The 72,089-nt window shown below is 32.0% G+C and overlaps 3 protein-coding genes across 3 annotated transcripts; all 3 read left to right on the forward strand.

Moving 5' to 3' along the window:
* Positions 1 to 7,753: 7,753 nt before the first annotated feature.
* LOC127726555 (protein rolling stone-like) lies at positions 7,754 to 14,847 on the forward strand. The gene is made up of 4 exons (XM_052233951.1): positions 7,754 to 7,888; positions 9,863 to 10,109; positions 13,568 to 13,672; positions 14,012 to 14,847. Exons 1-4 carry the CDS (start codon positions 7,778 to 7,780, stop codon positions 14,683 to 14,685), a joined length of 1,137 nt encoding a protein of 378 aa, XP_052089911.1. The 5' UTR covers positions 7,754 to 7,777; the 3' UTR covers positions 14,686 to 14,847.
* Positions 14,848 to 15,962: 1,115 nt separating this feature from the next.
* LOC127726563 (protein rolling stone-like) lies at positions 15,963 to 26,771 on the forward strand. Its single transcript, XM_052233954.1, has 5 exons — positions 15,963 to 16,725; positions 22,758 to 22,865; positions 23,182 to 23,422; positions 24,824 to 24,934; positions 25,831 to 26,771. Exons 2-5 carry the CDS (start codon positions 22,776 to 22,778, stop codon positions 26,223 to 26,225), a joined length of 837 nt encoding a protein of 278 aa, XP_052089914.1. The 5' UTR covers positions 15,963 to 16,725; positions 22,758 to 22,775; the 3' UTR covers positions 26,226 to 26,771.
* A 9,845-nt stretch (positions 26,772 to 36,616) lies between these two features.
* On the forward strand, positions 36,617 to 60,930 carry LOC127710455 (kelch-like protein 12). Its single transcript, XM_052216311.1, has 11 exons — positions 36,617 to 36,725; positions 42,238 to 42,755; positions 43,758 to 43,911; positions 46,534 to 46,751; positions 47,782 to 47,931; positions 50,238 to 50,352; positions 51,525 to 51,631; positions 52,049 to 52,241; positions 55,952 to 56,209; positions 57,692 to 57,878; positions 58,804 to 60,930. Exons 2-11 carry the CDS (start codon positions 42,549 to 42,551, stop codon positions 58,931 to 58,933), a joined length of 1,719 nt encoding a protein of 572 aa, XP_052072271.1. The 5' UTR covers positions 36,617 to 36,725; positions 42,238 to 42,548; the 3' UTR covers positions 58,934 to 60,930.
* The last annotated feature ends 11,159 nt before the right edge of the window (positions 60,931 to 72,089 follow it).

Genomic DNA, 72,089 nt, shown 5'->3' on the forward strand with positions numbered 1-72,089 from the left:
TCACCCTTATCTGAAACAATAGTGTAACATCACAACATAGAAAGACACACTATAAAATATCAATTGAAATGGCTTAACTCAATCAAAAGACATATTAACACCAGTGAACATACACTAAACAAATAAATTTGATCTATGATACAATGTAAATACAAAATAGATAAACTAAGGGAAGAATAATTAAAGTCACATATTATACCTCTGTGAAATGTTAAACAATTTAAGAAAAACAATAGCTTGAACAAAAATATCAGCCATTAGCAATTACTTTAAACACAGGTAAATGAAAATAATTTTGTTGTTAGGTATACGTGTACAGTTCAAATGGAGAAAGGAAATATTTTTACAAAATAAATAATTTTGATGTTTATAGTACGAAGAAGTGAAAATTTATGGTGATACCAAACACTTATCAAAGCTGGTATATAGACCAGATATAACCCTAAATAAGTAAACATTAAATAACAACAAAGCATTACAATCAAAAGTATCAACAGGTCAAATAAACAAGAAAGTACGATTTGAGAGTACTCGCAGTTACTGACAGCTAGTTAAAAGCCAAAAACAATTAATAATAAAAAAATCAAGCATCAGAGACTTAAGATCAACATAAACACATCCCAGGGATTTAGTATTTTAACGTCATGGACAGTCAAAGAAGACATGACTTGTGCAATGCCAAAAATAAATGTTTCGACAGGCAGTAGGATGGTTAGGAGTTAACCTCTTTATATATCAAAATGAACGTGTGTGTGTCTTTATACATCCCGTTTGAAAAGAATACAAATTTAGTTATGTTTTAATTTGCTGATGACAAAATCGATATTAGTGCCAATGTAAACTATATTCAAAGATCTAATTACAACATTGGTAAGATAACCTTTACTAATAAGTTTGTTTAAAGCTTCGATTAGTTTACACGGATCACATAGTGATTTCCGCGCTTTAAGTACAATATTACCGTAAAATTCAGGATGTAAAATACCGTTTTTAATCAGTTTTCTACAGGTACAGCGAAATTTACTAATCAAATATTTGTATCTATGAAAGAATTTAGTAAAAGTTTTACGTAATTTATGGTGACAAAATCCCTGACTTAATAATTTACCAGTGATGCATTGATTACGTTCGTTAAAATCTATGACATCACTACACACACGAGCATAACGAACGAGTTGGGATATATAAACACCGTATGATGGAGCCAAAGGAACATCGCCGTCTAAAAAAGGGCTAAGTACAGATCTGAGAGTACTCGCAGTTACTGACAGCAAGTTCAAAGCCAATAACAACTAATAAAAAAAATCATGCATCTAAGACTAAAATATCAATCAGTACACATCCAACATCCAATGAATTTAGGGTAAAGACGTCATAAAGTATGTCATCTATTTCTCTGTATTTTCTCTTTCTTATAACACGTTTCCCAGCGGCTCTGTATTGAATAAGTGTGAAAGCATGGAAGGCTTCTTCTTGTCTCAACAACTTGATCATGCTGAAGATGTTTGGGTGGGGTGCCTTGACTAACTTCTTCAGTTTTCTATATGTTTTGTTGTTCTAGGACCTTCTGTTTTTGTTTAAAAAATCATAATTTATTCAAATAATGAAATTAATTAAACCTTTGAAGCTAAAGTTGAAAGTGTAGGTTACTATTAAATGTTTAAACTACCTTTTCTTTTAAATAGTTTTTTTCCAGACTTTTAAATGCTTTTACTACTTTTTCTTTTAAATAATTTTTTTTCCAGACTACTAAATGCTTTTACTACCTTTTCTTTTAAATAATTTTATTTTCCAGAAATTCCATATTCGAAACACTTAATTATAACACTTGATACATGTTTTCAAACAAAAAAAAGACAACCATTTTTTTACATAAATTTCATATAAATAATTATTTTTATTAAATTTCCACAGGTAAAGTTACCTGTGACCTTATTAGACACTAATGACTAAAACATCATATTTTGCAATAACAACATCTATTGTTCTTCCCATAATTTCCCATGTAGGAATAGCCAGAATAGTAATATACAAAATGTAGGAATAGCCAGAAGACAGCGTTCGTTCCTTAGTTTTCTGTGTTGTGTTTTGTGTACTGTTGTTTGTTTGTTTGTCGTTTTCTGTTTTATCCATGGCGTTGTCAGTTTATTTTCGACTTATGAGTTTGAATGTCCCTTTAGTATCTTTGCCTCTCTTTGATAAAAGATTTAGTAATCGTGTGGTATAATTAATGTTTCTAATGATTTTAATTAATGAAATATTGCATGAATCAGTTGTTTTGTTTAAGTTTTTGCATCGCTGTATTGGCGATTTCACATTGTACATACAATTCACGGTAGGTTGGCAGGTATGTCAAAAATTTGCTCTCTGGTGGAGAGTTGTCTCATTGGAAATCCTACCACATCTTCTTATTTTTATGTTAGTTTAAAGATACATACCTTTGGAATATGTAAATCTTTTAATCTAATCCACTTCCTTAATATTATAACTTGCTGTTAGTCGAATATCTCCAACAATCCAGTTTCATGATTCTCAAACGGTAAAAGTGACAACAACAAAAATGAAAATTAAGCTTTTTTCAGTGGTCCAAACATTCCATTAAAATGTCAGTCAGTTGCAAGAAGGGTTCTACTTTTATTATCCGAAACCACAACATTTTGAATTTTTCCAACAATCAGGTACAATAACTCTGGAACGGAACAAGTGAAAACGACAAGAATCAAACTTAATCTGCTTTAAAATGGTCCAAAACATTCCATTTAACAATAAATTATAAGAAAGGATTTCTCCATTTGATATCAAGATTTCGTACAATCTTGAATATTTCCACCAAGAAAGTATAATAACACTGTAACAGTAAAAGTGAAAACGACGAAAATCGACCATACCTTGTCTTAAGCGGTCCGAAACATTCCTTTAAAATTTCAGCAAATTTAAAAGGGGATTCTCAATGTTTTATCCGGAAACCACTAATATTTTAATTTTTCCAACAATCAAGCACCATATCTGTGCAACGGTATAAGTGAAAACGACGAAAATCAAACTTTAACTGTCTTTTGTGGTCAAAAATTTTCTTTTCAAATTTCAATTTATTTCATAAAAACGGTTCTCTATTTGTCATCTTGAAACCAAAACTATGACGAACGAACGAACATGAAGATTCCTATTCACCCTATGTTTTCGAGGACTTAGATCTTAAATTGGATAACACAAAAATCGTTTGATCTGTTAAGTTATTGATTATGTCCTATTCCTGATTGTGACATTTTGACTGGTCGTGATTCGCATGGCGTTCGATGCATATCAGGAAACTATTACCCTGTCTTGCATCTTTTGGAGTTCACGAAATTCCATCATTTTTTTTTTTTTTTTTTAATTTTAACGTTGCTTTGCGTCTTCTTATTGGATTTATGAGATTTGAACATCGGTAAACTACTGTCGCAAATTTGGTATCACACCGTCAATGTCTGGAATTTAGTCAGTTAGAATCTTTATTTTTAGGTTGGTCTGTAGTTCCTCTTTGTGGTAGTATTTAGTGGTCTAGAGTTCTGAAAGTAAAATATTGATACAAAATGATAAAGAATTTACGAACGTTTTTTGACTAGATGGTTTCGGGTTATATGGTAACCTTTTGGCTAAGGCCATGGCTCATATCTATTTTGTTCAGAAATTATGTGTAAAATTTAAAAAAACAGGCTTCAAGATTTTTACTATGTTTGACATTTCATTGATCAAATATTGCCGTTTTTCACATCTCCTCCTTTTGGGAAACATTTCTAAGATATCTTCCACTTAATATTCGTTTGCATAATACATTTACTCAAAATACAATTAAGTAATACTTCACCGAGAACAAAAAGATGTTTATTAAGTTTTGATAGGTAAAATGTTTGGTGATTTGATTACATTTTAAGAAACCAAACACTGTAAAATGTAATGACTTATTCAATTATATTAGTTAAGATGTATAAGTTAGAATAGACAAATTTTGTAAAATTATATTATCTTTTGTCATTTAATGCCATTCAGGAATAAAATGTCTAATGTGGATAAAATGTTTTACCCTTAATTTAATATCTCTAGAAGACTTTCAATCCTGGATGAACATAAGGTAAGCAATAACATATTTGGTTTCCATGTTTTATATTTTATACTTTACAGTACATAATTATAAGCACAATGTATCTTTGCTATTGCACTTTGTAAAAATAATATGAAATTAGGTAATTCTTTTACATGAATTGTACGTCACACTCAATGCATTTTGTTTGTTCTGTAAATGTTCGTTTTCACACATCCCAGTTGGGGTCTGTTAGAAATGAAAGTTACATAAGAGTTTGTTGGGTGTATATCCATTGTGCAGTACGGGATGTAACGAGACACTACATGTTCCGTGCCATCGAAATTATAACTTAAACTGCACCGTGTTTGAAGTTTCAAACTCGCAGTAGAAACATATGTTTCGACTTCTCGATGACTAAGATTCCCCCTGGATTGTTCCTGGTCATGAGGAAAGCAAGTGGCGTCAATAGTGAATCAAGAAGTTCTTATCCTAGTTACAAAAGCTTCAATTCCTTCTACGTTTAAGAACATAGCTTGTTCAGAGTTTCTGTAATGCATGGGTCTCATTCTCAATATGCCTATAGAATATGTAACTAGACGTTGACTAAAAGTGTCCTCAATGTCCTTAATGTTCTAATGTAGAGATTGCAAATCTGTTTATTCAAACAGTAGTGTTGCAATCACTTGAATTTACATTTTATCAATTAACGTAACAAAACACACATTAAAGTCAATGTGAAGATAGTACAATACAAGGGAGTTGAACAACAGTTTGAATATAAGTTTGCATTTCAAAAGAACCTAGGAATGAATTTAGGTGATCGGGTGTCTTTTTTCTGAGCATCCCTTCTGGGCATGTTGCAAAAATACTTTTTTGGTTTAAAAATATTTTACAAAGTATCATTCAATATACAACAGAAACATCTAAACCTTGAAAATTAAAGATTAACCTACAAAAAAATTAGGTGTTGTTAAGTGTATAAAGATTTTCAGAAAACTCCTTTTAAAATCAAGGGCAGATAATTATACTGAATTTGATAGGAAAATTTGTGTTTTTTTTTATTTTTCAAGAAAATAAGGTCCATGACCCCTATTATTATTAGATATTTTGAAAGTATTTATGAAAAGACATTCTCTCATTGAATTTTGTCCAATTCTATCGTTAAATGTTTCCTCAATAAGGAAAAGAAAAGTTTCCCTTATATAACCCATTTAAAATAACTGTGATTTCGTTCATTTCAGTGTAACTTAACAAAAAAACAGGGTCCGTGACCCCAAGTTTTTATATTCAAATTTGAAATTACATTCACCCATAAGTCTTTTACAGAAGTTTAAGAAAAATCTATCGTCGAACATTTGGACACCCAAGCAACCATAAACGCCGAGAAGAGGTAATAAGCAAATTAATGCATTGTCATAATACAATATACAATTATGAACAATTTATTTGGTTAATGTCATCTGAGTCTGAAAATGTTAATATGTCAGTGTCAAGATTTATAAGTACTTGTTTTGAAATAAGAGAAAATTTGCATTCCAGTAACTAACTAAATATACATGTAGTAGTGCTGTTACAGTAGTTTATTTATTTTTATGTATTAGAGAGGGTTAATATTCTATTTTATTTATTTTCAAACACCATCTGGTATGGAGTATGGTTATTTAATCATTTATTTTTAAGGTAATATATCTTAAAAATTACTGTATAATTAATACTATATATATATATGTATATGCTCGGAAACGGGCCCTTTAATTGGATTCAATAAATATTCTTATTCTTATTCTTAAGGGCTCGGTAGTAAAATAAAAAAAAAAACATTTTACGCTTCATAAGATTCTCACTAAAACCAATGATAAAATATGTCGCTGAATTTTGTTCAAAAGACTTTTGTCATTTCGAGGCCTTTCATAGCTTGCTATATGGTATCGGGTTTGCTCATTGTTGAAGGCCTTATGCTGACTTATAGTTGCTAACTTCTACGTCATCTGGTCTCTGGTGTGTAAAAGTAACAAATATAATAAGTATACTATTGTTGTTTTATCAATTCATCTTGAATGTTTTGCTTCAACACTAAAGAAAATTGACACACCGGTCCGTAACATATTTCTGTCGTATTTGTTACAGGACTGAACATTTAGTACCAGACTTTAGATTGGTAAGCTTAACCTTGTGACACATTTTATGTACACTCTTATGTACTTTCTTTTTAGGCCCCTGTATGACAAAATGAGAATTATTTCAAAATATGATTGATGCTACAATGATAGAAAAATAAATATGACAGGCAGCAACAAACGACAACCTCTAAGATGAAGGTTCCTGGCTTGGGAAAGAATATGACGGGTATATATATATATATATATATACAAGTCTAAATTGAAAACAACGTTCAAACCTATGATTGCGTTGGATAAAAACCGCAATTTTTATACGTGTGCATGCAAAACAAATTTCTTGTTAGAGGGGTCTAAATACAGCACAAACAACATTTTCCAAAAGACCAAAAAAGTGAAAAAGTATATTTTAACAAAACGCATTTGACTAACAGGTCGAACAACAAATGTTCTTAAACCATGCTGACTATATATATATACATGTAAAGTAATTCACGCTTTTTGTACATAAAATATATATCAACAACTCTTTCAAGGGTTTTCATGTGGCCTCTTACAAAGCAAGTTACTGCCCTTATCAAATATACCGTGTTTTCCTAGTGTCATTCCAAATAATTATCCTTTCTTGGTCTAGATAACCCATTTTGCTAAAATAATTCTTTTGTATTTGTTTAAGCCCTGAATACGCAAGCAATATTTGTCTCTTGACGTAAAGTAAACAACAAACTATTTTAGATCCGTTTAATCATTACTCAAGGGAGCTACCATTTGATTAATAGGGGGAGGCTAGGATGAAATTTGAAAAAAAGGCAGGACAGGAGTTTCGGGAAAAAAAGGCAGGATGAGCAACTTGGCAAAACAAAAACAGGTAGGATGACAATTTAAGTACAAAAAGTCTAGATAAACTAATAAAAAAAAGGCAGGACCGAATAGAGTGAAAAATAAAAAGACAGGACAGAGATTACAACTAAAAAAAATGCAGGAGAAAATTTTTCATCCTAGCCTCCCCCCCCCTAAAAATCAAATGGTAGCTCCCTTATATAATGCGACACCCTTAGGGTGATCATAATCATATATGAAAAGCCATTATTTGCTGAACAAAATCTCGAGAATTTTCATAAATTATTACTTTTGTTCTAAAAACCGTACGTTCTTATCTTTGTACATGTGTCTCGGTGTCGTTAGATATTGTTATACTCCAATAGAAACAACGCTTTAATGAATAAAAAAAAATTAAGCATCACCAAATAATCATTCCACGTTATCTGTTAAATTGAAGGAGTCAAGGTCCATCCATTTCCTCTAAAACAACAACAAATTCCGTGAAAACAGACATTGAGACATATCGTAAAGATAACAACGCAGAAACAATTGCGAAGTTTAAATACTGTGCCATCAGATTATCTTCATTAAATATACTTTGTATAGAACATAAGCACTGTAGAATAAAATAACAATGACAGATTTGATTAAAGAACAATGTGTATTGAAGTTTTATCACAATAATATCGGACGTACAACATCTATGACCTAACGAATATCATATGTCATGCATTGAACTATGTCAATATAAATATATTTATTCTATACGTAGGTCATGCTTTTTCCAGTCATGACGGCATCTGTCAAGAGAATCTGTAAAGAAGAATTTCAGTTTCAGTCATTTGGATTTGACCATGAATCTCCTCATCTTTTCGTGCTTGCTAAAGTAAGTAGGTTGTCTTTTCTTCGGTGATTTTTATCAAATCAAATTGTGTGTGTGTCTGTGTGTGTGTAAAAATGCTTTTATATGTATATTAAAAAAAAGTAATATGTTTTGTACATTTCAGCATTTTTAATCGTAATATCAATTACTTCTAGTTTTTTTCCAAATTAATTGTGCAGAGATAATTGAAAATATCTGATATAGTCTATCTTTATTCTTACGGGCACTGGGTAATTTTTTTTGTTATTCTGGATGTTCACAGGCAATATGGGCTCGTATTCCCTGTCAGTGTTTTATATCACCTGAACCGTCAGACAGGGAATATGAGCCCATATACCCAGTGAAGGCTACATAACAATTATATTACGGTATACTGGAATGTCCTAGTTTTAACATTAATTACCACTTTGGTCTTCCTTGTTGTACAGGGTATATGGGCTCATATACCTCTAAAGGACGAAATATTTGCCACTAGACTTTATGCAACCAATAACCAATCAGTCATACGTATACCCTCTAAAGGTAATCAATCAAATTGCATGATTAGTCAAATTATTTCACTCCAGTATAATAAAATTTTATACCATTTACTAAGAAAAAAACAAATAAATATGAGTCGATTTAGCAGATGATTATTTTTTATACATTCATGCAGGTTTGTTCAATTCAAAAATTTTGACATCTTATTATAAGTAGTATTTGTTTTTCTTAATAACATTAAACGTAAAGCAAATCCTATTAAATGTGTCGGTATTATCTTAAGCAGTCCCATAGTTCGCATCTTTATGATCGCGATTGTACATTTGTTATACCACGTGTAATCGGATCTTTTTAAAAAGTTTAATTGCATGACTGATATTACGAAAAACTTGTATAGTAGTTTAAATTGTTTGAAAGGTTTCCAGTTTGATTCGTGATACTACATCTGACTTGAAGGCGTACTCAATCCTGATGAAAGTGTTTTGTGGGATGAATAATTTTTAAAAGATGAAATAGAAATGCTTGAAGTACTAAATATACAATAACGTTTTGGTAGTTGTTCGTGTGCAGAATTGGGGCATTCTGTGAAATTTTGAGTATAATGTGATATGTACTTCCACTTATAAATTACAAGACGAACAAGTATTGATAGTTTTTTTTCGAAGTCGAGTAGTCCTCCATGTTGTGATTTAAGCTATATATACGTAAAAGGCGTTTGTTGGGTGAATTATGTATCTAGTAGGAGTGCGAGTTACACCGAACCACAAGTTTTTCGATTTATTATCTGCATCGGTATTTGGGGATTTTAAGGAGGTTTTATTCTTTGATTTTGCAAATGATTTATTATTTATGTATTATATTTATATGACTTACATAATGTACATGTAATAAAACTTTCTAAAAATCGTGCGTCGTGAGCTCTGTCCTGAATTTTCCTTTATTGGAAACGCTCAACCTGCACATTTGAAAGTCAAGGATGTTTAAATACGTAGAAACGTTTAGAGGTATATGATCAAATTCTGAACATCTGTAATTTATAATTTGTATGAATAAAATAGGTAGCAAATGACTCCTTGTTATATACTTTGTCATTATTCATTTTTGTCGTCCTGAACATGCATGAAATATTTGCCACTAGACGTTAAGCAACCAACAATCAATCAATCATTATTCATTATGGAAAACAACATCTGATTTTATTCGAACGAAATGATTGAAAAAAATAACATCAAATTTGATTGCAAACTTCAGTTAAATAATAAATTGGCTTACACCATAGATTACTCGGGCTAATTTGTACTTAGAAGTATGTACTACTCTGTTCAGATCATTCTTCGTTAGCTTTCAATGATGATCGCAAGTTGATTATGTAATACAGTTTTAGAAAACATAAAACTCTCTTTATTGAATAAATTAATGTTGATAACTGTGTATTTTAAATCTATACATGGGTTATATAATTCAAGTATATTATGATGTATTTTTATTGTGTTTTAGTGCGGTCCAAGACTGCTGTATCCAATATGGACACTGATCTGGTTTTTCTACCACTTACTTTGGTTCATTCTGGAACCTTATTTTATTTATGGAGTGGATGGGTCATCAGAAAATACAAATTATTTGCTATACTTTACTAACTGGGGATACATGATCCTTGGGTTTTCTAATTTGATGGACGCCATTTCAACGGTTTATGTTCATTATAAAAGACCAGTGCTAATAAGCAAAGAGTATAAATTAAAAGGTAAGTGTTAAAAGTCACAAAAAAAAAAAACAAATCGGGCTTAAGGTGTTATACACCAGACGAATGTTTCGTCTACTCTACTCAAGATTAATCGCTCGAATCGGAACAGTTTGATGGACAGATCAATATAGAAGTTTAGAAAAAACATTGAAAACAGTCAATTTCAAAAAGTTGTGTAAATTCGTAATGGAACTCGAGAGCCCTAAGATATATCAACATTGAAAAACTTTTAAAAGTTTTAGCATAAAAGATATACACTTCGACATTTAAGGAGAAAAAATGGACCAACCTTCATTGCAATCCATTTGCACACAAAATGTTATTTAAAAAATCAGGTGGGTTTAAATAAATTCCTGTTTTTATCGGTAATCATGTCAATCAGTAAGTAACCTGGTTCCATGACTTGTGTATGAAATTGATTATAATTTGTGGAGAAAATTTTCAATCTTCAAGGTTTTCTGTAAAACGACATTTCAACTAATGAATTCAGTTTAAACAAATGAAAACGTATACATTTTGTACTGCATGTATGTTTTCATACCACATTTAATTTGGCTTGGAACATTTTTTTATTTATATTTGTATTTTTTTATCATTTAAGACTATTGAAAAATAAAAGTAAAGTAAAAATTGTCTTTAACTTTTTTGTGTCGTTGGCCTATGGATAATTGCCTCAATGTAATATTCCCTATCTTTCCTTTTTAAACTTGAAACGGCATCTTTAAAAAACTTGGTTTAACAATGCCCTATAAGTTGATGATGATGATGGATGGCTGTTTAACGTCCAGTGGCAAATTAAATGCATATTTAGGACAAGCACATGATAATGTGATGTGAATATGTTATATGCTTTGTACAGACTGACACGCTGAGCTGGCTTTTTAACGTTATGGTCCACAAGGTTACACACATTCCACATGAGAAGCGGTGAAGCAGTAAATTTTCAAGTCTTTGGTTTGACCCAGCCGGGGTTCAATCCCACGGCTTCTATAAGCTTGTTGATTTCGTTAAATTTCTTGTGCGCTATACGTCCAAATAATGCCAAACTTGGTTGGATAATGGTCATGGGACGAAGAAGACTCCTAATGATTTGAAGGTTATTTGGTCAAATGTTAAGGCACCAGCAGTTATAACTGATAGACTAAAATTTTTTCAAAATTTTGTTATTTTGGATTATATCTATTTAACCATATGTCAAAACTTTTCAAAATTTTGTTTGATAATAACCCAAAAGGTGAAGAAAATACCTATTGATATTGAGGTCAGAGGTAAAGGTCACAACATCTTTAATGGGATATAGAATATGAAAGAAATTTATGTTTCCAGACAATATCTGTTTAGCCATAAATTGGATCCCTAGAGATTTTCATGTCACTGGGGCAAAGATCTTATTAGTAGACTGAAATGTATTTTTTTCATATAATATTTTTAACCAAACATGAAATCATTACTACAGTTAGTAAGGTAATATTAGAGTCAAATTTTAGTAAGTATACTGTCAAAAACAGTGTTTCTACAACTGCGTATCCGTAATAATCGCATCTCTGCTGCTACATCCAAAGGCACTTCTATAGTTTAATTCTTCCTAATTTGTGATTTATCCGATGATATACATCGTCCATACTACATCTTGGGCCTTGCATACCTTTTGAAAACTGTTATCAACGTCTTTTATTTTATCGTGATTTCATTCAATATATGGACGTTGTAAGCATGTAAGTTTACATCACTTCCTCTAATTAGTCCAAGAAAAATGAATACTGTGACAGCTCTTCCGTAGTAAGGAGAACATTCCACAGAAGTGTATTAAGTGGTTTAATTAAGGAGAAAATTACTCTAGAAAAGTAATAAATAAATTTTAATGAACGAATATACAAGTTCGTGATTTTCGAATAAATTATCTTCATATTGTGTTTTCTTTCTTATAGATTTAGGAATATACATTTGTATGAAGATCAATCTTAACATAAAAAATGGTTATCTCAATTATAACGTGAAAACTTAACGATTCCACTGTAGCCAATACATGTATTTCGGTGTAACATTTTAATAAATTGAAAACTCCGCGAAAAATTCTTCTCGTCTTTGGCACATCAACAGTTTGGCGTCATAGGTAAGCTTCCGGCGTTATAGGTCAGCTTCCGGTGTCAAACGTAAATATTTGACGAGCAGAAAAGGTGAAAAATGTGACTATTTTGATTCTTACAGAAGAGATCTTATACCAATATTTGATAATTTACGTTATTTCAAATCGGTTAAACTTAGTTACAGACAAGTAAATCGTCAGTGATTTAATCCCTAAAAAATATATAGTTGTTTCCCTCTGTAAATAGACCTTATCGCTATTTGGAAATCTGAGCCGCTTGGCCCGAGAATCTGCGCCGCTTGAACTATTGACGTCATACAACAATCACTTTTCTATTGTGGCGTCAGATATTTTCTATTGTGACGTCAAAATTTTACGGGAACCTTTGTGATGTCCAGTAATGGCGGACAAATAGCGATAAGGTGTGTATCCAGAGTACCTTCGGAACCAAACTCCGAAACAGTGGTGACATCTGGCTACGCTTCTTTACATTTTAGAGAAAGGGAAGTATGACCCGAACGATAACGCTGTATGGAGTTTGCTTCGGAACATACACAAATAAAGTTTTGTTGTCAAATACCGAACGGGAACATGACTTCGTCAACACTTTTCCACGTTTTATAGATATGAGGAATGTCAACACCTTACGTAATTAAGGTAGATGGGGTGTCTTCCTCTATCTTGGATTTTGAAATACCAGAAAACAATTGGTCTAGATCTTTAATAAAAGGTGCAAATTTTGAGAGTAGTAGGTAATTCATGTGTAAGAATTTTCATTTCAATATAGAAAATGACACATTTTATCATATTTATGGTTGTATTTTACAAAAAAAAGAATACTTTTGTTTGATTCTATTTTTTCCAACTTTGCCACATAAGGGGAGGCAACTCAAATGTAAGGGCAGATAATTCAGATAAAGTTACTTTTACAATAGAATGTGTTAGGAATTTACCTATTTTATTTTGTAGCAAGAAAACGGGTCCCGTGACCCCATTTTTTCTTTTTCTTATCTGAAAGCATACTATTAAAGCTATCTTCTCATATTTTATCTCAAAATTCTATGGTGTAGTTTTCGTTTTATGGCAGAAAATTGGGTTTTTCATGCATAATCTATACAAAATCTGTCAATTTTGCACAACCTGTAGCGTGAAAATAAGCCCCGTGACCCATTCTTTTTATTATTTTTTTTTAAAAAGCATGATATAAACTACATTTTGGCAAATTATTAAAAAATTCTATGGATTATAATTGAGACACCCCATCTACCTTAAGTTTGAAAAAAGTAAAATAACAGAATGTAAAGTAGGTATGCTCTAAAAGGAGAAAGGGTATTGTAAAAAAAAATCATAGTCATTTTTTTGTTTATTTTAGATGATAGACTGCCTTGGTATTTACGGTTTAGCTGGTTTCTATTCGAGACTAGTAATACAATCGCTATAACAGTTACTATAGGACTTTATAGTATTCACATACCAAGTAAGTTTTATTACCTACAACAATTTTACAACACAAAAAGCCGTAAGAGGTCTTTGTAAGAGGAAGTTGAGGTGGACAGGTAAAGTTATGATTGGTTTTTTTTTCTGCTGGCAAATTTGGTTGAGCTATTTTTTATTTATTATGTCTTTGGTTATCATAATTGGGTGTTTGAAGAAATTTTTGAAAAATTTTAATTAATTATTTCTTCAGATTGGTTGATAAAAAAAGGATTATGATGGTATTCTAAAACAACTTATGCTGTTGATATATGGAGTCAAGCTAACATGTTGTTATTGCATAGAATATTTTATATTCTAACAAAGTTGTATTGTTTTGTAGCTAAAGATCCTCCGAGTATTGAGTTCCACGCAATTAATACTGTTTATGTAGTACTCAACCTATTTGTAAGTGCAAAACCAGTGCGAGTACTTCACTTAATATATCCAATGATTTTTGCTGGAATTTACATATTATTTACAGTCGTGTATCAGCCAGTGGCAAACAATACTGCTATATATTCAGAGTTAGACTGGAATGAGGAGAGTCAAACTATTGCAGCACTATTTGTTACAGTTGTTATTGTAGTTCCTCTGATGCATGTATCACTGTATGCATTTTATGTTACGAAAACTATCATTCATGCGAAACTCTGCAGAAAAAGAAAATTAAAAGAAGTGTACAACCTGGACATAGGGAGTGACATCTCAGACGAACCTATTGAATCAGATAACGAAGAAAGTATCGGCAATGAAACCAACAGATCAACAGTATCTGTAGATGATGGTGCCGTTGAAACAAATACCGAAGTTAATAGTGAAGACCACAGTAACAGTGCATTAAAGTCGGAGATTGGCGGAGAGAAAGAAACATTAGAACTAAATAATACTCAGCAAGCCGGTCAAGAGTTTGATAAGGTGGAAGAGAAAAAGAAATTTTTCGTTTGTGATATAGACTACGAGAAGGTGCATCCATGGACGATAAATTGGAAAATAGGAGTAGTAGCTAAACGATAAATATCACAAATTCAAAATGTCAGGATAAATCATTTATAATTGAAAACATACCATCAGAATGACACAATAATAATTTCAGTAATATTTACTTATATTTTTGTCATTTTGTGTTTTTTAGCTGGTGTAGTGGATTTCCTTTATTAACCATTCTTCTTAAAGTTGTCTGTATTGTTTCTTCCTTATTTACCATCACCCAACCAGGTCCATGTAGCCAACATTTTCTGATTTATTATTTATCATATGGTTATCAAAAGTTAACCAAACTCGCTTAAAACCAGAAATTAAAGGAATTGTTACTAACCCTAGACAATGTCGTGTTAATTTTTTGCATGTAAGAACGATGTGAGCACACACGCACAATTGAATTCCAAAGAGCTAGAAAATAAAGAGAAAACAAAATAGTCTCTATTTAATTAGTTGTTAAGGTATATGAACCATTTAGAAATTTTATGAAGGTATTAAGAAATTATACAATCAAATGACACGACTGAAGCCTTATATAAAAATACTGTTTCCTGAGTTTGCCGAGAAAATCTTGTGTTGTGTCTGAATTCAAGATCATGTTGCCAATTATGGTATTGATTTTTTTTATTAAGGACAGGTATACTAAACATCAAAAACGACAGGAGAAAAAAAATTGAGACTTCCATACAACATGTACTTAATAATAGCATGTGATTAAAAAAAAACGTCTGCTAGCTCATTTGCGAATTGCCGGTAACATATCTACATACTATAGAATTTAAACAGAAAATCACAGTTATTTGACAAAATAGATATAATTTGATTGGTTATTTCTTGACATTTCTTTACTAGCTCGGACTTGAAATGTATTCAGTACCAGTTACTTGCAATTTCACGTACATCATCTATGCAATCCTAATAAAAATTTAGCAACGAAATCTGCGACAATTAGGACATAATAAATAAAATTACTTCGTCCTTAGCACCGGAATCTTAAAAAATTTCTATTAAATGTGTTGTATTAAAATTTTGTCTTTATCAATATATATTAGAGTTTTTTCATTGCAATGTCCATATTTATGAACATATATAATTTAAATCATTAATTTAGTTTATTTATAAAGGTATTGTCTCAAATTGAAGCTTAGTGAGTTTGGGAAGAGTTGTTATAGTAAAATTATGAATTGCTAAAGACAAAAATAATTTGGTTAATATGAATTTGGAAGTTTGAATGTTTTATTAATTTTTAAAAGGTCTCCTTTGTATGTTAATTTATGCTTAGATATTTATCCCCCCCCCCCCCCCCCCCCCCCAACAACAACAACACAACAAAAAGAAAATTTAAAAAACAGGACACGTAATTTGATTATTTGTTATTACTAGTATATGTAATTAGTTTTGCTTGAGAACAAAGTGTCATGTAAGCGCAAAACAATTGAATTTGGATTATTTACCATACATGTTAATTAGAGCATTGTTAAATATCATATGGTCACTCAATTATACAAATATGTGAATTTGTGAGAAACCCTGTAACCCATGATTTGACTATTAACCCAACCAGTAAAATCGACACAAGGTACCACACAGGAGAAAGTTTAGGAATCACTGGTAATAATTTTAGTTTTTATTGTTGATTTGTTTACTAGAACTTTCTCTGTTTTTATAAATCAGGAGCTAAAAATTATCAGACAGGACGAACAGTCAGTAGGACAAAGTCATGTTCAAACACTAGTCTTTCACTATTTTTTAGTCATAAGGAAGTGCAGTTTTAATCGTTCATGTTTTATATGAAATATTTCAACCTTATAAACCGATATCAAATTAACAAGATTTTCCAGGTGACGGTGGTTATCAGTAAGATTATAAACTTTAGATGATTATGAAGTTATATAGTATCTGATTATAACGAGGATATGTTACAAATCTGATTAAAATCTATGTTATCATCATTGTGAAATTTATAAACATGGTGATATAAATATATTTAGTACTTGTGATTTCAAAATACTAAATAATTTTGTGATAGCTGCGAAGAACTCTAAGCTAGAATAAGGAATATCCAATGAAACGGATGTAAGTACATTGCTATATTTTTCCTGGTACCAATTATATTTATGTTAATATTTTTAAAAAAGGGGGGCATTTGATAGGTGCATGGGTGCGCCAGACGGATCGGAAGTACAACAGAATAAGGAAATACGCTCTTCTTAGCTTTATTTTCTTTGTTCTTTTATTATTTTTTTTGGTGGGGTGGGGGGTAAAGATGTCTTTTTCATATTCATTTACATTAAAGGGTTAATTATTCGGAAACATTGAACATTGTTGTAAGCCTAGATAACAATAGAAATAAACAGAAACGTCTATTCTTGTCTTCAGTAACGGGGTATAATGTTTATGAGTGATGGTCTTTTTATTTTTCTGGGTAGAAATTTTGATGAATTGACGACGGACAAACACTTTGACATTATTATGCAGTCTGTTGAAGCAAACGGAGGAAATAGGATGATAAAAGGTATCATCGCCTCATTCTATTTCCTATGTTAGTATCCCCAACTAGAAATCAGTTGTTCGAATAGGTACGTGTACAGGTATAAACACTAAATAGAGCAATAATATGCGACATATAGGGTCAGTAAATTCCATATAGGGTGAGAAGATGAATACAAGAAACATAAAATAATTTGCAAGAATGAAATAATTAAACTAAGTTTCAATAAGAACTTGGTAACTAGATTTTTGTCTCGCCTTGACAGGGGCCAAAAACTCGGAAACTGATGTGCTGTTTATTGCGTCGGCGGCATCAACAATTTGTTATATATTCGTTAATTCATCAAAATTTCTATCCAGAAACATAAAAGCATTTTAAGAAAAATACCATCACTTATAAACAATAAACCCCGTTACAAAAGACAGGTATAGATGTCTCTGTTTATTTCTATTGTTAGTGGCTTACAACAATTTTCAATGTTTCCCAGTATAATGGTATGACGTTGTCGTCGTCTTGCGAAGATATTTGGTTTCCAGGCAATAATTTGAGTATAAATGTATGGATCTCTATGAAATTTAAACACAAAGTTCCATACCTCACATGGAAGGTCGGGATAGATTTTGGGGGTTAGTGTCCTGACTGATTAGGAATTAGAGGCCAAAAAGTGACCGAAAAACAAGGATTTTCCGGTTTCCGGACAATAACTTGAGTATAATTCTATGGATCTCTATGAAATTGTACCACAAGGTTCCATACCAAAAAAGAAAGGTTGTGATTGATTTTGGGGGTTATGGCTCTAACTGTTTAGGAAAAAGGGTCAAAAACTATACTTTTCTAATACATTGTATAAGTTGCTTATTTCTTGACCAGAGGGTTCAAAAATTAAACTTCTCAAATCTGGAGTTATCAGTAAATGCGTATCAATGGTAAATTCTATTTATTCATCTGTGCGTTTACGTGTGCGGTCTGGTGGAGTACTACCAGAGGCTTTTGATAACCATCTTATTGTAAAACAAGGCGAACCCTTATCTCCCTTACTTTTCTTATTTTTTTATAAATGACATTATTCAAGATATATCCACTGATGTAGACGAAGATGTCGTATCTTTGAATGGAATTCTTATTTATCTAATTCTTTTTGCTGACGATACCGTTTTATTTGAAAAAAACACCGACTGTTCTGCAACACTTATTTGATAAACTTTTACTTTACTGCAATAAATGGAATATCGAAGAAGTACTGATAAAACCAAAGTAATGGTATTTTGAAATGGATTTAGACCAGTAGACAATCTTTTTTTCTATGATAATTTTATATTTGGTTTTTGGTGTTGTTTGGGGTATGACTTGACTCGGCTTGGTTGAGTAAGAGGTTGGATAAAGACTAAGATGAACGCAAAAACCGAGTGACTTTTGTACTTTGTGTTCTTGGGACTTATATCATACCACTAGGGTTTCTAGCGGTATGATATAAGTCCCAAGAACACAAAGTACAAAAGTAAATGAACTGCAAGTTGTTAATTCATATGTGTACCTTGGTATATTATTACACTACAACGGAAAGTTTTTACCTACTCAAAAACGTTTATCACAACAAGGATCTAGAGTAATGTCATCTCTAATGAACTCTCTTAAACAATTCTTTGTTACTCCAGAAGAACAGATGTTTCTTTTTGACAGTATGGTTGGATCCGACTTAGGCTATGCATCAGAAATATGGGGTTTCCATCGATTCGTGCTTAAGTATCGAACTTATCCATAACCATTTTTGTAGATTTGTGTTAAAATTGGGTAGAAATGTGCCATATTTTTTTTTATATGGCGAACTTGGCCATTTACCTTTTTTTTCTATTGTAAGAAAACAGAAAATATTGAAATATTGGTTACATGTTATTACAAATAAACCAAAAGTTGTATACGATGTGTATAAACTCTTGTATGACGAAGCTAACAATGGTTATGTTAACTGGGCTTCAAATATACGTGATATCTAATATGATCTTGGGTGAAATTATGTATGGTTATATAAAGATTCTAGCACGATCTGTATAGATGATATTAAAACTCGCATTAAAGACTAATAATACCTGCAGAATTGGTCAACAACTGTTCAAGAATGTAATAAACTTTATTTTTATAGTAGATTGAAATTAACTTTTTGTATTGAAAAATATCTTACTTACAACAATAATGTTTGTCTGTTACCAAAGTTACGTATTGGAACATTAAAGTTAAATATTGAAGTTGGTAGTTACAATAGTATTCCGAGAGAAAATCGTTTATGTGAATGCTGTAAATTGTGTGTTTTTAAAGATGAATACCATGTTGTTCTTGTTTGTCAAGCTTATAGACCTGTACGAACACAATTTTTACCAAAGTATTATTGTTCTTGGCCTAATAATCACAAACTTTTGTATATACTACAAGCGTCTAGTAAGTCTCTCACTATCAAATTATGTAATTATGTAAAAACTGCATGGAATATAAGATCTCATTTAGTCTCATAACTTTACATTTGTCATAGTATTATACTATTGTTCTCTGCAGTCTATCCATGTTTTATATTATGTGATATATGGTTTTCATGTTTTCCATAGCATGTCTATGCTTGGCAATAAAGATTCATTAATTTGATTTCATCAAACATTGAACTATTGGGGTTCTTTGATATGCTGAATCTAACCGTGTCTTTAGATTTTTTATTTTGGGCCTTGTTTTCAAATTGGTCCACATTAAGGATCAAATGGCCCAACATTAATCTTAGTTTGATTTTAACAAAAAATAAATTCTTGGGGTTCTTTGATATGCTGAATCTAAACATGTATTTAGATTTTTGATTTTAGGCCCAGTTTTCAAGTTGGTCCAAATTGGGGTCCAAAATTAAACTTTGTTTGATTTCAATAAAAATTTAATTTTTGGGGTTCTTTGATATGGTGAATCTAACCATGTAATTAGATTTTGGATATGGACAATATTAGGTAAATGTCCTATTTCAAATTTTTAGTTCAAAGTTCATAGACCACATTCATTCTGTGTCAAATATTTAATCACAATTCAAATTCAGAGCTGTATCAAGCTTGAATGTTGTGTCCATACTTGCCCCAACTGTTCAGGGTTCGACCTCGGCGGTTTTATCAAGCTGCGCCCTGTGGAATATTTTATTAAAGTTTGTGATTAGGTCACTTTAAGGTGAACAATAAATGGTAAATCAATGATATTTGGTATGGAGTTGTATAATTATTGGGACATCTCATTTCCATGGAGATTATGTTGCCCACTCCCTCATTCATGGTCTATTTACTTTAAAACGATTGCTAAGTTAAATGTTTAAGTTATTGATTAGGTCAGTTTAAGGAGAACCACAAATGAAAAGTCAATGGTATTTAGTATGCAGTTAAAAAAGCATTGACGCATCTCATTTCCATGGAGATTAGTTGGCCCTGCTCCCCACAGTCATTGTCTATTGACTGAAACTTTTGTACTTGCATGTTAATTAAAGTTTGTGACTAGGTCAGTTTAAGGGGAACCATTTATGATAAGTCAGTATTATTTGGTATGCATTTATATTAGAATTGACATATCTTATTTCCAAGGAAATTATTTGGCCCTGTACCTTCAGTCATGATTTATTTGTTTATTTATTTTGCATATTTTGCATGTTAAAGTACTGCTATTTTTAACACCTTTCTGTGTCAACAGTTTTTATTATAAAATTATAATTTCCGAAGTACTTTACATAATTTATATAACATGAACAAATTTACTATGTTATTATATATAGCTACACGTATACAGTAAAAAATCCCCCATAATCTCTCAAATTTCTAATTGTTAAAAAGCAATTTGACACCTTTGACGTCATTTGCTTACTGATCTCAAATTCTCTCGAGAGAGATTACAATCAATCAAGATACTATTTAAAAAATGAACTATGTATATGTCAGGCAACTTGAAACAACTACCCAATGTATGTGAACATAATACTAAGTTAATACTATCTAACCCTTTTGCATATCACCGGTTTTAAATACTCAGCATTCCACGTTTGTGCATCTGCGTTATTTTGTATGGACATGTTTATTACTATAAGTTGCTTGAATAGACAAAAAAGTTATGTGTCGTTTTATTCCAACTTAACATGATACCGAACATAAATCTTAAAGGTATCATACGAGAGAAAGGGAATTGCATAAAAATGTAGAAGAAAAGTAAACTAAATGAAGAGATGGGTAATAGGAATCTCAAAGAAAGAGGGGAAATTTGACATTGTTAAAGTTACAGTAACACGTCAAGTGTTTAGTACGTGTACGTTCATTTTGTATTGTTTTATGTCACTGTTTTAGGTATTGTATAGATGTTTTGCACTTTTAGATATGTTGTATAGTGTAGATATTTGTCTTTTTACGTATTTGAAGTTGGATAGATGATTTTTGGCTGTTTTAGATATTGGTTGTAAGAAAGATTTATGACCTTCTTAGAAAGTCTCTTTCCTGCGACTCTATAAGATGTTTGTAAATTGTCAGTTCAATATCATCGTTTAAATAGATTGGAGTAAACTTATTTATTTGTTTGAATATATATTTTGAGGTTTGTCCGTTATACATATCTGACAGCTTTTCACGTATATTTACAAAATATACATATGAACTCTTGATATGGCATTTTGGGCTAACCATCTGAAAGCAAATATATGTGAGCACAAGAAAGTACGAAATTCGGTTTTACTGTATATGTATTTAGTCATTTTGATTTTACTGTCCATTGTTAAAGACTGTGAGGATCTGTGAGGTGACCTCATCATGTGAATGATTGATTGCTATTTTCTTGATGCTCTGCGGTGTATATCCCATGTATATTTTGGAGAACAAAACTAACAGTACATCCAAATATTTGAAAATACGTCACGAGACAGCAATCCAAATGTACGTTCTAGCATTTAAGTTTATCTTATCGACTTATACCCTACACTTATTTGTAAGTTATGTATTACAATATACAATACGTACTGAAGTAAAAGAGTCGACAAGATTGTCGTGGAAACGATGACATGGTTGTTTTACAGTATTTATTTTGTATTATGCCATATCAAATAATTTTTTTGCCGTTCGAGTGTTTACCATGTTATCTTGAAAAAAAAAAATGTCTAACGTCGTTCACAGCCGGAATTTAATCGTTAAGGACGGATAGAAAAAAGTATGAAAGTTGTTTCCAAATGATAACGTGTCGTTTAATCAAATTTTAAAAGCTTTTAATGAAGGCATAAATGCAACGAACAATTAAATACAGTCTACAAAAGTTGTAAGTTTGGTTTTTGCGAAAATGACATATCTGTAACAGAGTTTGGTTCCTTTATCTCCATGACCAAATTAACTAAAACGGGACAATTTTTTTTAAATATTTTTTTTTGTCAATAAGAAGATCAAAATAACTTTACTGTCCATCTTTTTAAAATGTACTGATCAGTACATCGGTATTAAATAGTTCATTACTTTATTTAGACTTATAGAAATTGGATTAAGATCGACTACTCGTTGTGTTAAAGCCTTCTTTGCCATTTAAATTCCTGACCTATATTAAAAAGTTGTTTATAAACCTTGCAAATACATGTATGTTACAGATTTGGTTATTCAGTACAATGACAAGATGTGATGATCTAAAGAAGGAATTTCAGTGTAGCAACTTTGTATTTCGTCATGATTCTCCTAAACTATTCGTTTTGACAGAGGTTAGTAGTTAGTTTTCTTTTTTATGTATTTATACATTTGTATATCTTACTCCAATGCATATGCTTCTTTAAAGTTGTCACCGTGTCACTATTAAAAAATAAACAGTGTAAAGTTTGTCCAAAAATAGTTGATATTGAAACTGGAATCGTATCATTTTTTTAAAATTCTCAAATAGATGTTAGTATTTCGGTCCCACAACCATCGAGGCCAAGTTATAAAAATATTATAGATGATTAAATATATGCAACTATACTTCAAAAGTTGATAGTTTATGCAATTTTTGTATCTTTTTCTTCTTTCTCTTTTCATTGATAGTGTGGCCCTAGAATCTTATATCCTGTATGGACTGGATTTTGGTTAGTATGGCATATTGTATGGTTTTCTTTTGATCCGTACATTGTATACAAAAATGGTGGAGATGGTGATCCATATTACTTCATATATTTGACAAACTGGGGTTATGTGCTGTTAGGATTTTATAATCTTGTGGATTTTATTGTTACTTTATATGTCCATGTGAGGAGATCTGATATTATACATATATCTACTAAGTCAGGTATGTTTTTATTGCTGTTATAATCATTATTATCATCATATAAAACCCTATAAATATACGTAGGAAAACAATGCGACACCGGTTTATATGAATTCATGTAAAACACTCATGGACAGGAAAGCGGGAAAATGCTTATTAGTGCATTATTGCAAAATAAAAATACAATAGAACCGATCAATTGTTTGATTTTCCTTAACTATACAGGCTTCATTACAGTTATATTGATGAATACACTCGCGAAGAAACTGTATAAATGAAAATAAATGAATAAGCTTCAAAAAATGTTAGTAGAGTTCTTCACTCACCAAACTCCCTTTATCTGCATAGATATGCCAAAGTCCATATTTTGCTATGGGGAAACCCAAAAAGAATCGCTTTTATGGGATGCGTTATTGTTTTTTTGATTTTGTTGTTCTCAATTCATTTTATTTCCCCATTAAGTACGATGTAGTGCGTTGATGTTTATTTCGAAATTAATTTGTTTTTTTTTTTTGCAATTTTACTTTTATCAAGATAGATATAGGATTTTTTTGCAGGACTTTTTGGTTAAATTTTAACCAATTTAATTTTTGTTTCACTTGGACACGTATTGGTGCGTTTGTGTTTTGAACCTATTGTTGACTATACGTCATATCACTTACTATTCCGAAAGTTGGTTGCTTATGTACAAAGCACAAATAGAGTTAAATATGGGCTTAATTTTGTGTTCTATAAATTACGAAAAAGGTAATTGATTCAGAATACAAATTCTGTAAGTAGGCCACAGACCACAATTAATTCCTCTATTAATTCTTATAACGTTTTGTCGCATTAAAAAAAAATCACCTGCTTTTTTTGTCAAATCTTTTGTGTGTGTAATGTACAGTACAAGTCCAAAAATATATCCAACTTTCAAAAAAATTGCATGTGTACATCTTAAAAATTTAGCCAATACACATCCATACCCCTATAGACAAGTCAAGAGATGTTCCGAAAACTGTAAATACTACCTTTTTGCACCTGGCCTTATCACTCTTTCCATATCAAAATCAGTTAAAATAAAACATCCAAAAATTTATTTCAGCTCTCTTCTTTCATTTCCACCCAATAAAAACTAAGAAATGTATGAGGAAGGGAAAGAAAAAAAATTAAGAAAAAATACACTTTAATTAAAGGGAACTATATTCGTCATTAATTGTGGTCTGGGGCCAGTACATCTGTAAGCATTACAAATAACTATATGTCAATTCATGCAGTCTCCATGTCATTCGATAGTTAAAATAATATTATCGACAATTCATCAAGTTATCGCACTCTTGATTCTACAGATCCATACGCAATATCAGTTTCTAACTCCTATATATAATCATGTATAAATCTTATTGATGTTTTTAAATTTGAATCTTCAAATGTATTTTACAGATAAAGAAGATCAAATGCCATGGTATATAAAATTACTTTGGATATTGTTTGAGTTGAGTAACAGTATTAGTGTCTTAATAACTATAGCATTCTATGGCTTACTGACACCATGTAAGTAAACATATGGAATCTCATTTATCTGTCATGAAAAATAAAAGATTTTTTTTAATAATATATCAGTAAAATGGAACTTCTCGCTGCTTCAATGAATGAAGGTACGGATTATATATCATTGCCACAACACAATTAAATCAGTAAAGATAGGTTGAGGTCAACAAACAGGTTTTAACTACAAAAGACAAGTTTCTTTAGCAATTGGCAATCTCTTAATGGTAGTAATAGGGAGAAAAATAGTAAAATAAAAAATTGGATACATTTACATATGCGCAGTCGAAAATATCAGAGAAACATGAAATGAAAATGAGTAGGTCGACGACGCTGGAGGGTTCTTTCGTAAAATTAGGAAAATTCTGGACACTGACTAAAGTAGTCGCAACTTACAACAGGAATGGAATTAAAAGGAACCAATTAAAAACCAGACAAATAGGGAAACCATTTACGACAGAATTGCTCAAAAATTGGTATAACAAAAAAAAATTAAGATAACATCATCCATAAGATCTTATCATTAGAATTTGTAAGACAATTCAGTCGAAACTACATGTTACAAGGAAACAAGACAGGAGATAAACGAATTATAGTTATTGATTTTGTTACGTAACAAATAAAACATAAATTATCTATGAAGTGTAGATATTCGTGTCAGACCGAGAAACTATCTATCTTAAATTGTAAATCATTAAAAAGATATTTGATAAAAAGAAACAATAATGTCATGAATGCAATAAATTAATTTCAATAGATTCATATTGCCTTTTTTTTAAACAAAAAAACGCTTTAGATTTATGACTTATTCGTAAAAATTCAATAAACCCAAGAGTCTTGATTTGGAATTACAAAAATCAAAATGAATATATATTAGTATCGAAAGTTCTATTTTTTTTCAGCTGGTGACCCAATTAGTATAGAAAAACACGCAGTTAATTCAGTGTACGTTCTGTTGAACCTTTTTGTCTGTGCCAAACCTGTTCGTTTATTACATGTCATATATCCGTTAGTAGTTGGTGTTATATATATAATATTTTCCGTGATTTATCAAGTTGGAGGAGATGGAGCGGCAATATATCCGGTTTTAGACTGGGACCAAGCTGGAACGACTATAATATATGTCGTAGTTCTCACATGTATTGGTGTTCCTGTTGTTCACATGGCTTTCTTTGCTATGTATCAGCTACGCATATTTATCCACGACAAATGTTGCAATAAACGCAGTGGAGAGCAGGGTTGTACTGAACAAACCGCAATCAGCACTGGAGAAAGTGGTGTAACGTCTTACATGTGATGATTATATCAGCATTTTAACTCATCTAGTCTTGTTTATTCTTAACACTTTTATTTCGTTTATCTTATGAAAGGGCAGATCCATTCATATTCATGTCTTATTGTGTTGTTTATTATTTTTTATATTCTTTTCATTCATATTTCTGACTTAACATATTGTGCATTTGCTAGCATTTAAAATGTCGACCACGAATATCAAAATATGTTCGTTATAAAATCTAATATGACTTGTTACTCTGCGTGTTTCATATTGAAAGAACAAGATTTTTTTCCAAAACAAAATGTTATATTCTTATCGTTTACTATTATCATTATTTGACTCTTTGGGCTGTCTTTGTGACAACATTATAATAAAGCTGTGAAATAGAAAGATGAAAGAAGAAGGTATGATAAGGTAACTTGTTTACCCGGTAGAAGTCAAAAATAAAAACTTATAATTTTTTATTATTGACATTTTTTAAAATCATTATAAGACGTCAATGAACAGGATTTTTTTTAAATATTTTTATAATGTTTGCTTTTGTTCAAGATTAAATATGTAAAAACAGTTGGTACTTCCAGCTTTACCTGCAGGGTTTTGACATATTACTAGCAGACCTAATCCTAACATTTTTTTCAGATATTGATGACATTCAAATATATTATGTAGTTTAAAGGATCGTTTTGGTCAAAAACGGCGAAAATGATATGCTATTGAGATTACAGTGATGTCACGTCACTCTTGATATTTATGTCTCCCCTTCTACTATTATGTTCTTCTCCTGGTTCTACTGCTTCATCACAACCTTGTCCTGGCAACAACTTTCATCTTTTGGCCCTGCTTATGAATTTGGCATGAAGGTATATTACCATAAGACGATGTGTTGCACATCACTATGACCTTCATGTGACCTTGACATTTGACTTTAAAATTAAAAAAAATACTTGCTTTTTTGACATTTTCGTGTCCGGGCAATAACTTTTGTATCTTTTGACGTAGACTTCATATTTAGCACATGGGTGCAGCACTTCAAGAAGTGGTGTCTCAAACCATGAAAGATGACTTCTAACCTTGACGGTTTTCTTTCATTTTGTGTGTGCGTGTGTGGTTTTACTTTGTGTGTTTCTTTTTTACTGCACTCCTCCTGAATTTATTGCAATTCTTGGTATGGTGTGATTATATATAGAACCTTCTATTGAATGAGATAGGTGTTGACATATAATTGGTGATTTTTACCCTTAAAATTATTTTGAATAAAAAAAACCCCACACAATTCGCTGTCATTGCGACATCATGAAACGAGTAAACAAGTTTTGGCACTGAAGCGTCAGTATTTCTTTATTTTTTAAAAAGGTAAGATGATTTGCCGATATAAATCTTGCATAACATTGTGATAACCTAAAAAATTTAACGTGGGTAAATAAGTATTAGAAGTAGGTAATACCTAACTGACTGGATTAAAACGGGAATACGTGGGTAAATAAGTATAAGAATTAGGTAATATCTAACTGACTGGATTAAAACGGGAATACGTGGGTAAATAAGTATTAGAAGTAGGTAATACCTAACTGACTGGATTAAAACGGGAATACGTGGGTAAATAAGTATTAGAAGTAGGTAATACCTAACTGACTGGATTAAAACGGGAATACGTGGGTAAATAAGTATTAGAATTAGGTAATACCTAACTGACTGGATTAAAACGGGAATACGTGGGTAAATAAGTATTAGAAGTAGGTACTACCTAACTGACTGGATTAAAACGGGAATAAAAACACTTAGGTTGATCACTTAGAAGAGATTTCAATAGAATTTTAGAATACTTTATTTGCTTAAAGTAAAATTTCTGTCCATAAATAAATTTGATTGATCTCTCAGATGAAATTTATATAAAATTTGGAGACCTTGAAATGTCAGTCCCTTAAGATGCCATCAATTCAGTGCTTGGTGCTTTCGATGATTAAAAACGAATACACAAATTTTACTTTTTTCATTTATTTTGATTCGGTACGCATATATCAATCCAATCTTAAAGTTTTTTACCGAAGTCAACACCAAATACGTATAAATAAAAGCCCTAAAGTATGCAGACATAAAGATCAAGCATCATATATAAAAAGTATAGTGCAATTAAAGTTGAAAATCGCACTACATATATACTTAAAGCAAGAAAGATAGGCAGCACTATAAACTAAAAATAAGAATAGCACGAGAGGTTTATCTGTATGCAGAACAACGGAATTGGTATACGTTATACATACCAGGGATTGTAATAGTTCTGAATTCATCCACAAGGTTGTTCCTCAGAGTAGCTATTGCAAATCTAAATGTGCTAATTTATACATTAAATTAATGAATTTTTAATTGACACAACGCAAGCCACTAGTGGAGCATGAACTACTTACCATTTTAAAGCACTCGATTTTACCCTTGGTTTTTTGTCTCGCCTGCTACTTTCGTCGCAGCATGCGAGACATAGGGATTACTATTCAGAAGGTAGAAGACCTGGATGATTCATACCTTGTACGCAGATACATTATGTTAGGAAGTTTCCGTATGTTTTATGTCCATTGTCCTTAACCTCATTTTCATGGTTCAGCAACTACTTGAAAAAAAATAGAGATTTTTGTCATGTGAATTTTTCAATTATTATCAGTAATAGGATAACTATATTTGGTATACGAGTTCCTTGCAGCGTCTACATGTCCGTCAGACCTGACCTTGACCTCATTACATGAATCAGTTATCAAAACTACATGTGCTGTATGGAATGCTTGTAAGGTATGTATGTCAATCTGGCAGGTATCATCAGACCTTGACCTCATTTTCATGGTTCATTGGTAAATATTAAGTTTTTGTGTTTTGGTCTGTTTTTCAAATACTATAAGCATTAGGTCATCTATATTTGGTGTATGGAATACGTGTAAGGTGTACATGTCTATCTGTCAGGTATAATCTGACCTAAACCTCATTTTTATGGTTCACTGGTCAATGTTAATGTTTTGTGTTTTGGTCAAATTTTTAAATACTTTAAGCAGTAGGTCAAATATATTTGATGTATGAAATGATTGTAAGGTGTACATGTCTGTCAGGCAGGTATCATCGGATCTTTACCTCATTTTCATGGTTTTTGGTCAATGTTAAGTTTTTTGTTTTGGTCTGTTTTTCAAATACTATAAGCAGTAGGCCAGCTATATTTGGTGTATGGGATGCTTGTAAGGTGTGTATGTCTGTCTGGCAGGTATAATCTGACCTAGACACCATTTTCATGGTTCATTGGTCTATATTAAGTTTTGTGTTTTGGTCTGTTTTTCAATTATCATAAGCAATAGGTCAACTATATTTGGTGTATGGAATAATTGTAAGGTGTACATGTCTACATGTCTGACGAGATTTATCTGACCTTTGCCTCATTGTCATGGATCTTTAAAAATGTTAGGTTTATGTGATACATGTAGTAAAACCTTTATCTTTATGACTTTCAACATAACATCAATGGTGAGTAAAACAGGCGAGACATTTCAGCGTGTGCACTGTTGTTTTATTTTCAGTGAACTGCTGTTGGTCTTTTAGTCGTTTTTTCTTTGTCAAAATTTTCTGTTTTCTCAGACTTTTGGTATTTGATTTCCCTTTTCGTATTTTCTCTTCCCTTTTTGAATACCCGATTATTCTCTGTCTTGTAATATACAGTAGCGACATAAAATTTAAGTTTTTTTTTCAAACAGCTGTTCGGATTACCTTCTTTATACACACCTGTTCTCATTTTAACACATTTTTAAATGTTTATTTTATTCAGTCAAGAAATGCGCATGCCATGTCATAGGGCAGAAATAAAAATGACTCAAAATAAAAGTATAAAAGCTTCCTTGGCATGTTCACATAAGACAAACATGTAGTTGTTAACATCCCTGACCATTGGTCTTATGGCGAATAGTTATATATCACACACTCCTTATTTTTAAATCCAATACGCTTGTGATGATTAAGTTGATGAGATACCCTTCTGAATATTTTACTTATATGAATGCGAACATTTAACTGATAATAAATGTCAATACCAAAGAGTTTCACAGTTGAATCCTGTGAAAAATCCGCATTTCTGATACGATTTCTGTTATTTATTTTATATTTTCTTTAGCACTGCTAACATTTGAAATTAATCAGGGTTTGCCTGAAGTTTATTCATTCTTTTTTACCATTCAAAAAGTGATTATGTAGGGCGAGGATCAAATAATAACAGTTTGGGTTAAGACAGTGTATTGTCGTCTGCTCAGTTGTACACATTTCAAATTCTATTAAATAAAATATCATTGATAAAAGCATGGAACAGTATAGGGCCTAGAATAGATCAATATAATTATGGTTCCTTTTTTGAATATAAGCTAAACTGCAGTTTTCTACTCTTTGGTCGGGTTGTTGTCCCGTTTCCATTCTCTATTCTCTATTCTATATATATAAATTTATCATATATTTAGTACTAAATACAGCAATTTTGTATATTTAATAAAGGTTCTTTTGTCCAATCTGTATCGTTTACCCTGTATCGCATACCCCGTATCGCATAGCTAAACCCGTATCGCATTCCCCGTATCGCATTCCCCGTATCGCATTCCCCGTATCGCATAGCTAAATCCGTATCGAATACCGGGCGTGACGTCATAGATCGAATGACGTCAAAGTTGGACATATAACGTCCAGTTGCTGTATTTCCTGGAAGATACGAAAGGTAACAACATTTAGCTAGAATTTCAGAAAAATACTTGCAAGAGAAAATGGGTCATTTATGACACTGATTCAGACTAGAAATTTTCATTTTGGAAAATGATCAAAAGACCCATCCTCTCTTCACTAGTTTTTTTTTGTTTAAAAGTACATGTACATGTATGTGTGTTACCTTTGGTGCAATGGAACTGAGGTAATATATATATAAGTAAGGAATCTATAGATTACTATTCTAAAGCATTTGTATTAATTAGCAATACTTCATGTATGTGCATTGATACTTTTCCTAAATCAAGGATTTAAATAGCAAATTGTTCACTTAAAAATCCCAATTATTTTGAATAATGCAAATAATAAAAGTGGCGTTAAAACAAATTACATGTACATGTATCAATATGAGGTTCCAAATGGGAAAAAGGAAATTTATAAATTACATGCATCCAAAAGAGGTAGGAAAGAAATTTTGACACCAAATACTTGCAAAACAAAATTAGTCATTTATGCCAGATTAGGACTAGAAATTCTTATGAAGGATTATTTTAACAAATGACCAGATTTCTCTTTTAATACAAGTATTAAACCTAATGTAGTTGTTATTTTGTTTTTGCTGTCATATGATCCTTGTTGTGATATTAATGTTTTGTTTGTCAGATTAAAAATAAAATGGTGTTAGATTAATATTTATGTGGTAGAGCTATATTTTTATGTTTTACATTAATTAAGGTTTTATGTTATTAGAATATACTTGATATATTCTATTTACATTTATTATAATTTGTAGTCTGCTAGTTTATTCAGGTAGAACATTACCTATTGATTAATTTCTTTTCTATTGGTCAGTATGATTTAGGCGGGAATCTTTTGTTTAACTTTTCTTTGTTTTGGACAGTTGGCTAAATTCTTTATATGAAGTGGTAATCTTTAGTTTAACTTTTCTTTGTTTTGGACAGTTGGCTAAAGTCTTTATATGAAGTGGTAGCCATTTTCTTCAGCTCATTTGGAATTTGTCATATCTTTACTTCTGAAATATTCCTAGTGTATATTTGAGTAAGTAGGTGACAGTAATAAGAAAGGTGTATGATTGTAAATGGTTTAACATTTAATATATGTGTAAACTATTCATGGTAATATTTAAAGTAATAAATATAAACTTGATAATATAGTTTTATTTGTAAGATTTAGTAAAACATATAAAATCTGCATAAAACTGATTAAAGTATGATTAATACTTAAATTTCTAGTAACAGTAATATATAATCTATTTTAACAGTTTGTATGAGTGAGCGTTAAAAGATTTTATACCTCTATAAAGCTAATACAAGTAAATATTTGATTACCCAGATTTAAGGGGAGATAATTCTGTTTATTCTAATCTAGAAGTATTGCATAAGGTTTTTATAATTTTAATATTTTGTCTTCAGGTATTACATATATTGTAAAGAATGTAAACTGATTCAAACCAATCAGTTGGTGAAGCAAAGACCTTTGCACTACATGTGAGGTATGTTTATATGTATACAGTTTGTAATGTTCATGTTACTTTTATGTTGCTTTGCTTAAATGTATCGTCTGCTTTGTGTAACTGCTGCCAATACGTAACGTCTTGTTCGCACTTACAATTGCGTTGTATTATTATGTTTAACTAACTATTTTTGGTATGATACTACAAGCGTAGCTATGTATTTAGCTGTGAACTTAGTTTGTCGTTGCATATTTCACCGTGCACGAAATACAGAGAAATATATTATGTAATCATTTAATACAGAATTCGAAATGGTGTAATATCGTTTTGTGTAGCTTGTAAAACTATTATTTTAAAGAGCAAAGGAAATCTACACAGTTTTCTTGTATGCATATAGATATATTGATTTTATAGTAATTGATTATTACCGATTGAATTGTATGAGAATTATATTTGTTATTATTTCAGGGTCATTTTTCACCTAGAATATTTACATCAATTTCTGATGAAATAAAAGAACCATAGACCCATACAACGTGTTTGTGTTTTATTTAAATACAAGGGAAACACGACTACATTTATTCATTAGTATCAGGGTTTCATTTGTGGAAATTCCAAGTCCAATGTTTTTAGTTCTAATAAATGATGGAGTTGCACAAGTTTCAGAAATAGTCATGGTATTCAATATATATATATATTAATTTATTTCCCCTGGAAAAACACATGTTAGTAAAGTTTTAACACCAAGCACTACTGAAGAAATTTTAGTTTTCGAAGTATGCACATATTTGGTACACCAAAATCGCAAACCTGTCGAATATGTGGAGTTCATATATATATATAGGAATCCCTCTGTTTGTCTGTCCATAATCTTTGAATAGATGATACTTGATTACATTGTTGTCTACATTTATGTCTACAAATGAGATCAGATTGAAGTATAATATGAAAACAAAGGTCACCGTGAAACTTGGTTAAACTTGACAACATATATTGGGAAGGTGGGTTGTATTCCACAGGAGGTAACAGCTGACAGTATCGTTAGTGAATGCATTTAAATATACATGGTCTTAAAATGTATTATTTGCCAGTTTCATAGCTCTATATTGAGCATGTAATAAGGTTATTAGAGACATTACGATGTGGATGTCTCGTCCAGTATGAACGATCCCGAATTTTGTTATGACTATATATATATATATCATGAAACGGGATAGCAAGCAAATAAGAAAGTCTATAAAAAACATCCAAGTCAGCTGGAAAACTACAGGAAAATCATAATTTTCTTGTCTCTCTTATATTTTCGGATGATTTAAAAAATGATATCCCATGAATCTGATTCTATTAAAATATATGATAAACAGAATGATACATGGCAAAATCCGTATCGCATGCTGTATCACCACTCGACCAATATCAGCCCTCGGGACCTTCGGCCCTCGGGACTGATATTGGTTCCTCATGGTAATACAGCATGCGATACGGATTTTGCCATATATTATTCTATATATATACGCCAAATGTGTGACAACTTTATGACAGACGTTCTCCATCGGATAATGTGTAGTTATACATGGCTCACACCATAATTTATATAAACTTCGTCTCAAATTAAACCAACGCTTTTAGATGTGCAAACTTGCATTAGCAAATTTTTGTTATTCCCTCAGCGGGGTTCGAATCTGAGACATCGTGGCAACACCGCCTGCATTGTCAAAGTCGTAAAGGTGTCACATATTTAGACGTATATATTTATAAAATTAAAATTTGATGTGAAGGCATGGTAAGTGAGATTATCATCCTTTACGATAGACAAACATCAGCTGATCTGCAAGGTATACCATCTACTTGCCACTATACATCATGTACTGTGTTACAACCCTAGATAAAGCCGATGAGGAAAGGCATTACTCGACTAACGAAAGCTATATTTTATATAGCCTAATTGGTCGAGTGGTCTAGTGCGCTGGACACATTGCAGGCGGTGTTGCCACGATGTCTCAGATGCATAGGAATCACGCTGAGGGAAGACAAAAAAATCGCAGACCTAACGTCGTTGGGCTAAATTTGAGACGATAAATATATGAATACCGAATTTAGTTAAACAATTGCCCTCAAGGCTCTTTTAGTCATATTTGTTGTTGGGTTGTTGTCTCACAGAAAGGGCCTTGGGGGCAATTGTTTAACCAAATTCGGTATTCAACTTTACTATAAAAAGATTATATGATTGTACTAAAACTATTGCATAGTCACGGTTGATCCTGGACAGTTTTGGTTTTTCTGTTTAAACCTCATATTTAGTTTTGGAATTTCAAACGTTTTATAAACTTTGCATCATTCATCAACGTTACTCGAGGACAACATGTATATAATCGAAAATGGTATTAATTAAGCGTTAAGATTAAAACCATTTTTTTTTTTTATTAATAGTGACTTATTAAAGACCATTCGAAGTTCGTTCAAACTCTCTGAAACTTTACGGAAAGGAAATTCTGCAACACTCTTGAAGATAATTAGGCATTGCAGGTACATGTATGCATTATAAATTATTGACGTGTTCACGAAAAATATAAAGGTTATCTATAGATATAAAAGGTCACGACTTAAACTGACGCTAGGGTTCGTCTTAATTGTTCTTGCTGTGTTTAGTTTTTGATTCAATGTTGAAGACCTTACAAGAACTATCAAGATGTGGAAAAAAGCATTTTCCCTTTGCCTTGGTATATTGGTTGTATCTTTACATTTCAAAGAGCTTATTCAAGAATATTCACTACCATATCCTTATTATCAAAAGTTATATTCTAGTAAGCATCACATAGCTGTCATCGAAAAAAGAGTATGCTTACAATTCAAACGTTTTTTTCAAAATTTACTCCTTAAAAATGGAATTTAGAATTAAATTATAAGGAATGACTGTAATATTTTTTCTGTCTATTCGAAATAACATAAAAAATGTGGTGCACACTTTTAAATAACCCGCTACGCGGGTTATTCAGTGTGCACCACATTTTTTGATGTTATTTCTTCATAGACAGAAAAAATATTACAGTCATTCCTTAAATAAAAAGATGTGGCATGATTGTCAACTTGAGACAACTATCTATATAGACTAAATGATAAAGATGTGAACAATAACAGGTCACCGCACGACCTTCAACAACGAGCAAAACTCATACCGTATAGTAAGCTTTTAATTATTCTGGTATGACTAAATGTGAAACAATTAAAAAAAGTAAGTCAATGGCCTGATTTATACAACAACAATGAACGAAAAGCAAAAATGGCAGACCGCATGCAGGTTCCTGACCGTTGTATGTGATACAGGGCCTATCAAACTTTACTGAAATAAATATAATGAATATGAATTATTTATGATAAATAAAACAACACATAAAAAGGATAAGTGTGCCTACATGTGCCAGTAGCAGCGTTTAATATATGTTACAATAAATATGCTTCAAAATAAAGTCCTTTACTATAAATATTCAGGCAAGCACTACCAATCCAATCATAATAGTATACACAAACAAAATCTATCTACAAAAGAGGCCGGAAAAATACAGATTAATATAATTTAATATATTTATATACCCACATTAACAATGATCAACTCAAAAAGGATGGGTGGCTGGGTTAACATAATAACGAACTGCTGCTACGTAAATTTTAGGCAAACCTCGAATAACTTTAATTTCTCAAACGAACCCCTCAAGTAATACTTAATCATGCTTTTCACGAATCTCATGAGCTGCATATACCCGTAAAAGCCACATTGCGGGTATATGCCATCCAATCATGACTAACATAAACACAAACCACGTGCTTAGTATGAACACAAGCACGTGTTTATAGTAAACAATCACTTGACCGTTACTACATCATGTGACCAATAACTTTAATAAATATATCTATGTTCTTCAAGTTTTGTTTTGCCGGGGTGTATGTGTTTATTCTAATCTTGTTATTATTGATTTGTGTGTTACTAAGTGTGTTATATTTTGTGTTTTTGTTTGACACGTTTGGGTTTAATTTGAAAATAAAGTTAAAATCATTTATCCAGAGACATATATACACACATGTGTATATATGTCTCTGATTTATCATATAAAAATAATTTCAAGCAATGACAGGTTTTATATCATGGATTTACTTTATTGAAACAATTCGGAAACGAGATTATCCAGAATTGGTTTTAAATTTAGACTTCTCTGGACTGGTTCACTTATTTTGCGATCAAATACAACGAAGGACCAGATTTGGTTGAAGATTTTGCAGATTTTCCTTCCAAATCCAAGTTTTACAGATTTATTATTCACCTGTTAAAAGATAAAATAAAGGTGTGACATCGGTAAAATTATATGCTTGTAACCTGTTGTAGTTCTCAATGTCCAGTTGAAAAAATGAAGATCCCACTTGGAACAATCGAAAATAGTGTCAAATAAAACAGACACTAAGAACTACAAAAAGACAAACAACAATAATAAAACAAATAAACATAAAATAAAAAAACTAAAGACTGAGCAACATGAACCCAAATAAAACTGGGCGTGATTTCAGGCACTCGGGAAGGGTATGTAGTTCCTGCTCCACATGAAGCACCTGTGAAATTTCCGGTCAAGCAAGTAAAAATTTGGTAATAGATCGCTTTTGGAAAATGTTTATTTGATGGATGCTGCTTATTTGCATCCTTTTCTTTCTTGTCGTGCAGGTTGATAATTTTGATGGAAATTTTCTCTGGTAATAAAACTGGCACTCATTATTGTATGATAATCCACAGGGCCTTGCATGTTACTGTTTAATGCCCCAGGTATGTCAGGTAAATGCTTCCTAATCATTTTAACCTGTGTTAATTTGACACATGAAAGCAGAAAAAACTGACCAAGTCAGATGATTGACCTCAAGAAAACAATTTCGGCACCCAGACAAATCGGCACCTAGACAAATCGGCACCTAACATAGACAAATCAGCACCTTATTAATTATTTTATCTTTGATCTAAATATAGTGAACCAAAAATTAAAATTACCTGGCACTGATATATGTATGAGGGCCTGAACTCAATCTGCAAGTTTAGTGTTAATATATAGCAATTATGTTTGACTGTTTTTACAAATTACTAATTTGTTTCCTGCACTATTTATAACATTATTGTCAACATTGTATATGGTATCTTCGAAGAAGTATCTTATTAAGTGGTGTATTCTTTTTGTTAATTATTTGTGAAGACTGTATTGAAAGCTTAGTCATTTTGATAGGTGTCTTATTTGTGTGTATTCTTTTTCCTGATACAATGAACATTCGGATTTTATAGATTTCACCATTCATGTACTAGTTTTAATGTAATGCATAGTTCTATTACCATAGTTGCCACTTTTGACAGCCACCACATTGTAAAGCCTCTTGTCTAGGGCGCACAATATTGTGGCACTGTATACAACTGTCGTTTGACAATGTGTAAGAAAAGGATTTCAAAAGTGTTGACCTTTATATATGTTTCTGGGTATTTACTCATTATGGCTTGCACACGCTGTTATGTTTATAGCTTTTAATATTAAAACAATAAAATATAGTTTTCAGGTATTGTGTTGTCTTAACAAATGTAAGGATCAAACGAGAACACAAGCTATACACTTTTGATCTCTATTGAGCCTGAGGAATTATCAGATTTATACATACAATACTGATTAATGCATAACTACAATTAATTATGATTTAATCAAATAATGTTTATTCAAACAACAACATATCTAACAATCAATTATGATTTAATTAAATGATGTTTATTCATACATACATAATTATTTAGGGTTTAATTAAATGATGATTATTTTTTAGTAATGCATATTCTACGAATTATAATATTACTGCAACAATCCTCTATTTTTCCCTAATAAATATATTTTAAAAAAAGAGGTGCCGAATTGTCTTGGTCCCGAAATGTTCGGATCCCGAAATGTCGAAAATGGTTGCCGAAATGTCTTCGGACTTGGGTGCCGAAATGTCTTGCTGCCCAATTTGTCAAGGTGGCTTGATACTTGAATAGCTTTGTAGAGCCCAGAAATATATTCTTTGCATGATTAAATTTGATAAACCTTCATTTACCAAGGTATATGGTCCGTTCGCCTGTGGCGTTCGCCCATGAGTTCATTCACCCTATTTTTAATAAAATTATCAATATATCTAGTAATTATGTTTTTACAGACCTCTGCAGAGTATTTATTTTGGTAAATATGAAAGATAATGCATACCTCAAAATTCATGAAAAAAACATGAAAATAATTTTAAATTAATTGCTTTTTTTCTACCAACGATTGGCTTAATTGGTACATTTGTCATGTTTGTTATTATTTAGAATTAATTGTTATTACAGTTGATTGTAAATAAGAATGCTAATAAGGTATGATTATGATGTCTTCATAGCTGTCAACTGATCCGTATTCTGCAGGTTACACCAGAGAATTTCCCCCTTCACACAGGATTTTTGATTCAGCCATGCTGGATCTATGCGATCACTCTGGTTTTGGAGATGGTGCAGAATACTAAGTTGAAGACATATCATGAAACTAATTATGTATTTTTATGACTTTCAGAAACTTTCTACACCATTTTAATCATCAACTGTCAACTTTTGACATGTTATTTGCCCTTAAATTAAGAAAAGATTGGCCGAACAACCCATTTATTTTAGATATACACTTGTATATGGTTCCTTTATAAATCAAAATTTATAATGATTTACTATTTAAGAATTAATTTGAAAAAGTATTTGTACATCAATTGAATCAGTTGATAAGAATTTTGAATGAATTATATTAGTATCTTATGGTTGTGTAAGTTATTGTTCAATGAAATTTGGGTCAATAAGTGTATTAATATATCTAAGTTGATTCCCACACTTTTTTAAAATGGTATTACTCCAATTCTTTCCACAGGCAAGTAAGAGTCAGTATGATTATCAACTGTCATGATTTTCAAATAATTACACTCAAAGGTGTAAGTATTAATTGGAAACAACCCCAGTCTTAATTCACAACAGTTAATATCTCATGACCTGTTACATAATTAAATAGACACAATTTATTACACACCTAACTGAATACACACATTCTTGACCTCAATAGTAAATCTACAAATGTATTATTTATTTTAATCTACACTACATTAAAATATTCTGTTAATTTTGCTAGCTAGCTGAATGATTAATCAAATGTGGTTTTTTTTCAAAGAAAAGACAAAAAATGAAAAAAATATGTATAAAAAATGCAAGCAAATTTTATTTCACTTGTAAAATCAGTGTCATTATCATCTGACATAAGTCAATAATCAAGTTCTAATTAATTAGTTACAATTATCAGAAAATTGGTTGAAACAATAAACAAAATTGCATAACTCTAACCTGAGCATTTTCTGCAATAAAATTTATTTGTTTGTTCTACATTTATATCCCATTATATTGCTATTTAACAGCAAATGGAAATATCTCAGCATTAGGTAATTGTAGATTCAAGATTCAATATTTATTATTGTACATTTAAATTTGAATACAGGAAATGTATTTTTTCTTCATGAAGAATGAACACCAATTCAGATAAAAATAGTTATTATTTTTTTTATTTTTGTTGTTGAGAAAGTGCATTTCCAAGGCCTCTTTCTGGAAATTATTAAGCCAGTTATAATTAATGGCATATAAACAAATATATTACTTGTTTGACAATTTCCCTTTCCATTCTTGTCAATACCATTAAATTGCAAATATTTATTAAAATAAAAATCTGACAGAATCTAAAATTGAAAAATCAATATATATAGCAATATTTGCATCAATATTGCAAAATTCCCTAGCTTTGGACATTAACATAGAAATTTTACAGTAAGATTGGAAATGAAAAGAGAAAAAATATTTGAAAAAGAATAGACTAGCTATGAATATGGCTGGATCACAACATTGACGATGCTTTGATTTAAATACCCGCCGGGTATTCAAATAACCCGGGATTTCAGAAAACAACCTGTTTTCACCCGTATTTCTGACTGGTATTTAGAAGTCAAATATATATACTTTCGGTTTTCTCAGCGTTTTTCCTTTGAAAAGGTAAACAATTGAAATTAGAATTTGCTTATTTACCGTGCCAATGACAGCTATCAAAACATTACATTTGATTGAAAAGTAACAATTCGAGGATTGTTTGTTAATTGTACCACAGAAAGTTGAAGCCAGTCAAGCTTTACATACAAGTCTATGTCCTGATTAAAAGATTTGCCGTTTGCAAATATCAAATATCCTGTAAAAATCATTTTAAAACAATTTGAACCTTTTAATACATTTCTGTTGGAGAGAATAATTTTGTTATCACTTAAATGTAAAAGCTTTAAATCAAATCCATATGCTCTAGATATTACACTGAAAGGAAACACACTAACTTCTTTCTATTTATCTTCCTCCTGTGTATAGGAGCACATTAGCTATAATTGGTTAGCTGGGGTTTATGACATTCATAAGTAAAAGGAAGTAAAACTAGTGTGAATAAAACAATAAAAGGGCAATGCTTTAGAAAGATATTTAATTAATGATAAATATTTATATACCTATCAAATACAAAAGTGATTATTTTTAGGAAACTCAGTGGTACATGTATATGTTATAGTATATAAAAAAAACTTTCAATACTAAAATTGGACCAAAAAAGTTCATACGCATTATGACCTGACATTTTCTTCTTCAATGCAGGTCATGACCTGCATTTTCAGTTTCATAGGTTGACAGGTATGTGTCTTGATCAAACTGATTGTTTTATTGATTTTCTTTGGTGGTCTAATAATGTAAGCAGGGACTAACATTTTTTTTAAAGTAAACTATAGTCAGCTTGGGATGAGTAAAAACAATGCATTTACGAAATTGTAAGACATGAAAGGGCATTTTTTTTTTAAACTTTGCTCCTTTGCTCTCAAGTGTAGATACATGCAGATTACTTGGTCTTCAGTTTTTAAGGTATAAGGGCAAACGGACCCAGAACAATTCCCTAAATTAAAATGAATATATGTAATAAAAATAAATTATTTCAAGAACTTTCACTTCTACATGTATTTAATTCAAACAATTATAAACAAATTATTTGTGACTTTTTGTCCTGTCAAATTTGTGACTTTCTGTCCGCTTACCAACACCTTTTATGAAATGACTTTTAGAAAATGCTATTGAGAATTTAGATTTTAGAATTAAAGCTTTCTATACAATTTCATTAATTTTTTTTAGGTTAAGTTGAACACGCTGATATTCATTACACATAGTTTGTAAATTTAAAAAAAAAACAAAAACAGCTACTTATAATATATCGCTGTTTGAAACTCAACTTGAAAGAGGAGAAAATATAAACATTTTTTCTCCAAAGTGGGAGACTAAACCACCCATGTATATATGAAATTTAAATATTCACTCTAAAAGATAAAATAGACAGCTGCTGTTGGTATTTGAAATGGTTGATAGCTACAAATGTATACATGTACAATGTAGACCATTCATCTTGATGGGATACAGACGAAACAGATATGAGAAAGCAATATATAAGAATACAAAAATAACATCTGAAGGTCATCAAATATGTACAATCTTTAACTATATACAATTTTCAACTATATACAATACAATATGTTAAAATCTAATTATGTAAGAGTATAGAAAACTATAAGAGTGTATATCTAAGATCTGCCATGACATCAGTTTTGCTGAAAAATTTCTTTTATAGAACAGTTTGCTTCACTGTTGTCTGTTTTCTTCCACTAATATAAAGTACATGTACATGTAGCATGATGGAAAAGTGAAAGCACAAAAATTTAATTTTTATATTTCAGTTTTTCAGGAAGTATTGACTGAGATGGAGTTGAAATCATGTATAAAGAGAAAAGATACAGGACCTTGAAGAAAATATACCTTTAAAATTTTGATCTGTTAAATTAAAGTGATTATACAAGTAATCATGAAAAACTTATTCAAATCAACATCCAATTTTAGTTGAAAAATATAATTCATATTGTTGTTAAATATTCTTACAATTAATAAACATGAAGGAAATATATAGTTGTGCAATTTACATGTGATGTGAAGACCACAAATAAAATGTGACCTTATAGTAAAATAAGCTGGACATTTTCATCATTTGACAATGACAACCAGTATGAACAGTATCATTACAACACAACAGATATTTACAGACAGTCATGCTAAATCTATTTTGACAACAATGAACAATTTACGGAAGGTTAACAAACTATGTGATATTGTGTTACAAGTTGATGGAGAAGAATTTCCAGCTCATCGAGTTGTACTGGCAGCCTGTAGTGATTACTTTTGTGCCATGTTTACAAATGAAGTAAGTACCGGTAGTGAAAGTAAACAAATGTTCATTCTTGATGATCAACTATTGCCCTGTAAGTGTCTATTTTATGGTTTCATGTCATCTTGAATATGCATGAAATAATTGTCATTGGGAGTAAATCAAGCAACAATCAACAATCTAGTTTCATATCTTTTGATTATACGTTGTCTTATTGATGTATACCTGACATCTTCAAGTTGAATAAAAATAGAGATGGGGTATGCAGCAAAAGAGCAAACCTAACACCCATTAAAACCAGAAAACTTCAGACTTTCTAAGAGGGCAACATTTACTTGTCAACAAAAAAGCAAGTGTTTATACTGTTAACCACTCTGTTAAAAGATGATGTGAATACAATTAACCATGTTCAGAGACTACCCCTAAAGAACAAGTCTCTATAAACTAAGACAACCAGTGCCCTGAAGCTTCTTTTACTGAATAAAACAACCATATACTTTATTTCCCAAGTACAAAACATAATTTTCACCATAATCTTTTCATTACCGGTAGTTGAATACATTTAAGATACTTGCTTTGTATATAATTTTCAATGAAATTTACATTAGTTAAAGTTTTTATGCCCCCGCCATAGCAGAGGGGCCATTAAGGTTTACCCTTGTCCGTCTGTACGTTCTAACTTCCCGAAATTGGTTTCCCTTCTCTAACTTTAGTTTGCCTCAACCAAATGTTATAAAACTTATACACAATGCTTATTTCCACAAAACACAGATCAGTTCGATTTTGGGTGGTGTCACTTTTATAATTCTCTAGTTATGTCCTTTTATAACGTTATATGCAAGTGGGGGCATCATCTCTGTCCATGGACACATTCTCCATTAATTTTTATCAATACTAAAGCAATAAATAAGATAAATTGACACTGCATACAGAAACATTTAAAGACATGAGTGTTGTTTTGGAAGAAATGAATAATTAATTCGTAATTGGCAACCAAACAAACATGATTGTAAAAATATATTTTCCAATTTTTTTTAGATGTCTGAGAAGGATAAAAGTGTAATAACCTTACATGAAATATCAGCTGATGTGATGAGAGTTTTACTAGATTTTGTTTACACAGAAACTGTGAATGTCAGTGTAGAAAATGTCCAGGAATTACTTCCTGCAGCTTGTCTGCTTCAGCTCACAGGTAAATGTCAGTGTAGAAAAGGTCTAGAAATTAGTTCCTGCAGCTTGTCTGCATCAGCTCACAGGTAAATGTCAGTGTAGAAAAGGTCTAGGAATTAGTTCCTGTAGCTTGTCTGCATCAACTCTAAGGTAAATGTCAGTGTAGAAAAGGTCTAGGAATTATTTCCTGCAGCTTGTCTGCATCAGCTTACAGGTAAATGTCAGTGTAGAAAAGGTATAGGAATTAGTTCATGTAGCTTGTTTGCTTCAACTCTTAGGTAAATGTCAGTGTAGAAAAGGTCTAGAAATTAATTCCTGCAGCTTGTCTGCATCAGCTCACAGGTAAATGTCAGTGTAGAAAAGGTCTAGGAATTAGTTCCTGCAGCTTGTCTGCATCAGCTTACAGGTAAATGTCAGTGTAGAAAAGGTCTAGGAATTAGTTCCTGTAGCTAGTCTGCATCAGCTCACAGGTAAATGTCAGTGTAGAAAATGTCTTAGGAATTAGTTCCTGTAGCTTGTCTGCATCAGCTCACAGGTAAATGTCAGTGTAGAAAAGGTCTAGGAATTAGTTCCTGTAGCTTGTTTGCCTCAGCTCACAGGTAAATGTCAGGGTAGAAAATGTCAAGGAATCACTTACTGCAGCATGTCTGCTTCAGCTCACAGGTAAATGTCAGTGTAGAAAAGGTCTAGGAATTAGTTCCTGTAGCTTGTCTGCATCAGCTCACAGGTAAATGTCAGTGTAGAAAAGGTCTAGGAATTAGTTCCTGTATCTTGTTTGCCTCAACTCAGAGGTAAATGTCAGTGTACTTCAACTCACTGGTAAATACACATCAACAGAGAATGTTCATGAATTAATCCCGTAGCTTGTTTGCTTCAACTAACAGGTAAATGTCAATGTAGAAAATGTCTAGGAATTGGTTCCTGTAGCTTGTCTGCTTCAGCTCACAGGACACAGGTAAATACACAGAAACAGAGAATAATCAGGAATTAGTTCCTGTAGCTCGTCTGTTTCAGCTCATAGGTAAATACACAGAATCATAGAATGTTCAGGAATTAGTTCCTGTAGCTTGTCTGCTTCAACTCACTGATAAATACACATGAACAGAGAATGTTCATGAATTAGTTGCCGTAGCTTGTTTGCTTCAACTAACAGGTAAATGTCAGTGTAGGAAATATCCAGGAATTGGTTCCTGTAGCTTGTTTGCTTCAACTCACAGGACACAGGTAAATACACAGAAACAGAGAATAATCAGGAATTAGTTCCTGTAGCTTGTCTGCTTCAGCTCACAGGTAAAAATACAGAAACAGAGAATGTTCATGAATTATTTCCTGTAGCTTGTCTGCTTCAGCTCACTGGTAAATGTCAGTGTAGAAAAGGTCTAGGAATTAGTTACTGCAGCTTGTCTGCTTCAGCTCACAGGTAAATACACAGAAACAGAGAATAATCTGGAAATACTTCCTGTAGCTTGTCTGCTTCAACTCACAGGTAAATACACAGAAACAGAGAATAATCAGGAATTAGTTACTGCAGCTTGTCTGCTTCAACTCACAGGTAAATACACAGAAACAGAGAATGTTCATGAATTATTTCCTGTAGCTTGTCTGCTTCAGCTCACTGGTAAATGTCAGTGTAGAAAAGGTCTAGGAATTAGTTACTGCAGCTTGTCTGCTTCAGCTCACAGGTAAATACACAGAAACAGAGAATAATCTGGAAATACTTCCTGTAGCTTGTCTGCTTCAAATCACAGGTAAATACACAGAAACAGAGAATAATCAGGAATTAGTTACTGCAGCTTGTCTGCTTCAACTCACAGGTACATACACAGAAACAGAGAATAATAAGATATCAGTTCCTGTAGCTTGGTTGCTTCAGCTCACAGGTAAATACACAGAAACAGAGAATAATCAGGAAATACTTCCTGTAGCTTGTCTGCTTCAACTCCTGGGTAAATACACAGAAACAGAGAATGTTCAGGAATTAGTTCCTGTAGCTTGTCTGCTTCAACTGATGGGTAAATACACAGAAACAGAGAATAATCCGGAATTAGTTCCTGTAGCTTGTCTGCGTTAACTCACGGGTAAATACACAGAAACAGGGAATGTTCAGGTATCACTTCCAGCAGCTTGTCTGCTTCAGTGCATAAGTTAATGTACAGAAAAAGAGAATGTCCAGGAATTACTTCCTGCAGCCAGCTTGCTTCAGATCACAGGTAATGATGCACATAAACATTGACTTTCATTGTACAAAAAGTTTGATAATTTTTATGTTTTCTTTCTCTAGAATTGTTTGACCATTATTGTCAGGAAAAAAGACTGCTTCATAAATACAAATACATGTACACGTATTAGCAATATAGTTTGATAGTGCTGCTTCGTGCTTTTGAAATAATTGTAAAACTATTAAAACATTTGTAAAGGTCCTTATTTTCTCACATAAAATTCTTGGAAGGGCTATTTTTCCAAATGAACACAAACTGGAATAGTTATTATGAAATCCTAAACACTATTGAAAAGAATGATATCTGAAAAAAATGCAATTCCATCATGTGTCCATTGTTGTGATAGATCTCTTTACATCTGATTAAAAGTATTTTTCTTTCAGAGTTCAACAACTATTACCAACTATGAATGCTTTATATTGTAGGTGTTAAGCAGGCTTGTAGTTCCTTTCTAGAAAAGCAGCTTGATGCTACAAATTGTTTAGGTATTAAAATATTTGCTGAGCAGCATAGTTGTAATGAGCTCCTTGAGGCTGCAGACAGTTTCTGTTTGAAACACTATGAAGAAATCATTAAATATGATGAATTTAAAACTTTACCTATAGACCAAGTAGAATCCCTGGTCAAGTGTGATAGCCTGCAGGTAAGAATTTACTAAAATGAAACAGCCAAAAAAACGTAAAAGCAAAAACCCTCAAAACAAATTGAGGCAACCTTTGATACAATGCCACAACTATTAACATACATGTACATATCTAATAATAACGTTTTCAATGAGGATTTGTTTTATATTATCTCTCACTCTGCAAGGACCATGAAATATCAAAATAGTATGCCATATCTGTACAGTGTTTTCATGACTTTTGTTTGTCTTTTCATTGTTTTTCTTTTAACAATGGTGTTACCGGTATCTGTTTTTCTTTGACTTTTGAGTTTTGATTGCCCCTTAGTATCTCTTCTTTTTTTTACATAAATATTCAGAAGTATGATGATCAATTATTTTGTCATTTAGACACCAGCTTTGTCCTGAATTGATCTGGACAGCAATTAAGGTAATAAAACTAACATTTTTGAGAGTATCCCACAATACATGTAAACCAACTACTTATTAACTGTGTCTTGTCCAAAGGTTTATCTGACTCACCTTTTACAGGGTGTTTAATTGATGAGGCTACCTGTGTTTTTTCAACACTTTGCATGTGATTAGAATCCTACAGATATTTACCTCCTGGTCTAACAAATAAATTGTTAATCTATTGTTTAAATTTATTATACCCCTGCTGCCCCTTGATATCAAGATTCCTGTGAGCATGCTAAACTGTGTGATTTCTTTTTACATCCATTGCTCATGTAGCCAGTTTATTGATTACCGAACACTTATACAATGTATATACTTACACATAAGGGCAATGTATGAAATTTTCGTTTCATTTTTTCTCAGGAACTAAGAATCAGAGCTTCCTGAAATTTGGTATCAAGCATTAAGTGAGCATGCATTACCATTTGCTGTGTCAGTTACTGGTGATGTTTATAAGATTTTAAAAAACCTTTGGAATTTTTATTTTTTAGGACATATTTAAAGTGTATGTCAAAATATTAGAAAGGCAACCAGTATTTCAGTTTTTCTGAAATATTTTTGATAATACATGTATAAATCTTTTTTAAAATCAAAGGTGAACACAGAAGAGCCAGTTTATCAATCAGTTATCAATTGGGTAAAACATAAAGAAGAATCTCGTACACATCTGTTACCACGGTTGTTGCATCATGTTCGTCTGCCAATTTTAACAGCCAAATTTATAACAGATGTTGCTGATGAAGAAGTAAGTAGTTACAGTATCATTTATGGTACATGTATTATATATTGATTGATTCTCTAATTCTGAAATTATGCATTTAAACTGATTTTGACAAGTTTGATAAATTTTGATTTTCCACAAGTTGATTAAATTATAGGTTCACAAAGGGTTAAAATTTGCCATAAGATTTAAAAGTTTGTTTAATGATAAAGTACTACAAATTTAACATAGAAATTGTAGTGATATAACTATTGATACAGAATGACTTCTTTTTGGCACAACACATTATAAATTATGAAGTTATGTCCCCTTAGTTATGTATTATTTTATGTTGTAATGTCAGTTTGGTCCAATTTTTCCATAATTTATAACAATTTTTAGTACTGTTTGCTGTGGAAGCAACCCCTGATCCAAAAATTGTGGTGTCTAGGGATTCAATATAAACATTGGCACCTCTCAGTCACACTCTAGAACATTTGAATCATAGGTTGTGGCCAAGTTTTTTCTAATATCATATTTTGACAACATCCATCTCCATAATGTGCAGACTTTGGAGCCTATTTTATATTCTTATGCAGAGGTTTGTTTTACCTAGCATTAAGAAAAAGATCCATTTAAGAACCAAATTTAGCCAAAAGTGTCCTTTGTCTCATGTACACCCCCCTCCCCCCTCCACCCCTCCCCCCTCCCTTAAATCCATTCAGAACATTGCATTCTGTAGTTTCCATTAAATCGGACTCTATATCAAATCTATGATATTAACTTTAGACATTGGTATGACGTTGGCGTCGTCGTCGTCATCGTCCAAAGACACATTGGTTTTCGCACTCTAACTTTAGTTTAAGTGAATGAATCTCTATGAAATTTTACAATAAGGTTCAATACCACAAAAGGAAGGTGGGGATTGATTTTGGGGGTTATGGTACCAACAGTTAAGGAATTAGGGGCCAAAAAGGGGCCAAAAATAAGCATTTTGTAACTTCCAGACATAACTTGTGTGTTAGTGTATGGATCTCTCTGACATTGTACCACAAGGTTCCATATCACAAATGGAATGCTAGGATTGATTTTGGGGGTAATTGCCTCCAAATTTTAGGAATTAGGGGCCAAAAAGGGGGAAAAACAAGCATTTTTCTAGTTTCATGACAATAACTTGTGTGTAAGTGTATGGATCTCTCTGACATAGTACCACAAGGTTCCATATCACAAAGGAAATGCTGGGATTGATTTAAGGGGTAATTGCCTCCAAATTTTAGGAATTAGGGGCCAAAAAAGGGCAAAAAACAAGCAGTTTTCTAGTTTTATGACAATAACTTGTGTGTAAGTGTATGAATCTTTATGAAATTGTACTACAAGGTTCCATATCACAAAGGGAAAGCTGGAATTGAGTTTGGGGGTAATTGCATAAAACGTTTAGGAATAAGGGGCCAAAAAGGGGCAAAAATAAGCATTTTTCTAGTTTCCAGACAATAACTTGTGTTCAAGTGTATGGATCTCTCTGAAATTGTACTGCAAGGTACCATTCAACAAAGGGAAGGCTGGGATTGATTTTGGGGTAATTGCCTCACAATTTTAGGAATTAGGGGCCAAAAAGGGGCAAAAAAAACAAGCATTTTTCTAGTTTCAGGACAATAACTTGTGTGTAAGTGTATGGATCTTTATGAAATTGTACTACAAGGTTCCATATCACAAAGGGAAAGCTGGGTTTGAGTTTGGGGGTAATTGCCCTAAACGTTTAGGAATTTGGGGCCAAAAAACAAGCATTTTTCTAGTTTCCAGACAATAACTTGTGTTCAAGTGTATGGATCTCTCTGAAATTGTACTGCCAGGTACCATACCACAAAGGGAAGGCTGGGATTGAGTTTGGGGTGATGAATCATAAGGGGTTCAAAAAATTTTGGGGGGGGATTTTTTTTTCCTTTTTTTTCTTTGAAATTTTCCATTTTAAATTGGTTATTTCTGATTTATATATAAAAGCAAATAATAATGATATGGTTTGAAAAGGTAAATTAAAAATTTTTAAGTTCTTAGACCACATTCATTCTGTGTCAGAAACCTATGCTGTTTCAAATATTTAATTACAATCCAAATTCAGTGATGTATCAAGCTTGAATGTTGTGTCCATACTTGCCCCAACTGTTCAGGGTTCGACCTCTGCGGTCGTATCAAGCTGTGCCCCAGCGGAGCATTTTATTTAGGTATGTAGTGAATAATGCATGGTGTTCACATTAAATTATGTCTGAATATGAAAAACAATGCATTTAAACTTCCATATTATCCAAAAAATTACTGTTTATTGAAATTAAAACCTCATCAATTTGTTCATTTAGGTGTTAATTAAAAAGAGTCATGAATGTAGAGATTTACTTGATGAAGCTAAGAAGTTCCATTTGCGACCTGACTTGAGGAATCAGATGTGTGGCACAAGGACAAAGCAACGTATAGGTAAGGTCTAATTATTGAAAGTTAACATAAAAAATAATAATGCCTACACATAATAGAGTATCCTTTTCATAATTTCAAATCTTTTAATGGCTGTTTTCTAGTATAACAAATTACAATCTTAACCTTCAAGCTGTCTATACAGCTGCAAAAGGCTTGTTTGATATACAAATTTTGATTTTTATAAACTCATTTGTATCATCTTTATCAGGATCCTTAAAAGTCTCCTCATGAGTTTGTACCAATTTAAAATATTTTTAATTCATATACTGTTATACATTTTTTAATAAAAGGCAAGACATGACATATGCATGGGTGATGATGTGTTAATGTCCAGTGACAGATATTACATGTATATCAGATGAGAATATTTTTATGGTTTTAACACATTTGTAGTAACTTAAACTGTGGATTAAATATTATTCGTGGGACACCAATTTCGTTGTATTTCGTGGGTACAGGTGAACTACAAATTTAAATGATCAACAAATTACAAATTTTCTACATGCTTTTATGCAGACTTTGTCAAAACCAAGAAATCAAATATGCATGAAAATAATAGTTTTCCTCAATCCACGAAAATTGATACCCACAAAATAAATGCATCCACAGTATCGTCATGACTGTAAATTTAGAAATTATTGCGAGGTTTTTATTAATGCGAATAATGTGGCTTTATGCAACTGGGTGAGTATTGCAATAATAAGAACTCACATTCCGATATCTTATACATATATCTGTATGCAAATCTGCCTGAAATTGCAATAATTGATCTCACATGTTTGTCCAGTCTTCAAAAAATGCAATAATGAATGCACGCAATTATTTCTGAATTTACCGTATATGGCTGTATGCACCTTAAACATAATCTCTTTAGATGGACTGGGCAGCTATTTAAGTAGGAGAATTTTTCAATGGGTTTATTTTGGCAAATTTCACTTTTGACATAAAAACCTGAAAATTTCCCCTCCTGTACATTTAATCTTTATAGAAGATCATACTGTTGGACAAGAAAAATGTCGAAATAAAACCTCACAAACCAGTTTGGCGTTTGAAAACACGAAAATGTAAACCCTGCAAAAATACACCTTTTCAAAGTAAATAGAATTCTGCATCTTCCTTGAAAAGGGACAAAGAATATATATGTATAAAACTAGAAATTTGATATTGTACAGGTACAGATGACATACTTGTTGTAATGGGAGGATTTGGATCTCACCAGAACATGGTAGAAGCTGTTGAACAGTATGATCCTAAAACTGAACAATGGACTCGCAAACCTGTAAATACCTTAAATTTCATATGGTTATGGTTATTAAAGAAAATTATATCTCATTGCAATGTTGTAACAAAAATAAATTTAAAAAAAAGGTTTTTTTTCATGAAAATTTATTGACAAAGATTTTTTTAAAGACATTTAAACCCTAATAAAAAATGTAACTCATCCAATTATGATAGAAATATAATGCTGAGGCTTTGATTTACTTCTGTAAAAAGTATCTAATAAGTTGATAGCTGTGATTTAGAAAATACTCCTAGAAATATCATCAGCAGAAATATTGTTTGATTGTTACAAGTTTTAAGTTCTTTAGGGATAAGCATTTCATTTAATGATAAAGATAAAGTAAAAGTATCTTTATTTAATCAGATATGCATATTTCCAGCTGAGCTATTTTAACAATGAAACACTTTTTTATAGAATTTATCAAAAAGAAGAAGATATGTTGCTGCTGCATCATTAAATGGAAAGGTTTATATTATTGGTGGTTATGATGGCCAATCAAGATTGAGTTTGGTGGAATGTTTAGACCTGTCTTCAGATGATCCACAGTGGCAGTCTGTTTCAGCTATGACACAGAGAAGGGGATTAGCTGGAGTTTGTGTCTACAGAGGTATAACAGATATTTATGAGAGTTATTTATTGATGTGATTATTGCATTAATATTGTCAATACTGAAAAAAAATGTATTCCAAGTGTGAAAAATTTTGTCGTACCAAAATGAAATATTTTCTATAGTCAAGAATTATAGAAGTTAGTTTTCTCAATTGAATTGTTTCATATTTTTCATGTCGGGCCTTTTATAGCTGTTTATACGGTATGGGTTTTTCTCATTGTTGAAGGCTGTACGGTTGCCATTGCTTACATCCACTTCCTTTTAACTTTGGTGGATAGTTGTCTCATTGGCAATCATACCACATCTCCTTATTTTTATATAGTACTTGATAATGTCAATATAATTATTATGTCCTTGGTTTTAACTTGTAAAAAAATATGGCTTTATTGATAGGCTATATGCCTTTTATGTGTCGATACAACATGAAGTTTATCCCTGATAATTAGAATTAGGCCGAAATTATTAATCTTACAAATAGATGCCTTGTTTCAGGTTGACATTGTTAAATACAATAATAGCATAGTTATGGATTTGTCAAATTTTTATCTATTCAAGCAGATTTTTATACGACCGCAAAAAAAATTTTGTGGTCGTATATTGGTATGACGTTGGCGTCGTCGTTGCCGTTGTCGTCCGAAGACACATTGGTTTTCGCACTCTAACTTTAGTTTAAGTGAATGGATCTCTATGAAATTTTACCACAAGGTTCAATACCACAAAAAGAAGGTTGGGATTGATTTTGGGGGTTATGGTACCAACAGTAAAGGAACTAGGGGCCAAAAATAAGCATTTTTGTAACTTCCAGACATAACTTGTGTGTTAGTGTATGGATCTCTCTGACATTGTACCACAAGGTTCCATATCACAAAAGGAATGCTGGGATTGATTTTGGGGGTAATTGCCTCAAAATTTTAGGATTTAGGGGCCAAAAAAGGGGCAAAAAACAAGCATTTTTCTAGTTTCATGACAATAACTTGTGTGTAAGTGTATGGATCTTTCTGATATTGTACTACAAGGTTCCATATCACAATGGGGAAAGCTGGAATTGAGTTTGGGGGTAATTGCCGAAACGTTTAGGAATTGGGGGCCAAAAAGGGGCCAAAAATAAGAATTTTTCTAGTTTCCAGACAATAACTTGTGTTCAAGTATATGGATCTCTCTGAAATTGTACTGCAAGGTACCATACCACAAAGTGAAGGCTGGGATTGATGATGGGGGTAATTGCCTCAATATTTTAGGAATTAGGGGCAAAAAAGGGACAAAAAACAAGCATTTTTCTAGTTTCAGGACAATAACTTGTGTGTTAGTGTATGGATCTTTCTGAAATTGTACTACAAGGTTCCATGTCACAAAGGGAAAGCTGGGTTTGAGTTTGGGGGTAATTGCCCTAAACGTTTAGGGATTTGGGGCCAAAAAGGGGCCAAAAAACACATTTTTCTAGTTTCCAGACAATAACTTGTGTTCAAGTGTAAGGATCTCTCTGAAATTGTACTGCAAGGTACCATACCACAAAGGGAAGGCTGGAATTGAGTTTGGGGGTGATGAATCATAAGGGGGTTCAACAAATTTGGGGGGGGGGATTTTTTTTTTTTTTCATTTTTTTTCTTTTTTTCTTTTTTTTTTCTTTTAAAATTTTCCATTTTAAGTTGGTTATTTCTGATTTATATTTGAAAGCAAATAATAATGATATGGTAGGAGATACACACCAAACAGGATGTGTAAATTATTATATAATAAGTATTGTGCAATAGCAAGAAATTTTCAATTGCACAGTATTGCACAATAGCAAGAAATCTTCAATTGCACAGTATTGCGCAATAACAAGAAATCTTCAATTGCACAGTATTGCGCAATAGCAAGAAATATCCAATAGCACAATATTGTGCAATAGCAAGAAATTGTCAATTGTACAGTATTGCGCAATAGCAAGAAATATTTAATTGCACAGTATTGTGCAAAAGAAGATACTTCGTATAAATTGCTTATTTCTAGACCAATTTCAATGGGGTTTTATTCTTGAATTCTTGGGGTTCTTTAATATGCTGAATCTAACCGTGTATTTAGTTTTTGGATTTTGGGCCCCGTTTTCAAATTGGTCCACATTGAGGTCCAAAGGGTCCAAAATTAAACTTTGTTTGATTTCATCAAAAATTGAATTATTGGGGTTCTTTGATATGCCAAATCTAACCGTGTATTTAGATTCTTAATTTTTGGTTCCGTTTTCAAATTGGTCTACATTTAGGTCCAAAGGGTCCAAAATTAAACTTAGTTTGATTTTAACAAAAATTGAATTCTTAGGGTTCTTTGATATGCTGAATCTAAACATGTATTTAGATTTTTGATTATGGGCCCAGTTTTCAAGTTGGTCCAAATCGGGGTCCAAAATTAAACTTTGTTTGATTTCAACAAAAATTGAATATATGGGGTTCTTTGATATGCTGAATCTAACCATGTATTTAGATTTTTGATTTTTGGGCCCTGTTATCAACTTTGTCCACATTGAGGTCAAAAGGGTCCAAAATTAAACTTTGTTTGATTTCATCAAAAATTGAATTCTTGAGGTTCTTTGATATGCTGAATCCAACCATGTATTTAGATTTTGGATATTGGACCAAAATAGGTGAATGTCCAATTTAAAATTTTTAAGTTCTTAGACCACATTCATTCTGTGTTAGAAACCTATGCTGTGTCGAATATTTAATCACAATCCAAATGCAAAGCTGTATCAAGCTTGAATGTTGTGTCCATACTTGCCCCAACTGTTCAGGGTTCGACCTCTGCGGTCGTATCAAGCTGCGCCCTGCGGAGCATTTTATTATAATATGTCATTTGAAATGTCAGACACAAAACTCACATTTTAAACCCCCACTCTAAAATTTGGGCTATATTGCCCTTACCTTGTCCAGTCGTCTGTACATTCGTTTGTCCAACTACCTAACAGAATGCCTTTATATTTGGTCAGCAGCTTGACAGTGATAAGTTGAAATATGTGAGCACTTTTCAGACCTGTTAGACACCAACTTCTGAAAACGTGTGCGTTCTTGTTATTTTGTTATTTTTACTTTTTAAGGATGTTCGCTCCTCTTGTTTTTGAATTTTTGCCAGATATTCAGAATTCTCTGGTTTTATCTATGCAGTGCCATTAAAAATTTTGCCCGCTAACCCCTACTTTTGTTTTCATAATTTTATTACATATAGTTTAAAAAGCCATATTTAAAAATCTTATAAAATCCTTGTTATTTTTTCATAGTTTTTGAAAGAAAAAAGGTGCCAATGTTAAATGTATGAAAAATCTAGAGAGAATCATTGCCCGCAAAATTGTCAATGGCTTATATCTCGAAAACAAGCACACGGACCCTTCATTTTTTTCTGCTTTTTTAGTTCCTTTATTAATATACTATCAATTAAAATCAGTCTTTTAAAAAACTTGTTATTTTGAAACAGAATAGCGAACATCCTTAAGAGTTAAAATTTAAAGATTTATATGGCAACAGTAAAAAGATGAAAAATTAATATAAGTCACAAGAAAAAAAAATAGTAACTCCTCTTTGTGAATAGATCAGTTCCAAAACAACTGTGTTAGAGGAAAACTGAACAGTCACAGCTAAAAAATACAAAGACAAGCACACAATAATTACCAGTCCACATTCTTTCAATTAAGTGCATTATATTTTACTGATAAAAAAAATTTCTGTCCAATTTTACAGGAGAGATATATGTATGTGGTGGATTTGATGGGTATAGTAGACACACCAGTATGGAATGTTATAATCCTGGGACTGATCAGTGGAGAACATTAAGTGGTATGGCCGTGGGACGTGAAGGGGCAGGACTTGTTGTTGCAGGAGATAATATCTATTGTGTTGGGGGATATGATGGCATAAATCTTCTAGACTCTGCAGAAAAATATGATCCTAACACAGAACAATGGTGCAATATATCACCTATGTCTTGTAGACGTTCAGGTAAATAAAAGTTCTCTATGCTAAATTTGAATAGATGTGATTATTCAACTTAGGCTTCTAAAGACACAATGAAATTGCAATTATTGGTTTTCTTTAGATCACCATTTGCCAAATAAAAAAGGCAGCTCTTTGAACTGTATAGTAAAGAGAAGATACAATCACATAGATATGAAAATATATGATTTGTTCTGCCCAAACATTTTGATAAATGTATTGTTAAAAGTTAACATTAATCATAAGTAAGTGAAGTGGAAACAAACGTATACTCGATCTGTAACTCATCATAGTAGACTCATATACTAAAAATCAGCTCAATATTTGAAGGCGTTTAGAAAAAAAATCTCTATAACTTTTATTTTCACAAAATTTCCAATGTCCAAAACCTGTAATTTCAGCAAAAATCTACATAGCTGAACCAAATGTAAACTTGATCTGTAACTCATCAAAGTAGACTTACATACTAAAAATCAGCTCAATATGTGAAGGCATTTAGAACAAAAGTCCATATAACTGTTATTTTCATGAAAGGAGTATAGCCAGGAACCCTAATAAACAGCCCTGTAAAGGTGTAATTTTTAAATTTCAATTGTTTAAGTAAATATAATGTGTATGTTTTGCTAAATGAGATATATTTGAAAGTATAAGAAGAAAAATTATATATCTGCTTCGTATTAATAAATATACTAGCCTGAAAGAGGAATAGATCTCATTTTCGTTCAATTTTCTTGAAATTTGTCAACCTTTGCTCCCTATATCATGATTTTATATGTGGTGCCACCCCTCACCCATTGAAATTTTGGTTGAAAAGTAAAGAATATGGTAAATTAAAAAATATTTTAGCAAATAAATGTGTAGGCAAAGGGTGGCGCCACTGTTAATTTTTCAGAAAACTGTATCAAAATTTGCAATATTCAGCAAAAAATCAGGTTTTAACGAAATTCACCTACATTTATGACGTCGCAAATACATCCCTAATGACGCAATTGGTGGAAATTTTTTAACTGAAACACTTGGACATTTTAACATTTTTTTTCATCCAATTTTTACATAATCATCACAGTAAAAAAAATCAGATTTTTAGGGCCAAAATTATGAGTTAGTGAACCAACTCCTTTTCAATGTCCAAAGCATGTAATTTCGGCAAAAATCAGCAAAGCAGAACCAAACGTAAACTCAGTCTGTAACTCATCATAGTTGACTCGATATGTGAAATGTGAAGGCGTTTAGAAAAAAAGTCTGTTTAACTGTTCGTTGCGGAATGACAGATAAGGCTAACACTATATGGCCCAACCAAAGTTGGCGGGTCCATAGTTAAAACATGTTGACATAATAAAATTATAATTACCTTCCAGTAGCTAGGATGTTGTCTTTGTATAGAAAAACATATCAATGATCCATTTTAAAGATTAAGGCTCTAATTACCTTCAAATATGGCCACCACTATTATTAAATATATATTCCTTTCTTCTTACCTATATATAGGTGCTGGAGTATCAGTATTAAATGGACAGATATTTGTTTGCGGCGGGTATGATGGTACAGACCATTTATCAAGCGTTGAATCCTACAGTATTCACACTCAGCAATGGTCATCTCTGCAACCAATGGTGGTCCCACGATGTTATGTTGGTGCTTGTGTACTTAGAGGGAAACTCTTAGTTGTTGCTGGGTAAAGAATATTTATCATTGATACATGTAGGAGGAAATATGTTTATATAATTAGCTGACAATAAATTCACATTGATTTAATTTCAATATTATTTTATGTAAACACAAATATTGTTTTTTATATAATGATACAATTGTGTTATCTTCTGTAGTTGTTTAGCTCCATCCATCATTCCATCCTTCTGTCTGTCTGAAAAACAAAGAATTTTTTAATTTCTTGGCAACTACAGAATTCCAATATTTTGATTGGTTTGACAAAATTCTTACACTTTTACAATCTTTATAGCTATTGCTAAATGGACTTTTACAATCGTTATGGCTGGTGCTGAATGGCTAATCTGATTAAAATACAGATACTGTGTTCAAGTTTTGCTTACAAGGATCTGACAACATTTCATTTTACTTTCTGTTTTAAAGACCTTTCATGATCCTCTGGTTTTTTTTGTAATGATACACACCTTCAAGAATTTGAAGGCTGAAATTTCATTGGCTGATGTAACAATTACCAGAACAGAAAGTAGAATAAAGTGTTGTCTGATCCTTGTAAGCGAAGCGTGGACACAGGATCTGTATTTTAATCAAATTGGCTGAATGGCATTCTTCATACAAGCTCCATGAAACACTCTGATTCAAACCCAGAGTTGTTTTTTCACTTCTTCATGGAATTGTGTGTTTAAAAAAATTCAATTAATAGAAGTTTCTAAAGAAAGACTTTCCACTGAATTTGAACATGTTACATTATGAATATATGATACTCATTTTAGTGTTGAATACACATTTTTTTGATAACTGTCATCAGGTGAACTATCCATTAAAAATTATGAAAGCTAAATACACAAAACATTAAAAAGTGTCAGAATTCTATATAAGCTGTAATTTTAGTATGATTTTATAACCTTTTAGTGTGCTATTTTTATTTGCTTTAGGTATGATGGTAATACATTATTGAACACAGTGGAATGTTATGATCCTCTAACAGGAAAATGGTCAGTATTAGACCCCTCTATGAATACTCACAGATGTGATGCCGGAATAACTGTTGTCAGAAAAGTCTGAAGTCTCCATATTGCCAAAGAAACTAACAGTTTTTGTTTTCAGAGATTGATAGTATTTGTTATTGTATAGTCTTAGACTTAAAAGTACAGCAGAATTGTTTTCCTATTCAAAATTTATATATTGCATGCATATGTATGAAATCATTATTGACAGATGTAGAGTCTGAGGGACCACTATCTTTACATTGTAGGAGTGCCACATCTTTTAATCCTCTTTTAGCTTGGCTTATATGTCACAAAGTTATTATGTCTTTGTATTAAAAAGTAAAATAACAAAATTAACGAACATCAAGGAAAATTCAAATCAGAAAGTCCCTTATTAAATGGCAAAATCAAAAGCTCAAATACATCAAACAAATGGAAAACAACTGTCATATTCCTGACTTGGTACAGGCATTTCCTTATGTAGAAAATGGTGGATTAAACCTGGTTTTATAGCTAGCTAAACCTCTCACTTGTATGACAGTCGCATAAAATTCGGTTATATTGACAACAATGTGTGAAAAAAAACAAACAGACAATACATACATTTTCTTCGTTTACTGCAAGTAATTGAGGATTTGTTTTCATGGTCTTTATTTTTATATACACTTTTAAAGAAAGGACATACTAAGGTTAACCAAATAGTTAGTCTATCTGAACACATTTCACTTAGACTCATCTTTCCAAAACTTTCAAGAATACTTGGATCAATGTAGATGAGCAACCTAAGTTTTATTGTTTTAGAATTACCTTTAAATTTGTAGAATTTATTCATTAAATTAAAACATTTCTTTAACCATAACAAAATTTTCACACAATAATGTTTTTTAAAGGCAAGAAAATGTATGTGTTATATAATTTTTTAAACATTTCTCTACTGTTCAAAAGATTTGGACCGTTTTTCTTTAAAAATGTGTGTTTTTTCACATATTAATGAACAAAACAAGTTTGGCTCTGATGTCCCTCATAGTATATCCTATTGCTCTTGCAAGCTTGTGCAATATGATATACTGCTCAAGACAGTATTCCTTAATATTAGTGCAATTACTTGACTTTTTTTGTAGATAATGTTAATAATATCTCTATAGATATCAGGACTTTGGTGAATGAAAATGTTTTGGTATACATAAAGTTAATGTTTCATGAAGGTTGGTTTTTTTTTCTGTAATTTTCAAAATTTAGATGACTACCACCAAAACATCCGCATTTACTAGAAAGTAAAACAACATAATAAACCTAACAACAGTTAAGCCATAACCAGTTACGAGGAGAATTTTGCCAGGTCTTTGGATACATTAATGCTTTTCCATTATGTCTAAACCACCAGAGTGATCCTCTTGAGTGTTGGTGGTCATAGTTTAGATCCCTGGCCGTGTCAAACAAAAGACTTGCAGATTGCTAATTCACTAAGTATTCTGCATTAAGGAATAAGAACAAAAACAGGTTGGCTAGGAGTCAGAAAAATGAATTTCGGTAGGCCAACATGTCTATGCTTTTCAATCATGTTCTTTTTAATAGACTGTTGCTTTTCTTTCATATCTGTAGGTAGATATTTCCTTTCCATCATCTATTTTGATAGGATATTGCTTTCCTTCATGTCAATGGATAGGCTACAGCTGCCCATCATGTCTTCAGATAGATTTTTTTCTTTTCCCATCAGGTATTGGGATAAACCATTGTTATTTTGTTAAGTCTTTTGATAGATTATTGGTTCTCCATCATGCTGTTGGATAGATTGTTGCATTTGCAGTATGTCTTTGGATAGATTGCTTTTCCATTTTACTGTTCTTTTATCTTAGGATCTGTGATATTGTTTATGTTGTGTATTGTGGTTTATCTATGCTTTATAGTATACATTTTAAAATGGTGTTATGCTTAATTATTGGATGTTAAATAATGTTAAAAAAGTAAATAATACATAATGAATTGCATGTATGTGAAATGTTATTGTTGCATATGTAATGTTGAAGCAATTGATATAATATAAGTGAAAAAAATAATAAATAATTGAAACATTTTGTTTGATTTTATAAACCCGCTATAATTGATTTTATACTCCCTACTCTAAGAGTGGAGGTTACATTGCATTCATTTTGTCTGTCCATTTGTCCATCATATATTTTTGGCACAATTTTCTCAGGTACTACTGAACAGAATCATTCCATGTTTTGTCAGCTTAACAGTGATGAAATGCAACCTATGAGCTCTTTTCTGAAGTGCTAGGCACCCATTTCCTGTTTGCTGATACTTTTAATTGTTAAATATGTTGATGAACCTAAAAATATTTAATATTTTCATCACACTATTTCCAGTAACTTCTAACCAAAATGACTTCACAAATGGCCAGTAGCTTGATAGTGAGGAGTTGTATTAAAATCTGTTCAGAAACCTAAAACTTGTTAGCCAATACTTTGAATATTTCAATATGTTGAATGAAATTCTGACAGGAGCAAAAATGTTTAGAATGTTGAGATCTACCTATTGTCTATTTGTGTTAAAACTGTCAGATGACTGCTTATAGGAGTTATTGCCCTAAAATGACAAATTTTACCATTTTTAAAATTTTTTCCTATTATCTCGAATACTAATATGGATAGACTGAAACTTTAAATAGCCAAAATAATCAGAAAGACAAGATCTACAAATAAGTCAACATGGGCGAAATCGTCAAATGACTTCTTATTATATAGTAATTGCCCTTTAATGACGATTTTTACCAATTTTTTGCGTTTTTGCTTAATATCTTAAAAACTATGATAGATAGATAGAAACAATACAAGCAAAAATGATCAACAAGACAAGATCTACAAATAAGTCAACATGACCAAAATCGTCATTATTGAAGTTATTGCCCTTTAATGACAATTTTTACCATTAATGCCTATTATATTGAAAACTGTTATAGATAGATATAAACTTTAAATAGCACAAATGATCAGCAAGACAAGATCTTCAAATGAGCCATAATGGTCGAAATCTTCAATCGACTTGTTTTGGAGTTATTGCCCTTTAAAGATATTTTTTTACATTTTTTGCCTATTATCTTGAAAACTATAACAGATATATAGAAACTATAAAAAAGAAAAAATATCAGCACAATAAGATCTACAAATATGTCAACATTACTGAAATTGTCAGTTAACTCTTAATAGAGTTGTTCCCCTTTAATGCTGATTTTTACTTAAGTGGCCATTGTTGAAGATGAAGGTGAGTGACACAGGCTCTTTAGTGCCTCTAGTTATCACAAACTACTGAACAGAATAGTCCATAGACTTTGAAACTTTTACCTAGTTTACATGTTACAGTTTTTGATTAGCTCAGTTTAAAAGGAACGTTAGTGTTTAGTCCATAATACATTTGGTATGCAGTTGTTAGCATTGCCACTTCTCATTTCCATTGAGATTACAGGTAGATTGCTCCGCTCGACATGGTTCATAAACTTTGAAAATTTTTTCATAGTTTACCTGTTGATTTTGTGATTAGGTCAGTGTAAGGGGAACTACTTATGATAAGTAAATGATATTTAGCATGCAGTTGTATTAGTATATCTCATTTCCACAGATATTATTTGGCCCTGCACCTTCAATTATGGTTCAATGACTTTGATATGGTAATCTCAGACATCAACGATTGATTGATTGATTAGTGTACAATACCACTTTCAGCACTGTTGGTTATTTCTTGGCAGCCAGTTTTTATTGGTGGAGGTAGCCGGAGTCCCTGGAGAGAACCATCAACCTTCGGTAGGAAAACTGATAATCCTAGTCAATTAAGATTTAGAGTCTAACACACCTGCCATGTGTAGACATCAACGATACAGCTACCCAACAACAAAATAACAAAAAGACATCTGGAGGTTAACATATTCTTAAAGTAGTCGCAGGTGTTACCAGTATCTTCTCACCTATTGTATGCCCCACCTAGGGGCATTATGTTTTTCGGTATGTGCGTCAATCTGTCTGTTCGTCCGTCTGTCTGTCCTGCTTCAGGTTAAAGTTTTGGTCAAGGTAGTTTTTGATGAAGAAGTCCAATCAACTTGAAACTTAGTACACATGTTTACTATAATAAGATCTTTTTAATTTTAATGCCAAATTAGAGTTTTGACCCAATTTCACGGTCCACTGAACATAGAAAATGATAGTGCGAGTGGGGCACCGTGTACTATGGACACATTCTTGTTACCTATAAATTGCCTCGTGACAAGTTAAAATGAAAAAAAATTAAAATTTGGTGATTAATTTCATTATGCCCTGCCAGGGACTTTCTATACTAACAATAAAGTATTATTTTTTTTCATTTTAACCTGTCTTTTAGCCTGTCCATTAGTATTTCAAATAACAGCATGAAGTTGTGGTCAGAACAAATTGAAACTTGGTACACATATATAAAAAAAGGAGATGTGGTACAACTGGGAACAATATACATGTATCTAACTGGAAATGAATCTGATAGGCTTTTCAGTATAAACTTGATAAAAAAATCTCGGAATCCACGAGACTTCGCGAGATTCAATATATATGTTCCTGGGTACAATTACAATGAAGCATGGCGACGTTTCGATAGATTTTACTTTTTCCAGTGAATATACTTCGATCAGAATACAAATTGTTTAGTCTCTAAAAAGAGACATTCTTAATTATTTTTAAGAGTAACGATAATCTGAGAGGATATAGATATTATATATAAATGTCATAAGTCATTATAAAGGTTGTAATGATCTGGGAACAGTATATCTAACAATATATATGTTCCTGTAATGATGCAGTGGAATAACCTGATTTTCGAAGAGTTTATTAAACCAACAATAATGAATCATCCCCGTCTGTCATTGCAGACAATACGGGTGTCATAAAATTTTGGAACCCCCTAAAGTTTAATGACTATAACATTACGCATTGTTATACACTAGTGTGGGAAATATTAATATCTTTCGCGAAATTAAGCACACAAAACTGTTTGGTAACATATCAACATAGTTATATTGACATGAAACGAATAAAAACGATTTTTACTTGATTAATAACATAAAAATAAAAAATATATATTTATATAAATGGTAAATTTAGGTAATTTATGTATATTTAACTTGGTTGCCATGGGGACATGGGCCTACGGCAGCCATGTTGAAATCGGTAAATACATGCTCATGTTATAATCATAGAAACATGAATGAAACCTGTTAGATGTAGATAATTTAGATTCATAGTGAATTTCAGTTGGTAGTTGGGCCTCATTGTTTTCTGAAAATTTTTGTCACAGGCTTGGATGGGGGATATTGTTACAAGGAAGGTTTTGTGTAACAATATGATGGCGAATGTAACCCCATCTTTGATGGAATGGGTCAATAAGGTTTTGTCATTATAAACATATATGTTGTTTATAAATATGATTTATTGATTTAATTATACATGTTTATCATTTTGTTGATTCTTCGTCATTTTAATATTAAAAGACAATTTTCAATTGATACATAATGTTTGTTTGTCATTCCTTCATCCCATCAAACAGAGCAAGCCTGTGTTGACAAAAAAAAAGAGACATTCTTCTCTCAAGATTTGCACATTTTATTAAAGATCTAGACCGATTGTTTTCTGCTTGCTTACATCCAAGATGTCGGAAGACACCCGCGCTTCATAATTAATAGTAAACTTAAAATTAAATAGGAAGACGACTTGCTAATTCTAAAGAAAAATTTATTGGCGTCAACTTTTAACCAAGTTCCGTATAATAGCCCACGATTTGGAAATCGACACAAGAAAATTTCGAGAGAACATCGATTTTTTAAAATTTGTTAAATAATAAAATATGCAACCCTTTTTCTTCATAGTCATCAAATTAAAAACAATATTCGAAATTAATTTATAAAATAAAAGAAGTTATAAATGAGATCGAAAACCAATATGCCGATTTTACACAGCTTGACTCGTTTTATTTTAAATCCATGTTTGTGTATTACATTACCAGTCAGGGTTTACTTTTGCCAAACAAACAAATAAGTTGTGGAAAAGCAATAGTCACCTAAACATCTAGGGGAGGGTTGAGCGCTCACAAACATGTTTAACCCCGCCACATTTTTTATGTGCCTGTCCCAAGTCAGGAGCCTGTAGTTCAGTGGTTGTCGTTGGTTCATGTCTGTCATATTTGTTTTTCGTTAATTGTTTTGTTATAAATTAGGCCGTTAGTTTTCTCAATTGAATTGTTTTATATTTTTCATGTCGGGGCCTTTTATATACGACTATACGGTATGGCTTTTTCTTATTATTGAAAGCCTTACGGTTGCCTATAATTGCTTCCATCCACTTTATTTGAACTTTGGTGGATAGTTGTCTCATTGGCGTCATACCTTATTTCCTTATTTTTATATTAAAATTGTAGGAAATGGGAATGTTCTGGAAAATCTAGGAAAACGCATCATATATTGCAATATTATAGATTTCTTTCTAACATCCAATAATAAAGGTATAATTCCCAACGTCAATGACTACTGGCTTTCTTTTGTTTACTTTCACAACCTGCACTGGACTTGACCGTTTTTAATCAGGTAACGTCGAAGCTAGCTTTCGACGTATGTAAATTGATTTCTATGAACGTTTTTTTTTTCAACAAATTGTCAGCATTCCTGTGGGAACGAACTGTGCGCCTCTCCTTGCCAAACTCTTCTTATATTAATGAGTTCCTTCAAATACTTGCCAAACACAAGATCAAAGAAACCAGATCATTTAATTTCACACTCAGATATATTGATGATGTTCTTTCCATTAACAATTCAAACTTTTTTGATTGGGTCCCATTAATATATCCTCCAGAACTAGAAATTAAAGAAACAACAGACACGGCTTCCTCCGCCTCATTTTTTGGGTAAAGATTCAAAACCCTATGTTATTGACTTGATTTCTACATCTTCCAAGGTTTATCTCTACCTTTGATAGTTCGAATCTATGCAGAGAGATAGGACTTTGTTTATTCAAGACCAAAGGGTTGACTGCATGAGGCATTGAAATATTGTCATCCCTAGATTTCTACCGTTCCATTCAATAAAAAGTGGATTGTCTGTTTGACTGTGTTAGATGTATAAATACGCAGTCACGTCCAATATAATGCCTTGAATGGAGTGTGATTTGTTTTCTGAATATAAATGAATTCTTGCAACAACTCTTGACGGGTCTGTAGTTCGTCCGTTTAACACTTATTTATGTATCAAACACATAATGGCCATGTATGAAATTAATATCCAGGCTTTCAGAAATCTGGATGAAAACTACATGTAAGCATGCTTTACTGTGTGATGTCTCATAAACTTCCTGTTTACCAAATGCTTATCACAGGAGTATAATTTTCACAGCTCAACTTGTTTGTTCTTGTCCGGAATATAAATGAAATAATTGACATTGGACTTTAAGCATGCAATAATCAATATTTTATTCAATTTAACTGTTAGCTTATAAAACGACACACATAATTTTAATTGTGTCAATTCATCAGGCCAATCACCTAAAATCAACATACACACATACTTCTAGTTGGTAAAAGCTAGGTCTATATATCACCATACATGAATGCAATATTCAATGAGCTGTAGCAAAGGTGAAGAAGAAAAAGCAAAAGAATCATAATGCTACAAGGTAAATATCATTTAAAAATGTCTTAATTCCTTTAGAATTTGTTTTAACAAGTTAAATTAATGAGTTGAATCGAAAGAAAGAATGGCATTAACCATTTTCAATTCTTTGGATTTAATGTTTCAATGCAGTTTGTTGTCCTTTATTTCATGAATGTGGTAATAATATGGCAATACACAATAATGCCTTGTGTGAAATATGTATCGTACATGTAGTGGAACATCCTCTTCTTCTTGATTTTAGAAATATGTATTCACAACGCAAGCCCTTGGGTACAAGTTCTGTTTAGGAATAGCTGCAAATTTAATAATGTTTAGCTCTTTGTCTCAAGGATAGTGCCTTACTAATGGCATCGTTCTTGAATTCAACAAATTTAAGGAGCCACTGAGTGTTACAAACAACTTGATAGAGATCTGGACATGTCCAAAAACAGTATACCAAAAATTAGCAAATCTATAAAAAAAAAGTATAAGAATTAAAGAAAAATCAGTTTGGAGAAAGATAAACTTGGCAAATTTCTTAATGACAAGTTTTTGCAATATCTAAATGAGCAACCACACAAAGTCTCTGAACTAAATCTTTTGACAGAATTGACAAAACAAATCAACATATGTAACAGCTTAATGAAACAAAACATTCTACTACAGATTTCTTACAGAAACAATATTCAGAATATGTTTAGTATGAAAAGAAAATTGGTTGATTTAAAACATAGTTTAGCAAACAGACCAAAAGCAGAATCTAAAGTCCTAAAGTAAAACGAAACGTTGAAGAATTCAGCCAAACATGCAGAAAAAAATATGAAAGCAATTCAGAAATGCTACAAAATGAAAAAGTTAGAATCAGATATATAAATTATATAACATGGATGGAAAAGAAAAGAACCATAGAGAAATGTAGATATTTGGGGGGAAAATTCAGAAAAAAACAAGAAACGTGAAAGATTATTTACAGGCAAAACATGAGACTGAAGTAAAAATATTGCAAGATCAGATTCTTAATATGACACGAAGCAAAGACTAAACAAACATCAACTAAATAAAACTAAAGATGAGCTGCATTTCGTGTTGGATAATTTGAATGAAAAAACAGGTAGACCTGACTGTACCAGCATATAATGGTAATAAATACACATTCTCAATCGAACTTTTGAATGCAAATGTCGCCTTTGAGAAAGTATCTTCTGTCATGAAACTATGTAATGTTGACTAGAAATAACATTTTTCCAGAGAAAGACGATGTCTCAAATATCAAGTAAACAAAATTGTTAGTGAGTCAGTCTCATGCAGCATTTGTATGCTCTGAACAGTAAAACCAGACCTTATACACAGATGAAACAAGGAAAAACGGCCAACCATATGGGTTTTTTGTCACTCAGGAGGACAAGCAGCCATTTCTTTTTAGGGTTACGCCAAATGTCAAACAAGGCCTGCCCAAACACAACTAGATGTATTCAAGCAAATCTTAGGTGATATAAAGTTGCGTTAAAATCAGGTGACAGCTAACGAAGTAAATAATCAACAGTCTGTCAAAATTCTGCATTTCAGATAGAGCTTGCCCCCAAGGGTGACTGGTGAATAGAAATATGGTCACTACAGGTCTTCTTTCGACCGGCAGTAAAACCCTTGCCAAAGTGGGGCGTCCGTTTGGCTGTTCGGGATGTACAAGTACGCAGCCACATCCGGTCAGAATGAGGACGTTAAATCCGATGCCTTGTGTAGAGAGAGTACCATGCTCTCTGCACGTTAAGAACCCTTGCAAAAACTCTTTTAGGGGTCCGTTGGTGACCTGTTGCAAGACTAAATTTCTGTCTCTATCCAATTTACCCTCATTTTTCAGTGGTAGTCTAAATTTTCCCGACCTTCATCCCGGCTGGCCTTTATTACAGGACCTACCTATTTTATTTATTGTTAATTTGTTCACGTCCTAAACATGCATGAAATATTTGCAACTAGACGTTAAGCAACCAACAATCAATCAATCAATCAATCAATCAATCAATGATAGAGCTGCTACCATGTATCATTTAACCAACTTCTTGAATCTTATAGATCATCCATGTAACAAGAACATCTAGATCATTTTCACCTGTTGCAAGAAACTGACCAAAATGATGCTTAGCAAAATGTACATTTTTTTCTGTGGGTTACATCTTTTAGTTAATACTAGTGAATTAATTAAAAGCGTGTTCAATAACTTCCACAAAGATCCCACGGAAGGTACTCCACATCCTGAAACGAGTCTAAAAAGCGAGTCATCCGTATTAAATGCTGTTAGAATTACAAGTAAAGCATAATCATCGGGCGCATATGAAAATAAATGGAGAATGTGTCCATGGGACACATAGGTTGCCCCCGCTTGCATATAACGTTATAAAGGAACATAACTCAAGAACGGTATAAGTGACGCCACCCAATTTCGAACTTGATCTGAGTGTTGTGGTAATAGGCATTGTGTATTAGTTTCGTAACATTTGGTTGAGGCAAACTTAAGTTAGAGAACGGAAACCAATTTCGGGACCTATGTACGGACAGGCAGACAAATGTAACACTTAATGCCCCCTCCGCTGCGGCGAGTGCATACAAATGGTTCATATTTAAGTTTAAAACGTACCTTCAACGTCAAAATATTTAGTATGAAATCAAATCTTTCCTTTGAAATCGCTTTAATGTTGTCTTCCACAATGCAGGAACCATATACCACATAAGAAGACACATCTTAAATTTCTTGCAAAATGTAAAAGGCAAAGGAACCCCCAGTTCATAAAAAACCGCCTAGGAAAATATACATGTATAAAAACGGGAACATGGAAGGTATAAGATCAGACCTAAGATCAAAACTTGATAAGTTCAAAGAAGTCAGTAATAAAGAAGGTGTAGAAACATCATGGACAAACTTCAAACACCTAGTTTCAGAATCAATTGAAAATAACATACCATCAAAGCATACTAGAGATGGAATCTTCCCTGGATGACAACAGAACCTAAACAAATGATAAGAAAGAAACAAAAACTTTACAACAAAGCCAAAAAATCAAACGATAAGCAACACTGGAAAGATTTTAAACTTTATAGAAAAAAAAAGTAAAAGAGCAACTTCAAAGCAACCACGACCAATATGTCAAAGACATTCTGACACCAGAAGAACCAACAAAAGCACATACAGACAGTTGCAGAGAACAAATATATGCTACAACCAAGAATTTTTGGTCGTATATAAAAGGTATGAAGAAGGACAGTAGTAACATCAGCATGCTTAATAAGAATGGTAAGGACATCATACATGCAGAAGAAAAAGCAAACATCCTTAACCAGCAGTACGAATCAGCATTTTCTGATATTGATTTTAACCAGTACTTAGACATACGATTCTATACAGATGTTGAATTTAGGTTACCAAAATTACCAAGACCTATTGTACACATGAAACCAATAAATATGTCGTTACCTGGAATTATCAAACAGCTGAAACATATAAATCCTAAAAAAGCAACAGGACCTGATCCTATTCCTTGCAGAGTCCTGAAAGAGACAGCAGAACAAATAGCACCATACTTGGAGGTAATATTTAATAAATCCATCAAATTAGGAACAGTACCATCATACTGGCTCATCCCGATTTTTAAAAAGGGCGATAAAAGAGATCCAGCAAATAACCGTCCTGTCTCTCTTACATCTGTCTCTTGCAAAATTATGGAGCACATTATCTTTAGTAGCATTATGAACTACCTGGATGACAACAAACTCCTGTCATCATACCAGTATGGATTCAGGAAAAACCACTCGTGCGAACAACAGCTTATAAACACCACGGAAGATCTAGCTAGAATAAGAGATAATAGAAGCCAAGCAGATATACTGATACTGGACTTCAGTAAGGCCTTCGATACCGTGCCACATCGCCATCTTGTACACAAACTCAGAAACAAGGGTATTGATAAGTACACAGTAAATTGGATAGATAACTGGCTCCAAAATAGAAAACAGACAGTACTCCTAGATGGCTGTAAATCACAACCTGCAACCGTACGATCCGGAGTTCCACAAGGTACCGTACTTGGTCCTCTTCTATTTCTCCTATACATCAATGACATTGGAGATAATTTAACAACTGATACCAGCATAAGACTCTTTGCAGATGATTGCTTATTATACAGAGACATCAAAACTCATAATGATACAGAAATATTACAGAAAGACTTAACTGAATTAGAAAAGTAGTCTATTGATTGGAAAATGTCATTTAATCTTCCATCCTGAGACCAGAGTCACAGTGATGCCGTAAAGATCATCCTTGTTTTTATCCTGCACCGACCACAATTTTATATATATACAGCTAAATCAGAGAAAGTCAGGGAAAAAATTCCCAAGGAATCGATTGATATGCAGCAAAGATTGGCACTTTTGAAATTAAGTTACTAAGCTAATTCAAACGGACCTTATTTCGATGTAAACATTGAATGTGAATTGTTCGAGAACACTACAAATACATGTACCAAAATCGAGACGACCTTTTCTTAAAATTGTATAAAAATAATAGAAAGATACCTACTTTATAAAAAGTTATCTTTAATTTCTTAACCTGCACGGACAGACTTAAATTTTTATATTCACAAAAAGACAATATTTCTCTACTGAATGTACATGTGGCAAGAGCAGACCGGTGTGCTCGATAACTTAGGTGTGAAAAAAATAAGTATACTTTGGGACTTTGTAACATGCTAAGGACTTTGTGGAACACTCCGAAAATTGGTGATCCGAAAGATCTTTAGATTTTGTATGTTCATGATTTTTTCTAATTTTTTTTATCTATATGCAGCAAAGATTGACAGATTTTAAATTTCAGTTTCACAAGCTTCTAATGCAATTATCTTGATAAAATACTTAACATAAAACATCGTGTATTTGCATGCATATTTTTAATAACACAGTTTAACAATAAATTTATTTAAAATGAAAAATTATTATTTGGAAATAACTTTTGATCAGTATCATCACCGGTATTGTTTTATTATTGACTTTCTCGACTCTATCATAAGAAGAGTGAATTTTCTTTTGTTTTCGTTCACTGGATATCCCACTGTTTAGAAAGGGATGTACTTGACTTTAAAAATGATGGTAATATCCTTCTATGTGGGGATTTTAATGCCCGATTTGGATCTGAATGTGATTGCATAGTTGATGATGACAGCAATTATGTTCTAATTTTTGACACATATCAATCGGACAGATAGATTTTACTTAGAAAAATTTATGATACTAAAAATAATACAAGGGGAAAAGATCTAATTGATTTGTGTATTAGTCATCAATTAAGATTTCTAAATGGTAGAATTATTGGTGATTTATTTGGAAAATATACATGTTACAAAGCAGTAGGTGCAAGTGTCGTGGACTATGCAATCATGTCTGAGAGTGCCCTCAACCAGGTGTTATATTTTAAAGTTAATGATTTTATACCTACATTATCAGATTGTCATTCAAAAATTGAATGGAAAATGTCAGCTCATTACCAAAGAGGAAATCCTGGATAATCATAGGTCTGTTCTATGTTCCT

Source organism: Mytilus californianus, unplaced genomic scaffold (assembly GCF_021869535.1).
Source record: "Mytilus californianus isolate M0D057914Y unplaced genomic scaffold, xbMytCali1.0.p SCAF_1, whole genome shotgun sequence".
In the NCBI taxonomy this organism is placed as follows: Eukaryota; Metazoa; Mollusca; class Bivalvia; order Mytilida; family Mytilidae; genus Mytilus; species Mytilus californianus.

Coding starts and splice junctions, on each gene's coding strand:
- LOC127726563 (XM_052233954.1), top strand. CDS start 22,776: ATGACAAGATGTGATGATCTAAAGAAGGAATTTCAGTGTAGCAACTTT. Junction 22,866..23,181: donor AACTATTCGTTTTGACAGAG/GTTAGTAGTTAG, acceptor TTTCATTGATAG/TGTGGCCCTAGAATCTTATA. Junction 23,423..24,823: donor ACATATATCTACTAAGTCAG/GTATGTTTTTAT, acceptor TGTATTTTACAG/ATAAAGAAGATCAAATGCCA.
- LOC127726555 (XM_052233951.1), top strand. CDS start 7,778: ATGCTTTTTCCAGTCATGACGGCATCTGTCAAGAGAATCTGTAAAGAA. Junction 7,889..9,862: donor ATCTTTTCGTGCTTGCTAAA/GTAAGTAGGTTG, acceptor ATTGTGTTTTAG/TGCGGTCCAAGACTGCTGTA. Junction 10,110..13,567: donor CAAAGAGTATAAATTAAAAG/GTAAGTGTTAAA, acceptor TGTTTATTTTAG/ATGATAGACTGCCTTGGTAT.
- LOC127710455 (XM_052216311.1), top strand. CDS start 42,549: ATGACAACCAGTATGAACAGTATCATTACAACACAACAGATATTTACA. Junction 46,752..47,781: donor TCAAGTGTGATAGCCTGCAG/GTAAGAATTTAC, acceptor TTAAAATCAAAG/GTGAACACAGAAGAGCCAGT. Junction 51,632..52,048: donor AACAATGGACTCGCAAACCT/GTAAATACCTTA, acceptor ACTTTTTTATAG/AATTTATCAAAAAGAAGAAG.